Here is a 71,877-nt window from a genome sequence, read left to right as displayed (position 1 = left end):
GTTTGCAACGCAGTGAAGGAGACACCTCAGACCCCATAAAGTATATATATTCTTGATCAGCATCACCATCTGAATCGAAATATGTATGTACGTCTGTCCGTCTGTCCGTCTGTCCGTCTGTCCGTCTGTCTGTCTGTCTGTCTGTCCGTCTGTCCGTCTGTCCGTCTGTCCTCCTGTCGGTTTCTATGTAAACTAGTCTCTCAGTTTTGAAGCTATCTTGCTGAAACTTTCTCAAAAGTTGTGTAGTTATTGCACGCAGTATATAAGTCGGAACGAGCCGGATCGGCCGACTATATCGGATAGCTCCAATACAAGAGAATGAAATAAAAAATTCTCACTCTGTTGTTTTTGATCAGATCGACTTGAATTCTTCAAGATGGCGTTTTCTAACTGTTATTGAATTTCGGATAAAATTTGAACAAAATCGGATAACTCTATCATATAGCTGCCATAGGAGAGATCGAAAAATATATATAGAATTAATGGAAATAAATTGATAACATCGTTGTTTTTTATCCCACGAGCATGATTTTTTTAATATCAAGTTTTTTAACAACCCTTATATTGAGAAAAAAGTTTCATAAAAATCGGACAACTATATCTTATAGCTGCCATAGGAAAGATCGAAAAATATATATTGAATTAATGGGAATTAATTGATAACTTCGTTGTTTTTTATCCCACGCCCATGATTTTTATTTGAGTATAAAGTTTTTAAGAAGCATTGAATTTAAAAAAAATTTCTTTAAATTCGGACAACGATATTATATAGCTGCCTTGGGACCGATCGAAAAATCTATACAAAACAAAACTATTACATCTCTGTTTTTATACCCTTGCAGAGCAGAGGGTATTATAATTTCAGTCAGAAGTTTGCAACGCAGTGAAGGAGACACCTCAGACCCCATAAAGTATATATATTCTTGATCAGCATCACCATCTGAATCGAAATATGTATGTACGTCTGTCCGTCTGTCCGTCTGTCCGTCTGTCCGTCTGTCTGTCTGTCTGTCTGTCCGTCTGTCCGTCTGTCCGTCTGTCCTCCTGTCGGTTTCTATGTAAACTAGTCTCTCAGTTTTGAAGCTATCTTGCTGAAACTTTCTCAAAAGTTGTGTAGTTATTGCACGCAGTATATAAGTCGGAACGAGCCGGATCGGCCGACTATATCGGATAGCTCCAATACAAGAGAATGAAATAAAAAATTCTCACTCTGTTGTTTTTGATCAGATCGACTTGAATTCTTCAAGATGGCGTTTTCTAACTGTTATTGAATTTCGGATAAAATTTGAACAAAATCGGATAACTCTATCATATAGCTGCCATAGGAGAGATCGAAAAATATATATAGAATTAATGGAAATAAATTGATAACATCGTTGTTTTTTATCCCACGAGCATGATTTTTTTAATATCAAGTTTTTTAACAACCCTTATATTGAGAAAAAGTTTCATAAAAATCGGACAACTATATCTTATAGCTGCCATAGGAAAGATCGAAAAATATATATTGAATTAATGGGAATTAATTGATAACTTCGTTGTTTTTTATCCCACGCCCATGATTTTTATTTGAGTATAAAGTTTTTAAGAAGCATTGAATTTAAAAAAATTTCTTTAAATTCGGACAACGATATTATATAGCTGCCTTGGGACCGATCGAAAAATCTATACAAAACAAAACTATTACATCTCTGTTTTTTTTTATGTTTTTTGTTATACAAACATGGTTTTTCTTTAAGATTTTCTTTAAGGATTATTAAATTTCGAAAAAGTTTAATGAAAATCGGAAAATTGCAATATTTGAATTTGTGTAAAATGTATTAATTAAAACAACATTTAATTTTAAAGGATTGCTGCTAGTTTCTGTAAATTTTTATTTCGAAATTCACGTACTCAGCCCCCACACCACGACAAGGTCTCAATCCACGAGGGGGAAATTTTAACTACTTAAAAATTAAATTGCACATTATTTTAAACCAAGACTTAATTTTATACAATTTATTTATACAATTAGGTACTTAATTAAATAACCCTTAATAAATACAAATAACAACTTAACATACTTGTACAATTATAGAAAATACGTTATCCAAGAAATTAATTATTAACTTATACATAATTACTTATAGGCTACACTTTTAAGAAAACACCATCATGATGACTGTATGGGGTCTCATATGTAAGGGCAACAGCTTCTGAAATACCAGTATCAGCAAAAAACCAATCTATTTGCGTTTGATGCTTTGTCGTTGGACTACTATTAATTGGTACAAGGTTATGAGCATTTAGAATTTCCTCTAAGGAATCAGTTCGTGTGGACCTGCATATGTTAAAATCTCCTAATATAACCACTTTATTATTTTCCATACTGCGAACTCTTTGAACGTCATTTATAATTTCATTTCGAAATCTTGCTATAGGATATCCGGGACTCCTATAAACAATGATAAATGATGTATCAAGATATTTAAAAGCAATCGATTGATAAGTGGCCCTTGAATTCAAAAACTTATTCGTCTCAAACAGAAGGACCACTCTATGGAAGATACTCTGCTTTGCAAAAATAATTATTCCATTCTTTCCAATATTATTCAATCGATTGCTGTCAATTCTTCCTATGATGTTGAAATCTATAAGGCTGTACTCTTCTCTTGGAAGAGACCAGGTTTCGACAAAACATAAGAAGTCAGCGGAACAAATAATTTTATCGTTGGATATATCTTCGCGATGGGCACGAAGAGACTCAACATTGTGGTAATATAATGAGATAGTATTTTCATTGGCCAAGAATTCGTATTGCGTAGTCAAGGTCTTTTCCTCTCTTAAACTTTGAAGTTCAGTTTGGACATTTGTTGCTCCAAATCTTGTTGGAGGAACAAAGTCGCCTATTAGGAAAAGACCCGATGCGCTTGTTGCCCTGCTACACGCTACATAAAGTGAAGCTCGCTTAATGCCTCTTTTAAGATGCACTGCGACTTTGCTGTAGGTGGCTCCTTGGCTTTTATGGATGGTAATAGCCTCAGCAGGAACAACTGGGAATTGCTTGCGATCTACTGTAGAATGCTCTGAAGTTCCACATCGAAATACTCGTGAAACCTTTTTTATCGGAGTCCAATCTGAATGCTCATTTCCTCTCACTTTTGATCTAGCAATAGCTCCAACCGTTGGATCAGAAAACTTAATCCACAGCCCTGTAACCAAAAGCGAACCGTTTACCATACAACTGTCTATTTGCATGAGGTCGCCAGTTGCACCATTTACCAGTCCATCATTGGTGTCTATATTAACGGTTACCATATATTTTGCAGTTCTTTTCAGATGAAGAATATATGATAATCCCTGGGTTTCCGACGTTTTCATATTTTTTGCATTTCTAAGAGTTCTTTCTCTGTGACTCTGCTGCATGTTTGCCGATTTAATTGTATCTATTGCAGTTGAAATAAACTCTTCTGTGTTAATTTGTGCCAGTTTCAATGTATTATAGCGATCCACCTCATCATTTGAGCAAAATAGGTGGATGGCATCGTCGGGAACCTCAGTTGGGGGGACTACTCTCTGCCTAAGGAGTTCTATGTCTGTGACCGACATGTTGGCTTCAGACATATTGTTTAGAGCTAGCGCAAATGCGTGGTCGTCGCGTTGCCGCATTATTTCGGTCAGCTCAAAAAATTTAAAATTATCCCAAAGATTAGTTCCAGCGATAATGTTATATGGATTGTTGGTATTTTCTAAGAATATCCAACGATCCCCAACTGGAGAAAGCTGCTTGAGATCTCCAAACACAATTATTGATTTGCCACCGAATATTAAATCTTGGCTTCTAAAAATTTGTCTTAGTCTTTGATCCAAATACCAAAGCATTTTGGAACCGACCATCGAAATTTCATCAATAATTATTAATTGTAGGTCCATTAACTTACAATGAATTGTGTTAACTGAGTCATTGCTTAAAGGCCTTAATGGACCAGATGACTGGTTAACTGGAAGGGAGAATATGGAGTGAAGGGTGAGTCCTCCAATTCCAAAAGCAGCTTTTCCGGTAGGAGCACATAATAATACCTTTGGAGAATCAGTTGCCCCAGGAATTTTACTTGCTCGCCAAGTTATAGACTGATAAATAGTCGAAATCAATCTACTTTTGCCTACTCCAGCCCCTCCGCCAACGTATTCATAAAATGTTTTTTTGCTGCTACATTATGCATTACATGGGCATAATACTGGCGCTGTTTTGAATTGAGCGACCGGGTAAGCGAGCAAAGATTGTCTTCTGATACCAACGGTGGAAGTCTAATAAGTTGAAGCTCGCCCTCTTCAACGTTAGCAGCATCATCATCCTGAAACATATTTATGTTTTGGCCGACGTTTGGCACTGCCAGAGCTCTGAACTCTTCATCTAAGTATTGGGAAGCAGGTTGGTCAGGAAGAGGACCACTTTCTTGTCTATCAACATTTTGCAGCTCTTGAAGAACTCTGTCCAATTCCATATCATCAAAAACATCGTATTCCGCTTTATTGCGTTTAATTAGCTCATAGTTGTTTCTGAAGGTGCTCTCGTTATCGTTGGAGATGAGGTCAGTATCTTCATTTCTCCAGGGAAAGAAAAGCATTACGTGCTCTCGAAAATAGTCGGATGGGGAAGAATTTAAACTAAATCGGACCCATCGGAGGATTAGGGCATGCTTACGTTTTTTTACAAACCCAGTCCCATCCAGCAGTTGGTAACTTTGTTCGCCTGCCAAATTTTCGTTATCTGGTTCCAAGTCCATCGGCTCTTCATAATCTTCGTTGGAAGGATTTGCTCGTGTATTTGACCTAGAAAATTTGTACCAAGCCGCAAATTCTGCAAGGCATACTGACTCTAATAACTCATGCCTTTGCACATATCGGTCGAGTAAATTTCGCTCAAAAATATCAGTTGAGTCTCCTGGAAGCTGTTCTAGTTCTCTGTTGGATCGAACTATGCGAACTCTTTTATCTGGATGGCAAGTGTTTATAAAAATATTTCCTTCACTAGCCTCAGACATGTGTAAGCCTAAAATATTGTAGGCAGCTTCTTGGGCTGATATCTCCGTAGCGTTTATAAATTTGCTCCCTAGGTGTTGCAACTTTCTTTTAATTGAAATGTTTCCGTGTTGCATTTCAGTCATTGCTTCCCGCATCAGTTGAGACACGCCGCGGTTGGATTTGTTAATGTAGTTAATTATGTAACTACAACAGGCATAAGCGTCTAAGATAAATTGGATATCCATGTTGGCTCTATGTAATTCTAAGATACTCTTATTATACGCATTTAACAACCTATCAGAAAATTGACGACGTAAAAATACCTGGGGCTTTTTTAAGCTGGATCTAACTGCAAGCTTGTACTCCTCAAATGTGCTTCCAAGTTGGGAAAGAAAATAATTAAAATCGTTGTAGGTCGCTGCTTCATCTTCAGGACAAGATTTTAAAATATTTTTAATTTTTCTAAACAACGCTTTATGAGTGTCAAGACTGGCTTCATTTTCTTCCAAAGGATATAAGATGAGAGTTTCAGGCATGGGAGGGTATGGCATATTGAAGCGGCAAAATTCCTGGCCTCGCAGTTCTCTTAAGCACGATGAACTATGCTTATGGCGCTGATATTGAATTACTTCTTGCAATTCAGGATCGTTTCCGCTGGTAGTAATAAACCTATCAATAAAACGTACTAATTCATCAGAATTTTCCGCTCCTTCGAGGTTTGGCGCTCCAGAAAGCCAGTACATTCCATGAGAGTGTGGAGAGCCTCTGTGCTGGAACTCGATCCTCCAATAATAATGTGTTAGGGTATACTCCCCAAATATTTCGGAGCTTTTGAATAATTTTAATAATTGACGGAACCTGTAGTCAAAGTAACGGGAGCAAGTTACTGGGTCGGATCGGATCAGTCGAGCTTTTTCGGTACTGGATAATGATGCAGCTTCCTCCTCATTTATTATTTTGTTATCTAACAAAAGAGAAAGAATAATCAAAAGTTCATTCCATTTTGTTTCAGCAGCAGAAAGGGTGATAAAAATGTAGGCAAACCAAATTGTCTTATCATTGCTATGACCTTTTTCTTTTCTGCTTCCCAATGAGCAGGAGCTGAACGCAAACCTTTTAAAATATGATACCCGTCGTCATGCTGCACTAGTCTGTCAATAAAAGATTCATCCCTTACGTTTGCAGCAGTTACCGCACCTGATTTTTTTCGTAAGGCAATGGAAATGGAGTTTTGAATTCGCTGCATCTCATAAAATTTGTACATATAAAGGACTTTAGGAACAACTGCACAACGTCGATCGTAATATCGAATTTGGGACCTCGCTTTTTTTGCGTAGGTGGTCTTGGCCTTAAAAATTTCACCACAAGATATTGTTGGAAATGAAAGTTCTTCAGCATCGTCATCTAGGGTTAAATTTGTGGGACGGCGGCCTTCACCGGGAGCCAAAGCAATACGCTGAAAATCATTCCCGTTATTATTTTCTAATAGCGTTTCGTGACCACCAGGATTTAAATTTTCATCCTGTTGGTCGTTTGGTTGAGAATGTTGAAGGCGCAAAAGCTGTTCAACTTCTTCTCGGTCAGATTCATCTGCGATGAATGGTACTTCTTCGCTATCTCTCATTTCATTCAGCCAATCACCAATTAATGAGATATTGTGCTTTCTATACAGCTCTGTGTTTACTAAATAACGCACTGCTTCAAGCACTCTCGACGGACGAATTGTTTCCGTCATGAAATTATGGGAGTATTCTAACTTTCTCTTTAAGTGAACTTGGATAACATGTGTAGAATCAAAAGAGCGGGGGAGCGCACTTACTGTATCAGGTACAGAAATTGGGACATTAACTACAGCGCCTCTTATTCCGCATTGCCTTTCATATCCTAGGGATATAATGCGCATAAAGGGAATTCGGGGAGAAATGAGGCGCTCTTCAAGACATGTTAAATTTTTGAGACACTCGGGAATCTCTGGAAAATCAAAACCATTACCAAGACACAGAGATGGTATTCTACCTTTGGAAACGGCCTGGCGACATGTGCTGCAAAATTTGTATTTGCCGGACGGACTGGGAAATTTACTACTTAAATAAAATGCGTTGCCTACATTCATATTCGGAAACTTAGACGATATAGTAAATTTGTTCAAAGCACTCACCTGAGATATAAACCAAGTCCCTCCACAGCATATGCAGCATTCAGTTGGTCCGTATTTGATGTTTTGTAGATACTGCTCCTTTGCTGACGCTCGGCTCCTTCGGCGTTGTTGTTCCCGTTGATCCTCTCTTTCGTCTGCGGAAAGTCCAGCTCTAGCATCCATGTTTCGTTGAGACTGTCGTGAAGATTCAGCCTGTCGATTCTCCGAACTGGTCCTATACGTCAAGAGTCGTTCCTCAGCCATTTCCCGAATCCGTTGCTCCCGAAGCCTCCTCTGTAGACGTGTTTCCCGTTGTTGCAATGTCCTGTTGTGTATCTGATGTTCCCGAGAAATGGGGTCGTTCCTGGCAATCCTGTGAGCTTCCGCGTCCCGCTCTCGCTCCGGTCCTCGATTTGCATCATTCGCTCTCCAGACAGCGCGGCTTGCAGTGTTTTGTGACTGCTCTCTTTGTCGTTCCTCAGAAATTGCCCGCATCCTTGCGTGTGCTGCAGCATCCCGTGTACGCTCGGGTGCTCGGTTAACCTCTGCCGCTCTCCAGGTAGCATGATCGGCAGTATTTCGCAACTGCTCCCGTCGTCGTTCCTCGGAGTTCGCCCGTGTCCTTGCATGTGCTGCAGCATCCCGTGTACGCTCGGGTGCTCGGTTAACCTCTGCCGCTCTCCAGGTAGCATGATCGGCAGTGTTTCGCAACTGCTCTCGTCGCCGTTCCTCGGAGTTCGCTCGGGTCCGCGCGCGCGCTGCAGCATCCCGTCTACGCTCGGGTCCTCGGTTTTCCTCTGCTAGTCTCCAGGTAGCATGATCGGCAGTGTTTTGCAACTGCTCTCGTCGCCGTTCCTCGGAGTTCGCTCGGGTCCGCGCACGCGCTGCAGCATCCGTGTACGCTCGGGTCCTCGGTTTTCCTCTGCTAGTCTCCAGGTAGCACGATTGGTAGTGTCCCGCAACTGCTCCCGTTGCCGTTCCTCGGAGTTCGCTCGGGTCCGCGCACGCGCTGCAGCATCCGTCTACGCTCGGGTCCTCGGTTTTCCTCTGCTAGTCTCCAGGTAGCACGATCGGTAGTGTCTCGCAACTGCTCCCGTTGCCGTTCCTCGGAGTTCGCTCGGGTCCGCGCACGCGCTGCAGCATCCCGTGTACGCTCGGGTCCTCGGTTTTCCTCTGCTAGTCTCCAGGTAGCATGATCGGCAGTGTTTTGCAACTGCTCCCGTTGCCGTTCCTCGGAGTTCGCTCGGATCCGCGCACGCGCTGCAGCATCCCGTGTACGCTCGGGTCCTCGGTTTTCCTCTGCTAGTCTCCAGGTAGCATGATCGGCAGTGTTTTGCAACTGCTCCCGTTGCCGTTCCTCGGAGTTCGCTCGGGTCCGCGCACGCGCTGCAGCATCCGTGTACGCTCGGGTCCTCGGTTTTCCTCTGCTAGTCTCCAGGTAGCATGATCGGCAGTGTTTCGCAACTGCTCTCGTCGACGGTTTTCGGAGATAGCTCGAGTTCGTGCCCGCGCTGCAGCGTCCCGTTCGCGTTCGGGCTCACGATTTTCCTCTATAGTCCTGCGAGCTGCATGGCTGGCAGTATTTAGGGCCTGCTGCCGTCGTCGTTCTTCAAAATTTTCCCTGGTATTGGCGTAAGCTGCGGCGTCCCGTACACGTTCAATAGCTCGAATTCGTGCACTACGCCTTCTCAGAGCGAGGGCAGCAGTTTCTCGTGCTCGAATTTCTGCTACCACATCGATATTCGTAGAGCGAGTCAAGGCAATATGCTGGGCATTTCTGGTCCTTATCTGAGACGAATTTTGTGCATATCGATCTCGGCTACGAGCAAGCGCAGCTTGCCTACGCTGTTCTTGCGACAAAGAAGATTTACGTGGCATTCTCTGGAATTGGCTGTTAAAAAAAATTGGAAGAAAAAATACATAGCGAATGTTTGATTAGACCACATTAATAAAAGTGGTATTAATGAATGGGTTATGGCTAAGTCCTAGTAGAATTAACTTCCACTTCAAACTGTATACAAACGAATGACTTACCAAATCAAATATTTCCAAGATTTGTTTTGTTGTTTTAACCACTTCAACTTTTCACTTCTACACAAACGTTTAAAAAAAACTCGCACTGTAAAAAATACTGCACCACTTGTATAAGTTGTAACTCGGCAACTGTCAATCACAGACTAATCCGCAGCTTAGGCGTACGCGTCAATAAATACTCGTAAGTTGGTGATTTACCTGTTAATTTGGTTATCCTTTTCTTTTTCCCTACATACAGGTAGTGCACGTGTCGATGATGCAATTTTACGACATTTGGTAACCCTTTTTAGAAGGGTCTTAGGTAAATTAGGTCGCTTGTGCACTGTAATAAATGTGCAGGTGTGCGCACCTGATACCTATTGTTAATATTGCGTAATTTTAAGAAAAATTAAAAATAACCAGGTATATAATTTCTACAAAATACCTTCTAAATATAAGGAGTTTTTCAAGAGGAAGATGCGATCCGTTTTTGAAATAAACATCAATAACTTAGGCAGGTCCACCAATAATTGTATAATGCGATAATTCAGATTATTTCTATATTTTGATCATTCTTGTTATACTATTATATATTAAGAAGTCCTCAGATTTTAAATTACCATTGTTGATTATACAAAAACCGTCATAGCTTCGATGCTGTTAGCCTTTATATATTTTGTTCGACATATTTGATGTCTGCAAGGGTATATAAGCTTCGGCTTGCCGAAGCTAGCTTCCTTTCTTGTTTTTAAATGTTTTTTGGTGCGTGTCCGTATATATGTAGTCCGTAATCGATTTTTGATATTAGGGTTGCTCTAGCTATATTTAGCAGGGTGTGTGTGTTGCATAGAGGTGCAGAAACATCGATGTTCGTGCCCATCGATGTTTTCGAAAAAAACATCGAGTGAAACATCGATGTTTAAAAAAAAAAAAAAAAAAAAGGCAAAACAATACAAACGATAACAATGAGGTTTATTTGAGATCAATTAAAGTGTCTATTTTTGTTGAGGAAAATAAGTTGATCAACAACTTCAGGTTTAAGCCTTGTTCTGCGATCAGATACAGTTTGTCCAGCTTTGCTGAACACCCTTTCAGACTCACAGGACGAGGCTTGTACACAGAAATATTTTTGCGGAACCAATTTTAGATCGTTGTCATCAGTCATCTGTAAAAAGTATTTTTATTTAACATGTTTGTCATAATTATTTTAAAATTATACCTCCCAATACTTTAAAGGATCGCAAGTGTCAGGAGTGTTTTCCTTTTCCATAAATTGCCTTGTGGTAATAATGGCATCGGCTCGGGTGGACTTCACTTTTGTGTACAGACACATACATGCACACATATCTAAGGGAAGCATGGGCCACAGAGTGGGGAAGCAGATCGACCAATCCAAGAGGTCGGATTCTCGTAGACACCTTGGCACATCTGGATGTCTGCCTACTGAACTCTGGAAATGCGAGCACCTTTCGCAGCGCAGGGCGCGAATCCATTATAGACCTAACCTTTGCGAGTCCTGAGCTTTCGCGGATATCTCGATGGGTGGTATCTGGAAGATACACACACAGCGACCATAATGCCATTATAGCTGAGTTCCACTCCACGACTGCCCAAAACAGAAGAATGCCCATGCGCCAGGTGGGGTACAAAGACAGCACGTTCAATAGAAATGTGTTCCTCAGCAGCTTGCAGGAAATTAGCAGGGCAGGTGACTCCAACACTTGCGCAGCCAACATGGCAGACGCCATAAAGTCAGCCTGTGATGCATCAATGGGGAAAGCATATACTGGAGGTAGCAGGCGCTGCCCCGTCCCCTGGTGGAATGAGGAAATATCGCGTGCTCGAATTGAATGCCACACAGCAAAGAGACGATTGCAGAGATCAAGAGGAAGACCCCATTTCGACCAAAACTTAAATGCCCTCAGAGGAAAACGAAGGCTGCTTAGCTACCTGATCAAGCGAAGCAAATCGGCATGTTTCCGGAGCTCTGCGAGGCTGCAAATGCGGAACCCTTTGGTGGCGCATACAAATTGGTTATGGGCAAACTTAATAGACAGCCAATGCCAACATGCCCAACGCAGCTGGAGCACATCGTTGCCACACTGTTCCCACGGCAGCCACCACTTATACCTCTCATGGGCCCCACCCCAGAGGTAGAAGACGCGGCGCTTACCAACACAAGCGAAGTGCTTGAAATAGCGGCGAGGCTCAAGGCGAAGAAGGCACCTGGGCCTGACGGCATACCAAACACGGCCGTAAAGACCTTAATTGCCGCACGTCCGGATATATTCGTTGAGCTATTCAACAAATGCATTGGTGAATGCACAATTCCGCGAAGATGGAAAACACAGCGTCTGGTACTCATTCCAAAGCCGGGGAAACATCAAGAGGACCCGTCAGCATATCGTCCATTGTGTATGCTGGACACGACTGGCAAGATCCTGGAGAGGCTGATCTGCAATCGTATAGAGAACGAGCTTGAAAGCCGGCAAGGACTCTCAAACCACCAATACGGCTTCCGTAAGCATCGGAGTACAACCGATGCCATTGGTGAGCTAGTGAGAATTGCTAGTAACGCCATTGAAGGTGAACGTAACAAAAAGGAGTACTGCCTAGTATGCACGTTGGACGTGAAAAACGCCTTCAATTCAGCGAACTGGAGCAAAATTATTGAGGCCCTGATACGCAAAGAAATCTCGCCATATCTAATAAAGCTAATCGAAAGTTACTTTGAAGAGCGCACACTGTTGTACGACACGGACACGGGTGGAAAACAACAGCAGTTAACTGGTGGAGTCCCCCAAGGTTCTGTACTTGGCCCCCTCCTCTGGAACATTATGTACGATGGAGTCCTACAGCTTGTACTGCCAGCCGGATGCACCCTCATTGGGTTCGCCGACGATATCGCCCTTGCAACAGTTGGCAAAAAACTAGAGGAGGTAAATGTTAGATGCAGTGCTGCGGTCGACCAAATCATCAATTGGGTAACAGCAAATGGACTTTGCCTGGCTGAGCAAAAATCAGAAGCAGTGGTGATAAGCAGTAAAAAGAAGGTAGAGAACACATCCATCCGGATTGGATCTTCCACCATCGACTCTCAACCGGCAATAAAGTACCTGGGGATTGTAATCGACCACAGGCTCAAGTTCAGCCAACACCTGCAGTATATTAGCCGCAAGGCGGCAACAGTAACCACCGCCATAAGCAGGATCATGGCAAACACCAGAGGTCCCAAGCAGCAAAGCCGCCAACTTTTAGCTGGAGTAGTCACCTCCACCATATTATATGGCTCGGTGGTCTGGGCTTCAGCGTTGAACACTCCTTCTTACAGCAGGGAGTGCAAAGGAGTATACAGGAGATGCGCCCTTAGAGTTGCCTGCTGTTTTCGAACTGTATCCGAGACAGCTGCCCTCCTGGTTGCTGGGATGATTCCCTTAGATCTGTTGGCAGCTGAAAGGAGTCGCGGCACCATAGTCAATCAGGACCAAAGAGAAGCTACAATTGTGCTTTGGCAAGCACGTTGGGAGTCCGCACCAAACGCAAATTGGACTAGGCGTCTGGTAAAGAACGTTCGGCCATGGCTCAAGCGTCGCCATGGACAGGTGAACTTCTATTTGACACAATTCTTGTCAGGCCATGGTTGCTTTAAAGCCTACCTGTTCAAATACAAACACGCTGATGATCCCTTCTGTGACAATTGTGGAGCCGGAGTCATAGAAGACGTCGAGCATTGCTTTTTTGAGTGCCCAATCTTCCAACGTGAACGGAACAGCTTGCTGAATGGAAACGGAAGTCTACTAACGGCTGATAACATTGTGGACCATATGCTGTCAAATGAGGATCGATGGAATGCTGTAGCGCACATGGCAGCGACCATTATAAAGGAATTGCGACGGCGAGAAAGATCTCGCACTTCTCGCACTACACGATGAGCTCCCCCTAGCCTTATCCGCCCCGTGAAGTAGAACTACAAAGCCCAATCCCGCGGGAGCGGATTCTTTCTAACCAACTTTGTTCTCTCTAGTCTGTATATACATTTATATTTATTCTCTCTTTTCTTGCTACAAATAAAAAAAAAAAAAAAAAAATATCTAAGGGAAGCGTGGGCTTGTAAAGAAGATACATATGTAACTTACTTTTCAGGTAATCCTCCATCTTGCCTTTGTCATCCATCAACGTCCACCAACACCATCAACCAGAAATCCTAAATATTATCGACAATTTTGTTAGTTGTTAGAAAAAAATGTAATTAATTTACTTACAATTTGTTTGCACCGAACGCAGAGTTGTTAGTGAAAACATCGATGGTGGTCACGAACCATCGATGGTTACGATGTTTTGAAAACATCGATGTTATCTATGTTTTACTCGATGTTTCTGCACCTCTAGTGTTGCAGTTAAATCTTGGACTGGCCAGGCATTTAATTATGTTCATTTTCTTTGAGAGTGCAGGGATTAGAGTTCTAATGTGTGTGTTCCAGTTGTATTTATTGTTTATCCAGAGTCCAAGTATATTGAGTGATGTTGTGTTTGTTATGTTGTTGTTGTTACAGGTAATTGTGCAGGAACAATTATGTTTTCTGCAGATGTGGAGATGTTGATATTTGGTTGGAGAAAGAGTGTCACCAGAGTAGTTGCCCCAGTTTGTTACTCCAGTAAACAGGTTGTTTAGGTTAAATGTTGGGTTTTTATTTTTATTTAAATTTATAACTAGGAAGAAGTCGTCTGCGTATGCACTGAAATTAATTTGTTTGTGTAAGGATCTTATTTTAGTTAATTTATTAAAAGTTATTAGAAATAGAACAACAGAAATGGGAGAACCTTGAGGTATTCTATTTTCAAGTGGATAGATGGATGAGATTTGTGTGCCTACTCTGGTTGTTATTTTACGGTTCGTCATGAAGTTTTTAATGTAGTTAATTATTTTAGGTCCGCATTTCCATTCTATTAGTTGGTCGATTATTGTGTGTATTCCCACTCTGTCAAATGCTCTTGCAAAGTCAAGAGAGACGAGTGAAATATGTTTTTTGCTATTTAGTGACTTCGTAATGAGATGGTCTACATATAGTAGATTATCCGAAGTTGATTTTCCTTTTTGAATCCGAATTGTTTCGTGTGTAATAGATTATTATAATCTAAAATTTTGCCTACACAGCAATTTAATGAGATGGGTCTGTAGGAGGTGATGTCTGACTACGACTGAGTTTATAGGTTTGGGGAATATGGCTCTGAAGTATTTGGTTATAATGGGCTATTATTCTCTATTGTAGAATTGGGGAGCTGTTTTTTTATCATAGGGTATGATATTCTTTTGAATCCTGGTGTATAACCCTTAAGTGATTGTATTGCTAAGTTAAATTCTATTTTTGTTATGTCCTTTTCTATTTCTATTGCAGTTGTAGATGGAATGTGATTTTGGATTATTGGTTTGTACTTATGAGATGTAAATTGTAAGTCGAAGTTTTGGTCTTTTGAGAAATCGGACCAGTGTTTAGCAAATTGGTTGGCTATTTCTATTGGGTTAGTTGTGTTGTTGTGGCTGTTTGATAAACAGTGTATTTGTTTTATTTGGTTCAGGCCACAGAATCGTCTTATGTTGTTCCAGATTGTTACTGTTGGTGTATTGTTATGTATTGTGGATGTGCGGTTAGTAGTAGCTTCTCTTTTTCTAATTTTAATTTCTCTTTTGAGGAGTGCATTTAATATGCGGTAGTTAATGATGTTAGTTTGAGTTATGTCTCTATTAAGTGTTTTCCAGGCCCTTTTCTTGGCTTGGTGTAGTTTTGTTAGTTCCTTGTTCCACCAAGGAACTTTTTGTTTTTGACGAGTGGGAGATGTTTGTGGGATGCAGGTGGACGCTTTGCAAATTTATTTTATTGATGTTTGCGGTTTCTTTTGTTGACATGGGTACATGGGTAAGTGTTGTTGATGTTGGTGTTAAGGTAGTTGAACTTTTCCCAATTAGCTTCCTTTATTTTAAAAATTGGCTTGTTGTATTGTTGTTGTGACTCTGCAGGGAAAAGGGAGATAAGAATTCGGAAGTGGTTGCTTCCGCAAGTGTCGTCGAACACCTTCCAATTTGCAAAAGGGGTCAAAGTTGCAGAGCAGAAGGAGAGATCTATGTGGGTGAAAGTGTTGTGTGTGGTGAAATGGGTGGGTGATTTATCGTTTAGGAGTGTGAGTTGTGATTGTTCTATGAATTTTGCTATTGTTTTTTCTCTTGTGTTTGTTTGTGGTGATCCCCAGTTAAAGTGCCATCCGTTGAAATCTCCTGTAACGATTGATGTTTCATTGTTTGTGTTTACTACATTTTCTAGGTTTTGGCGTGAAAAAGGCTTGTTTGGTGCAATGTATTTGGAGTATATTATTATAGTTTGTTTTGTTTTTATTTTGGCTGCTTTGGCTTCGAAATTTTCGTTGATGGTATGTTGCGTGTGTTGTAGAGATTTGTGGATAAGGAGAGCTAGTGTTGTGTAAATCCTACTCATTTAGGTGAACATGTTCACTTGTTCTTTTTTTTTCAAAAGAGTCAACTCACTCATATTGCTCACTTGCTCACTGTTCTTTGCTCAGTGGTTGTTCACAGCATCACAACGACTTTTCAAAAATGTATTATACGTTACATATTTAATTTTCAAACTTACCGATATCTCTATATTTTAATTTGTGGCATTATTTTTTATTTTATTTATTATTATTATTACATTGGACATAATTTTTGCTCCTTTCATAGGGGATTTAAAAAAAAAAAACTCCGCAGCGCTTCTCGTAGACCGCCAATGCCAGGCGACTTCTATCCGAAGGAGTCATCCGCATCTGCTTTCGCTGGGTCGTCACATCCTCCATGCACAGCTGCCGCTTGTTAAGCTTCTTGATGGCCGTGGCACAACCGCGCAGACCTCGGGGCGATTGGAGCTACCCAGCGGCGCTGGCTGGAGAACGCCCAGCAAAAAGGATTCCACAAAGGTGCGCTTGCTTGTAGAAAGCTCCAATAATCAGCACATCGAACTCCGTGATCAAACCCTTGATGTACTAGGGAAAACAATACATAAGTAAGGATAGGACAAACTAGATAAGCAGTACTCACATCGCCAGGTTGATACTTGGATTCCTGCTTCTTCAACACAATGCCCTTTCATAGGGGAATTAAAAAAATATATTTAAAAACAAAATCCTTCATGGATGAATGGGTTGGCGCTATTATGAGAAGAACTTTTATCAATATGCACTTTTCGGAAATTTAATTATACGTACCTTTTATTTACAAATTGGTGTGCAAAAACATAAGATTTTCCACGTTAGAAGATTTCAGCAGTGAACGTCTATTTCGAACTGTTTCGCCTGCACCTGAAAATATTCGCTCACATGGTACAGATGTGGCCACTATACAAAGCCGCTTAAGCATATATGTGTATAACAGCGAATATTGGGATTTCCGCTGATCCCACCAGACCAATGGATCATCTGTTCGCATTATATATTCCTCGGCTAGATATTTATCTAGTTCCCTAATGGCTGCGGCCGTACTGTTGGAGGGCTTGCTGACTTTTTGGAAAGCGTTGTCATAATCCATCGAGAGGTCGTTGTCATTTTTATTGGATTTTGTTTGACACGCATTATCCAACAGAAACGATTCAGTCTGAGCAGCAGTGGCCGAATGAAAAGATATCAATTTTTTTTTTGAAGTGAAACTTCTTTAGGCGCGTTATGGATTTTCGGGGACGGAGTAAAACCGATTCATGACCGTCACGAAAAAGCGAGGATCCCCATCCCTTTCTAACCGCTGACGAACGATGTCTCTATCCTTTCTCGACCGTCACGAAAAAGCGAGGATCCCCATCCCTTTCTAACCGTTGACGAACGATGTCTCTATCCTCCTCTATCTTTTCTCGACCGTCACGAAAAAGCGAGGATCCCCATCCCTTTCTAACCGCTGACGAACGATGTCTCTATCCTCCTCTATCCTTTCTCGCTCTCAGCGCGCTCGCAAAAAGTTGAGAGCGTAAAAATCTACAAATAAAATGCGGTTGCAGTTGAAAAAGTGGTGAGAGGTGTGAATGTCAAAAGGAATTCAAATCGAACAGGTTGCATACAGATATTAATTGGCACCATAATTTCTATCCATTTTATTTGACCTAGAAATGAAAACACATATCGATATGTATTTGTCTTCTTCTTCTTCTCAATCGGTTTGTTAACTTTTGAGAGTCGCCAGCACATTGCGAGACCTCTAAAATTAAGCGTCTAAAAAGGCTTTTATTCGGTTTCCTACAGAATTTCAATTCTAAAAAAAGGGTAGTGATGAAGAAGTTTCACTTCTGTTGTGCGTAGGCTGGACACACCCCTTTTTAAATCGTTAACTGCTTTTTTGTACGCTTCTTCAGATTTGAATACTCGTCCTTTGAATCTGGGGTCCAAAATGGTACTTTCAGCATACAAAATGTTCGATTCATAATCTTGAAAGCGAGTATTCATATCAGTTTGTATGCATATAATGAAATCGACAATGGTTGTGCTAGTATCCAAATTCATGTTGTCTAATATGCTGGTAATTTTTTTTTTTGCAAAATTCCTGATAGCACAATTATCTTTGACAGTGTCACGTTCTTCTCTGCTGAGACTTCCATAGTTATTTGACTAAATGGCTTCAGTACTGGAATCACTCCTTCAATAACCTCCCAATCCTCCGCTGATAACAGTAAGTCGATCCGTAGGTTCGATAACGTGGCCATAACTGCCTCTTTTAAAAGTTGGAGTCGCTCGAACATTTTGAGGGTTGAATTCCATCGTGTTGGAACGTCTTGCGTAATTTTAAGCTCAGGCAATTTCAACAATTTTTGCATTTCTTCCAATTTCTTTAATCCAGCTGAGCTACTGTTAAAATATTGAGCTATTGATTTTGCTTTTGTCCGCACACTGCCAATTCGGTCTAGAGCCTTCTGGACGATAAGATTTAAAATATGGGCAAAGCACCCAATATGTCGCCACTTGCCTAGTTGAATGGCTTAAACAATGTTCGCTGCATTGTCTGAAGTTATTGCCGGCACATTGTTATTAATACTCCATTCTGAAATGACGGTATGCAAAAATCGGCAAAGATTTTCAGAAGTGTGCCTGATTGGGAATGATCGGCAAGCTAACATGAATGAATTGAGGCTTGTTGATTCCTTGTCGATAAAATGAACGGTGACGGCCATATCGCTCTCATTTGTTAAGGATGTCCATCCATCTGTGGTCAAACAAACCGCTTGTGCTTCTCGAAGCTTCTCAGTTATCGTTCCTTTAAGCTCATCTCGAAACTTTGGAATTAAAGCATTGGTTAACGTTTTCCTCGTTGGCAGCTTGTAACCAGGACAGTTCGACACGTCAGAAATCAGCTTTTTGAACTCCGGCTCATCTACCAATCGCAAAGCGTGTTGACCTTTGGCTATCATTCGAACCACTTGCTTGTCGAGGCATTGCAATTTATTTTGCGAAACAGGCCTGTGCACAAATGTTAAAATCTTTGGCTGCGCACTTTGCACAGCAACCACACTGTTGTCATCATTTTGGCGTGCTACCGGCTCAAGTGCTGCTGGATGCTTGCTCTTCAAATGTCGGGACAAATTGCTCTGGGATTTGCAGCTTAAAATGGTCTTGCAAAATTTGCACTTGGCTTGCTGGTTTCCCAAATCATCAAAATGGTTCCAAATGTCACTAAATTTTCTATTACACGCCATATTGAAGTTTTAATATTGTTAACAGTTTTGGCGGTAAAAGAAACGTTGAAGTAAAGTAAGCGCGAAAAAGTTCAAAGCACAATTCAAAAAAGGGCATTTCTTGCTCATTTTTGCGCAACATCTTGCTCATTTTTGGTTTAAATTAGGCACTTTCTGAATGGGAACAAAGTACGCAAAAATGAGTAACTAAGCAAAAATGAGCAAGTGAACAAAAATGAGCAAGTGAGCAAAAATGAGCAAGTGAGCAAAAATGAGCAAATGAACAATAAAGAACAAAAAGGAAGGAATATCAGAGTTACCTCTGGTGTACCACAAGGAAGCCATCTGGGACCATTACTTTTTACCTTGTTTATCAATGATCTTCCATCGATCATTGTGCATTCCCGCGTACTTATGTACGCGGACGATGTAAAACTGTGTCTGCAGTATAATGATTACTCCCGTCACTTAAACCTTCAAGCAGACCTAAACAATTTTCAAAACTGGTGTAACGAAAATTTACTGAAATTAAACAGCTCTAAATGCAAGCTCATGACGTTTTGTCGGGTCAATCCACAAAATGTCACCTATTCACTAAGTGGTGGTGCCTTGGAAAAAATAGCGCTTGTTGACGATCTTGGCGTCCAATTGGACCCCAAACTTAAATTCTCTGCTCATATTTCGAACATGGTTAATAAAGCTAGGGGAATGCTTGGATTTATTAAACTATGGTCGAAGGAATTTGAGGATCCTTACGTTACCAAGGCTTTATTTATATCGTTGGTCCGGCCAATTCTTGAGTATGGGGCACCCGTTTGGAGTCCTCAATACGGAGTACATGCTGATCGCATAGAATCAGTACAAAAAAACTTTTTAATTTTTGCCCTACGCCGCCTAAACTGGAATGCAAACCTATTCTTACCCTCATATTCTCATAGATTGCTCCTCATAAACTTGCCCTCCCTTACTAACCGTAGAACGATGCTTGGTACCGTATTTATTCATAACCTTATACGTGGTGAAATTGACTGTCCTTACTTGCTGAGTAGACTAAATTTCTCGGTACCAAGTAGATTTACTAGAAATTACGTTCCTTTAGTTTTAAATCTTTGTAGATCTAATTACGACGTGCATGAGCCTTTCAGGGTACTTTGTTCAGACTATAATAGACTGTATTCTATAGTATCTTCTTCTGACTCTCTGGAACTCCTAAAAAGATCAATACTAACATTTCTGGCACAAAATTAGATCGTTAAATTTAAAATTAAAATAACATTTAACTTTCTTTCATAACCTTTCGTTTTAAAATTTTTTTCTTTTAAAAATCGCGTCAAAATTTATCGCGAATCGTGCCGTACGTTACACGGCGGTCGCCCCTCGGTCGGTTGGGCGGGATTGTGGGCCATGGGACTACGCGCGAAATTAAAAAAAAAAAAAAAAATATATTCGCTCGATCAGTTTAGTGAGCAACTCTTTTTTGTTCACTCACTCATGAGCAACACAACACTAAGGAGAGCTACTCCACCAAATCTGTTTGAAGCTGTGTTTGATATTAGTTAATAGTTAATCGGTACTGGAATGTTATGGGTAAGTTGTATATGGGTTTCTTGGAGAGATATAATGTGTGGGGAGTTATTCTTTATGATGATAAGTAAATGTCGGACATTATCTCTTCTCCTTATCTTTTTAGTTGATCCAAAGGAAAATCGCAACATTTAAACATCTTTGAGACCCGTTTTAGACCAACAAATCAAGAATCAAGAAAGCCAAGAACGGCCATTACCTACAAATAACCAATCGACCAGAGGGACAGCAGCAATGGCCACCAACTTCTCGGCCTTCATAGCAGTCGGAATGAAGTTGTCGGGCCAGATAATGTACTACACCACCCAGAACAAGGACTCGCAGGACGCGGAGCGCAACCCCGCAAATCCCGCCCAGTGGGACAGCGACATGTACCCCAACATCCAGCAGCAGGCCCAGCAGCACCTCACCGCGCAGCAGAACCAACAGCAGCAGCAGCAGCAGAATGCGGCCCAGGCGGATGCGCAGGCGGCAGCGGTGGCCGCAGCGGCGGGACAGCCGCAAAGTCCTCCTGGCGGCGGTAAGGAGGCCCGGGACAACGGCAGCGGCGACGGTCGCCAGCAGCAGGGTTCGCCCTCCTCGAGTCCGTACCCCTCGGTGCAGCAACAGCAGCAGCAGCAGCGGGCCAACGGGGCAGGTGACGAGGACCCCATGAACCAGGTAAGCCGTGTGCCGGAGTTTCCTGTCGAGGGTTCCACTCACAACGCCTTCCGTTTCAGCAGCTGGCCAACCAGCAGAACTCGGCACCCAACCAAAACAAAAGCAGCAACGACCCCCAGCACTCGGGCTCCAATGCGGGCGAGCCGGGCAACCCACACGTCCAGCAGAACGGCGGACCCCAGAGCGACCCGGGCAACGGGTTCTAGTCCCCGGACTACTACGCGGCGCCGCAGGGAGGGATGCTGGCGCCCCCCGGCTCCCCGCCGCTCCTCATGGAGCAGTCCGGCGGAGGAGGCGGCGGCGGCGGCGAGGCCTACGCACTGCCCGAGCTGCTGCCCGCCCAGAAGAACGGCCAGCAGAGCGCCGGGCCGGCGAACGCCAATGCCAATGAAGGCGGGGCCGGCTCCAACGGGGCCGCCGGAGTGGGCGCGGCGACGGGAGCGGGCGTGGGCTCTGTGGGCGTGACAAGCGGCGGGAGGACTGGCAATGGCCCGGGACGGCCGCGCAAGAACAAGCCGCACAGCGACCTTTGGCTGTTCAAGTGCCTCACCTGCGGCAAGGACTTCAAGCAGAAGAGCACGCTGCTGCAGCACGACCGCATCCACACAGACGCCCGCCCGTTCCCGTGCTCGGAGTGCGGCAAGCGCTTCCGCCAGCAATCGCACCTCACGCAGTATCTGCGCATCCACGCCGGCGAGAAGCCGTACAAGTGCGGCCAATGCGGCAAGGACTTCCGGCAGAAGGCCAATCTGGACCGGCACACGCGCACCCACCAGGTAGTTGTAGCCTGCCTCTGTCAGTCAGAGCCACCCGCAAGTCAAGCTGTTCGATCAGTCACACAATGGCGTTGCCTCGATATCATGTTGAGGGGAGAAGAGGGCCATGTGCTTGGCCATGATCTTTCGGTCAAGAGCATTGCGGCGATACAAGTTTCTCGGAACAAAGTCTCTTTTCACCTCCCATTTAAGCCGTTAAGAGTTCGGCATTGGCTTACAAATCTGTCGCTTATATGCACTGTTGTCTTAGACAAACCATTTTTAGTTCAACTTTAAGTCCGATTAACCGTTTAAAACAATTTCACTGTGCCTTATGTTGCAAAATCATAGTGTCAAAATGTTCATAATGATTTGCACAGGCTCCTCAACTAAGAACTGTTCCCGTTCAATAGTTTATACTTTCAAACTTTTGAAATTTTTAATAACGCCTAATTTGATGGCGGTAAGAAGTCCAAAGTGTTCTAAAAATTACCTCCGGTGAACACCGGGCAACAACAGCAGCAGCAGCAGCCGTCGGCGTCATTAGGCAACGCGCTTTCCACCTGAAAACTCCTCGTTTTTTCACCCACCCACCCATTTCCCTCTCTCTTACTCTCAGGGGCGGACGCAGAAAATAATTTTTTTTGGGGGGGGGGGGGGCTCCGATCAAACATTTTTTTACTTTACATGGTTGAAAGACCGAGTGCTGTAAGGAAATTTGAAAAAGTCTGGGTTTTTGGATAATCTACCAGAATAATCTGGGATTTTGAATAATCTACCAGAATTTTAAAATATAAGTAATATAATTTTCAAACTTATATCCACTTGCATCATCCTCCTAATTTGCTTCACCATATCTTTCATTTCGCATAATTTTCGGAGGGAGAGAAAAATAGTATTTTCATGAGTGCCTTGTCATTTAAGTTCACATTGAAATTGCTTTCAATAGTGTAAGTCCAGTTTACCTATTTTTTAAAGGGTTTGTTATTGGTTTGCCATTTGAAATAAATATTGTTGAGCCATTAACAACTGGACAACTATCTAGGTACATCGACGAGGGCGAATTCCGAACTAAGGACATCATGGAGGAGGAGCACCAGCGCAACGGTCGCTACCGCAGTCAGTTGGGCGGTTACCAGCCCAGTCAACGTTCCGTTCATATGCACCACTACTTCCACGATGGCCACCAACAAGAGCTCGGCTCAGCGCCTCCTTTGCAACGAGAATCAAATAACCGTTCAAGCGAAACCTTGTCCAACGGCGGAGTGGAGCCTTGCCGCTGCAGGACTGATCCGGACGCAATGTTTTTAATGAGTCTGCTGCCAGATATTCAAACGCTGGACGGACGGGACCGCGAAAGTCTCAAAATAGGCATCCGGACACTACTTCAAAACTTATTACATCCATAGTTTCCATCTCCATAATATACCTTTACACTTTCCATAATTCGATCTCTATGTACCTTTACACTTTCCATTAAAATTATATCAAAATAAAAAATTTCCGTCAAAATAGCCAAAAATTAGCGTCACGAGGTTTATGGATGGCCCAAAATGAATCCCTTCAAATAAAACGCTGTTTAAAACTGTGTTGCATTCTTTAGAACGTACACTGAGTAGACGCCATTTTGTTTCTGTTTTGACGGTATATTAAATCAAAAAGCGGTAAATAAATGGCAGAAAAGGAGAGAAGATAGCGGTAAGGGGAAGCAGAAAGCTAACGAGATGTGGAAGAAGAGGAGCGCGCTAAAATAAATAATTAACAACGGTAGCATAAGGCGAGAGCGAGAGGCAAAACAACAATGAAGAGCGCTCACTCACACACACACACACACCCACATGTAAACAGAAGCTCACAGACACACACACATGAAGAGTGAAAGACCAATCAGCGCGACAAAACAATGGTCACACATACACACAGAAAAGCAGAGAGAGTAAGCAGGGGCGGACGAAGGGGGTGTCCGGGGGTCCGGACCCCCCAAAAACCCAGACTTTTTCAAATTCCCTTACAGCACTCGGTCTTTCAACCATGTAAAGTAAAAAAATGTTTGATCGGACCCCCCCCAAAATTTTTTCTGCGTCCGCCCCTGAAAGACATAATTGTGTTTTTAACTGGAGCACTTTTAATTTTATTCACTTTACGAAACGCACGTTGGGTTAACACAATTGAGAATTTATTTTCAATGTAGAGCTGAACAATTTGAGCGCGTTCCTTTGGAGTGTATTGTTCCATGGTATCAATTGTCTTCGACTGACGCTTCCAACGTGGTATGACATTCGACGATCTGTCGACTAGAGCTGGGTCGACCACTAAAATTATTTTCGATATATCGAGTATTTGGGTTTCGAACCAATATCGATATTCAGTGTCGATGGTAAACGATAGTTGCAAGTGAAAAAAGGGTAATTGTTTACAAGTGCGGTGCGCGGTAAAAACAGCTTAAAAAAAAGTAAAATATGGAAATTATGTGTTCTAAAATTTCGAAATCCGTTGGCAGAAAGTGAAAATGTTGCACCATGTTTTTGTTATTAACAATTAAAGATGCGATTTGTAGTACAAATTCGGATCTGAGTGACCGTATTTCCATGTGATGTGCCGATTATTGCAGTCGTCTGGTGGCGGATTATTGCAAATACGGTCACTCAGATCCGAATTTGTACTACCGCACAGTGGGCCAAGTGCCTCTGCTAGCGGAATTTTAATAATAACTCGGGTAAATGAATTGATATTTTATTGAAAATTTTAACTTAATATTCTTAATATATTCTTGACATATTCTGAAAATATTAATGTGTTACCCCAAGTAAATCTCATACAATTCATATAAAAAATATAGTGAATTTCGTAACTTTATAGGCTTTCAAAAATATATTTTTAAACATTTTAAATTCAATAAACAATTATATGAAAATAATAAAAAAATTTTTAAAAATTATAAAAAAAAATTTTTCTGCTACACTTTTGCTAAGAAACAAGGCAAAAAGACGTCTCCTAGAGACTGACATTCCACCTATAAAGTGTAATAGACTTCAGAATTGGCCGTAGTTGGCTCTGATTTTGGACATTTTGACACCACAGGGACTTACACTTCTCATAAATACTAACATTAGCATGAATACGATTGAATCACATTAGTTACAGTCCAACGAAGACTGTAAAGCGTTTAAAAATCATTACTTCAAAAGCATGTTAATAACTATATATTTTTAGGTTACACATACGTAAATAAATCACGAACACATTTTTTACATTTAGTACATACCTTAGTTTAACGAAAACAATGGTTACTTCAATTAAAAATCGTCAATATGTATATTTTTCAAAATATTAAACACGACTCAAAACAAACCTTAAAAATTTGCATACACACGTGAAAAACATATGATTACTTCGAAAGCTCACAATTGATCACAACACAAATTTGAAATCTTTTAACAAGCTTTTGTGAGCTTCATAGAGTGTTAACATTGAAATAAAAAAAAATTTAACCAATTATTGAACAATTTTATTTGGACTTTTATTCCGCCAAATGTCTCATTGGGCCCACTGTGTACCGGTCGCATCTTTAATTGTTAAGGGGAGGTTCTTTTCTTTTTTTCGAAAATTAAGCAAACTTTGAGAATTAATTGCGGAAAAATGAAAAGACATACGAACTTATGCTTTTGAACTTTTGATTCGTTGTTTATTAACGATTAAAAAAAATTCAATAATTTGCTTCACCATATCTTTCATTTCGCATAATTTTCGGAGGGAGAGAAAAATAGTATTTTCATGAGTGCCTTGTCATTTAAGTTCACATTGAAATTGCTTTCAATAGTGTAAGTCCAGTTTACCTATTTTTTAAAGGGTTTGTTATTAGTTTGCCATTTGAAATAAATATTGTTGAGCCATTAACAACTGGACAACTATCTAGGTACATCGACGAGGGCGAATTCCGAACTAAGGACATCATGGAGGAGGAGCACCAGCGCAACGGTCGCTACCGCAGTCAGTTGGGCGGTTACCAGCCAAGTCAACGTTCCGTTCATATGCACCACCACTTCCACGATGGCCACCAACAAGAGCTCGGCTCAGCGCCTCCTTTGCAACGAGAATCAAATAACCGTTCAAGCGAAACCTTGTCCAACGGCGGAGTGGAGCCTTGCCGCTGCAGGACTGATCCGGACGCAATGTTTTTAATGAGTCTGCTGCCAGATATTCAAACGCTGGACGGACGGGACCGCGAAAGTCTCAAAATAGGCATCCGGACACTACTTCAAAACTTATTACATCCATAGTTTCCATCTCCATAATATACCTTTACACTTTCCATAATTCGATCTCTATGTACCTTTACACTTTCCATTAAAATTATATCAAAATAAAAAATTTCCGTCAAAATAGCCAAAAATTAGCGTCACGAGGTTTATGGATGGCCCAAAATGAATCCCTTCGAATAAAACGCTGTTTAAAACTGTGTTGCATTCTTTAGAACGTACACTGAGTAGACGCCATTTTCTTTCTGTTTTGACGGCATATTAAATCAAAAAGCGGTAAATAAATGGCAGAAAAGGAGAGAAGATAGCGGTAAGGGGAAGCAGAAAGCTAACGAGAGGTGGAAGAAGAGGAGCGCGCTAAAATAAATAATTAACAACGGTAGCATAAGGCGAGAGCGAGAGGCAAAACAACAATGAAGAGCGCTCACTCACACACACACACACACCCACATGTAAACAGAAGCTCACAGACACACACACATGAAGAGTGAATAATTTGCTTCACCATATCTTTCATTTCGCATCATTTTCGGAGGGAGAGAAAAATAGTATTTTCATGAGTGCCTTGTCATTTAAGTTCACATTGAAATTGCTTTCAATAGTGTAAGTCCAGTTTACCTATTTTTTAAAGGGTTTGTTATTGGTTTGCCATTTGAAATAAATATTGTTGAGCCATTAACAACTGGACAACTATCTAGGTACATCGACGAGGGCGAATTCCGAACTAAGGACATCATGGAGGAGGAGCACCAGCGCAACGGTCGCTACCGCAGTCAGTTGGGCGGTTACCAGCCCAGTCAACGTTCCGTTCATATGCACCACTACTTCCACGATGGCCACCAACAAGAGCTCGGCTCAGCGCCTCCTTTGCAACGAGAATCAAATAACCGTTCAAGCGAAACCTTGTCCAACGGCGGAGTGGAGCCTTGCCGCTGCAGGACTGATCCGGACGCAATGTTTTTAATGAGTCTGCTGCCAGATATTCAAACGCTGGACGGACGGGACCGCGAAAGTCTCAAAATAGGCATCCGGACACTACTTCAAAACTTATTACATCCATAGTTTCCATCTCCATAATATACCTTTACACTTTCCATAATTCGATCTCTATGTACCTTTACACTTTCCATTAAAATTATATCAAAATAAAAAATTTCCGTCAAAATAGCCAAAAATTAGCGTCACGAGGTTTATGGATGGCCCAAAATGAATCCCTTCAAATAAAACGCTGTTTAAAACTGTGTTGCATTCTTTAGAACGTACACTGAGTAGACGCCATTTTGTTTCTGTTTTGACGGTATATTAAATCAAAAAGCGGTAAATAAATGGCAGAAAAGGAGAGAAGATAGCGGTAAGGGGAAGCAGAAAGCTAACGAGATGTGGAAGAAGAGGAGCGCGCTAAAATAAATAATTAACAACGGTAGCATAAGGCGAGAGCGAGAGGCAAAACAACAATGAAGAGCGCTCACTCACACACACACACACACCCACATGTAAACAGAAGCTCACAGACACACACACATGAAGAGTGAAAGACCAATCAGCGCGACAAAACAATGGTCTCACATACACACAGAAAAGCAGAGAGAGTAAGCAGGGGCGGACGAAGGGGGGTGTCCGGGGGGTCCGGACCCCCAAAAACCCAGACTTTTTCAAATTCCCTTACAGCACTCGGTCTTTCAACCATGTAAAGTAAAAAAATGTTTGATCGGACCCCCCCCAAAATTTTTTCTGCGTCCGCCCCTGAAAGACATAATTGTGTTTTTAACTGGAGCACTTTTAACTTTATTCACTTTACGAAACGCACGTTGGGTTAACACAATTGAGAATTTATTTTCAATGTAGAGCTGAACAATTTGAGCGCGTTCCTTTGGAGTGTATTGTTCCATGGTATCAATTGTCTTCGACTGACGCTTCCAACGTGGTATGACATTCGACGATCTGTCGACTAGAGCTGGGTCGACCACTAAAATTATTTTCGATATATCGAGTATTTGGGTTTCCGAACCAATATCGATATTCAGTGTCGATGGTAAACGATAGTTGCAAGTGAAAAAAGGGTAATTGTTTACAAGTGCGGTGCGCGGTAAAAACAGCTTAAAAAAAAAGTAAAATATGGAAATTATGTGTTCTAAAATTTCGAAATCCGTTGGCAGAAAGTGAAAATGTTGCACCATGTTTTTGTTATTAACAATTAAAGATGCGATTTGTAGTACAAATTCGGATCTGAGTGACCGTATTTCCATGTGATGTGCCGATTATTGCAGTCGTCTGGTGGCGGATTATTGCAAATACGGTCACTCAGATCCGAATTTGTACTACCGCACAGTGGGCCAAGTGCCTCTGCTAGCGGAATTTTAATAATAACTCGGGTAAATGAATTGATATTTTATTGAAAATTTTAACTTAATATTCTTAATATATTCTTGACATATTCTGAAAATATTAATGTGTTACCCCAAGTAAATCTCATACAATTCATATAAAAAATATAGTGAATTTCGTAACTTTATAGGCTTTCAAAAAATATATTTTTAAACATTTTAAATTCAATAAACAATTATATGAAAATAATAAAAAAATTTTTAAAAATTATAAAAAAAAATTTTTCTGCTACACTTTTGCTAAGCCACAAGGCAAAAAGACGTCTCCTAGAGACTGACATTCCACCTATAAAGTGTAATAGACTTCAGAATTGGCCGTAGTTGGCTCTGATTTTGGACATTTTGACACCACAGGGACTTACACTTCTCATAAATACTAACATTAGCATGAATACGATTGAATCACATTAGTTACAGTCCAACGAAGACTGTAAAGCGTTTAAAAATCATTACTTCAAAAGCATGTTAATAACTATATATTTTTAGGTTACACATACGTAAATAAATCACGAACACATTTTTTACATTTAGTACATACCTTAGTTTAACGAAAACAATGGTTACTTCAATTAAAAATCGTCAATATGTATATTTTTCAAAATATTAAACACGACTCAAAACAAACCTTAAAAATTTGCATACACACGTGAAAAACATATGATTACTTCGAAAGCTCACAATTGATCACAACACAAATTTGAAATCTTTTAACAAGCTTTTGTGAGCTTCATAGAGTGTTAACATTGAAATAAAAAAAAATTTAACCAATTATTGAACAATTTTATTTGGACTTTTATTCCGCCAAATGTCTCATTGGGCCCACTGTGTACCGGTCGCATCTTTAATTGTTAAGGGGAGGTTCTTTTCTTTTTTTCGAAAATTAAGCAAACTTTGAGAATTAATTGCGGAAAAATGAAAAGACATACGAACTTATGCTTTTGAACTTTTGATTCGTTGTTTATTAACGATTAAAAAAATTCAATAATTTGCTTCACCATATCTTTCATTTCGCATAATTTTCGGAGGGAGAGAAAAATAGTATTTTCATGAGTGCCTTGTCATTTAAGTTCACATTGAAATTGCTTTCAATAGTGTAAGTCCAGTTTACCTATTTTTTAAAGGGTTTGTTATTGGTTTGCCATTTGAAATAAATATTGTTGAGCCATTAACAACTGGACAACTATCTAGGTACATCGACGAGGGCGAATTCCGAACTAAGGACATCATGGAGGAGGAGCACCAGCGCAACGGTCGCTACCGCAGTCAGTTGGGCGGTTACCAGCCAAGTCAACGTTCCGTTCATATGCACCACCACTTCCACGATGGCCACCAACAAGAGCTCGGCTCAGCGCCTCCTTTGCAACGAGAATCAAATAACCGTTCAAGCGAAACCTTGTCCAACGGCGGAGTGGAGCCTTGCCGCTGCAGGACTGATCCGGACGCAATGTTTTTAATGAGTCTGCTGCCAGATATTCAAACGCTGGACGGACGGACCGCGAAAGTCTCAAAATAGGCATGCGGACACTACTTCAAAACTTATTACATCCATAGTTTCCATCTCCATAATATACCTTTACACTTTCCATAATTCGATCTCTATGTACCTTTACACTTTCCATTAAAATTATATCAAAATAAAAAATTTCCGTCAAAATAGCCAAAAATTAGCGTCACGAGGTTTATGGATGGCCCAAAATGAATCCCTTCAAATAAAACGCTGTTTAAAACTGTGTTGCATTCTTTAGAACGTACACTGAGTAGACGCCATTTTGTTTCTGTTTTGACGGTATATTAAATCAAAAAGCGGTAAATAAATGGCAGAAAAGGAGAGAAGATAGCGGTAAGGGGAAGCAGAAAGCTAACGAGATGTGGAAGAAGAGGAGCGCGCTAAAATAAATAATTAACAACGGTAGCATAAGGCGAGAGCGAGAGGCAAAACAACAATGAAGAGCGCTCACTCACACACACACCACACCCACATGTAAACAGAAGCTCACAGACACACACACATGAAGAGTGAAAGACCAATCAGCGCGACAAAACAATGGTCTCACATACACACAGAAAAGCAGAGAGAGTAAGCAGGGGTGGACGAAGGGGGTGTCCGGGGGGTCCGGACCCCCCAAAAACCCAGACTTTTTCAAATTCCCTTACAGCACTCGGTCTTTCAACCATGTAAAGTAAAAAAATGTTTGATCGGACCCCCCCCAAAATTTTTTCTGCGTCCGCCCCTGAAAGACATAATTGTGTTTTTAACTGGAGCACTTTTAACTTTATTCACTTTACGAAACGCACGTTGGGTTAACACAATTGAGAATTTATTTTCAATGTAGAGCTGAACAATTTGAGCGCGTTCCTTTGGAGTGTATTGTTCCATGGTATCAATTGTCTTCGACTGACGCTTCCAACGTGGTATGACATTCGACGATCTGTCGACTAGAGCTGGGTCGACCACTCAAATTATTTTCGATATATCGAGTATTTGGGTTTCCGAACCAATATCGATATTCAGTGTCGATGGTAAACGATAGTTGCAAGTGAAAAAAGGGTAATTGTTTACAAGTGCGGTGCGCGGTAAAAACAGCTTAAAAAAAAAGTAAAATATGGAAATTATGTGTTTTTTTCTAAAATTTCGAAATCCGTTGGCAGAAAGTGAAAATGTTGCACCATGTTTTTGTTATTAACAATTAAAGATGCGATTTGTAGTACAAATTCGGATCTGAGTGACCGTATTTCCATGTGATGTGCCGATTATTGCAGTCGTCTGGTGGCGGATTATTGCAAATACGGTCACTCAGATCCGAATTTGTACTACCGGTCGCATCTTTAATTGTTAAGGGAGGTTCTTTTCTTTTTTTTCGAAAATTAAGCAAACTTTGAGAATTAATTGCGGAAAAATGAAAAGACATACGAACTTATGCTTTTGAACTTTTGATTCGTTGTTTATTAACGATTAAAAAAAATTCAATAATTTGCTTCACCATATCTTTCATTTCGCATAATTTTCGGAGGGAGAGAAAAATAGTATTTTCATGAGTGCCTTGTCATTTAAGTTCACATTGAAATTGCTTTCAATAGTGTAAGTCCAGTTTACCTATTTTTTAAAGGGTTTGTTATTGGTTTGCCATTTGAAATAAATATTGTTGAGCCATTAACAACTGGACAACTATCTAGGTACATCGACGAGGGCGAATTCCGAACTAAGGTCATCATGGAGGAGGAGCACCAGCGCAACGGTCGCTACCGCAGTCAGTTGGGCGGTTACCAGCCAAGTCAACGTTCCGTTCATATGCACCACTACTTCCACGATGGCCACCAACAAGAGCTCGGCTCAGCGCCTCCTTTGCAACGAGAATCAAATAACCGTTCAAGCGAAACCTTGTCCAACGTGTAATGAGCGACATGTATGTGGAGGGGAGCTGTATATGACGAATGCTCAGGGCCTATGCTATCCACGGGACAGTTAGCCCTTCTCTCACACACTATCCTGGTTTGGGAATATCGGCGGGCGGAATCCTCTGGTACCTAAGCTCATTCGGCAGATGGGGTGGGTTGTTGCCGTCCCTTACCATATTCACATAACTTTTAGTTTTAGGATTCCTACGGAAACTACAAAAGGAGAACTTAACTCTCAAAAAATATAGGGTAAGATGGGGTAAAACCGCCGGTGGGTAAAACCGCCATTTGGATTTCAAATTCAAATGAAGCGCCGAAACGATTAACCGTTGATAATGTAGATTCTGATTGATAATGCGCGGTTTTTGAAGTCGGTCGGAATACTGCAGCTTTATCGTGACAAATTCTATAGCGCCATTTTTGTTTCACTCGACGGCGCCAAAAAATTTTTGTTATAAAGATTGCTCAATCAAGTGTAAGTGAACGGCTTAAAAAAAAGAGGTAAGTGTCCGCTTATAGCACGAACCTTGATACTGATGTACATGTATCAAGTTAGTCAATATTTCCAAAATTGTACAAACTAAGTGACCTCGAAAAAAAATTGGCGCGAGTTACCGCCTCAACAATTAGCCTCGGCGGTCCCCCACCAAAACCGCCGCGACTATTGTAACCGCCGCTACAGCAAACACTTAAGCGGCCACCCGATCGCACCCTCAGCAAACACTTAAGTGGCCACCCGATCGTCACGCCGCCTCAGCAAACACTTCAGCGGCCATCCGATCGCCCTACTAATAACCGATGCATCGAATCGCAGACGAATCAAAACAATAGCATCCGCTCCGCTTAGCCACTCTACTAAACTACTCCAATTATACGACCCACTTCAAATCCATAGAGTAAGCACTTTCCGTTAGATCAGCATTTTATGTTAGAATAAGAATCAACAAGCCAACCAAAAGAGAAATACAGAGTCAGTCTTAAAGTTGAACTCAAACCATCCGGGCGTTTTATTCACAATCTTGTGAAGTCAAAGTGTTTCCCAAATCAAGTACAACATTCCCAATTCGAACCTATTATAACTGGCGCAGTCGGTAGTCTTCGCCCACGAACGGATTCTACAAAGGACCTTTGGACGATCAAGGACGAGCAGGATCCGAGACGACGAAGACCGAGAAGGATGATCAGGATCCTAATTATTATTATGTAAGAAAGTGAGTAGAGTGAAGTGTGTGACATGGAGTGAATAGTAAAGTAAAAGTAACAAAAGTAAAAGCAATAATAATGGAGAAGAGAAAGCCTATAATCAGGAAATATATTAAGATCGGTAAAAGGAGTGAAGTACAGCGGGATCGAATCGTACCCTCAGGAAAAAGAAAATTAATAAAGACTAAAACTAGAGGGTATGATATTGAATGCGAGGCGTATTAATATAAAAGAGAGAATATGATAAAAAGGTGGAGAATTATAGTATTGAGCAGTGTGAGTGTGCAAATAATTGATTATAAGTAAACGAAATAATGTTGATGTAGGCGAAAAGTCAAACGAGGTCAAGTTGAATAGCAGAATGCATCGAGCATCGACCTAGTCATGGGTACCAACAGTTTGACGTTAAGTAGGTCGGTGCGATCAACGGTGGGTGTAGGTCAGGCACTTCGATCGGCGTTGGCAGCAGGTCAAGGGTTTGATGTGCACCGAGTGGTCCGGTCGAGCGGCTCGATCGGCGACGTTGTGGTTATAGTTAATACACAATGGGTCGACCGAGCAAGCTCGGGCACCCTGCACAGTAGGAAGTTAACTGAACGAATAAATAATGATGGATGAGTACTAGACAAACGGTGCATAATGTCAATAAGAAATACGTTGAACATGGAGAATAATGTTCAGTTGTGAGTGAATAGTTTATTTCGGTTGGACTTTCAGTTGTATTAAATGGCGAACTGTAGAGCACAGAGCGACTGTTTAGCAAGGGAAGTGTTAATTCGAAGTAAAACCGAGTAGGAGGAAAGAAATCCATTGGCATGTATTAGACTGCGCCTTGTAACGCACAGGGCGGTGGTTTAGCATGAAGGTGGAAGGATTAGAACAAGGAAGGAATATATAGCTGAAGACATAAGGTACACGATTTGGTCATTTACACGTAGTAGGTGACACACTGTGGTCACTTAGCGTAGGAATGACCGAAGACAATTATAAGACCAGGAGCGATGAAAAGGAAATTAAAGAGGAAACTGGCAATGACTGTCCGCAATTAGTTGTTTAGCTGTAGCTCACAGCTGAACAACTAGCTTCAGCATGCTAGGAGCAGCGAGTGCTCGAAACAATAATGTTAGGGACGAAAACGGCTACTTTACAGATGATAGCAGAATAAATATTAAGAGGAAGTCCATTGTTGCTATTGGAAAAAAGAAAAAGGAAAATCTTTTGAAGTTAACTTACGATAATTAATTACAGAACTCCAAGTCTCCACACGGAAACTCACGAAGCCACTACACTATAACAACAACAGAAGATAGGAATAACATTGAGATAACCAACCAGCAGGATATATAGTAAATAAGAACACACATAATACTTACCTATTAATTATTATTACATCACTAAAAGATTAAGCTAAGTATTATAAGAAAATTACGAATAAGCAAGATAGACTTTGGGAATTCCAAGAAAGTTAAGTCCGAAAGTAATGCAGGTAGAAAAGGAACCCGTAGCAATGGCAACAACAAGCGTACTAGAAGCGATTAAGGTAGTAGACCTAGTGGAGATTATTCCAAAGTACGAGGGGGAGTCTGGAAAATTAAACGGATTTATAGCAGCGGTAGAGCAGGTCCTAGGTCTTATTAAAGGGGAAGAAAGGTCGAGTGTAGGACTAATAGCATTAAGGGCCATTAGGAGCAAGATTGTAGGAGCAGCGGATAGGGCTCTGGATCTAGATGAATCGGAATTGAACTGGGACCGTATCAAGGAAACGCTAATAACACATTTCAAGGACAAGAGGTCGGAGCAAGACCTAATTATGGAGTTAACACACCTGAAGGAAAAGAAATTGGATTTGGACACTTTGTACACGAAGGTTATGGCCTTGAAGAAAGCCCTCGTTAACCAGAACAAGGCTTTGGAACGGGGGATGATACTCAGGGGAGACAAACCCAAATGGTATGAGGAGATAGCGTTGAATGCCTTCATATCAGCGCTGGACGGACCAGTAGGCGTGACCATTAGGAACATGAGTGTGCCAACTATAGCAAAGGCATATGAAATAGCTTGTCGAGAAAGGAACTTAGGAGAGATGGATAAAAAGAACCTGGAGCCAAGGAATCAGGAACTGACCGAGTCGCAAAGGAAGGAGGTTAAAGAGATTCCGAAACAGGAGCACGAGGAGGTGCCGATTCCGATAGCAGAAACGCAAACAGGCACCTGGGCACAGTATCGATGGGGAGACAATGCCCAACCACCATTCCCGATGCCGTTCGCAATGCCAAATATGAATGGATGGCCAGGATTCGGGTTTCCATACCCAATGATGGGCAATTCATTGGGACCAAACAATTTTGGTCAAGGAGAGACATCCGGGTACCCAAGACAATATCGCAACTACCAGAATAGGAACGCTAAATGGAATTATGGACAACAAAATCGAGACAGGCAATGGAATAGTAACTATAACTATAATAATGGCAAGCCCAGAGGGGGAAGTCAATTAGCAATCCAGGCACCAAAAGATACGCAAGGAAGTGGGCAATCAAGGATGTCTGGGAATTCAAATTATTCAGGGCAATCATACAACTCCAACAACTCCAGGCAGTCGAATTTTTCGAACAATTCGAAGAGATCATATAACTCGACCAATAGTTCCAATAGAGGAGAAAACAGATCGGCAACTGGGGGGCAGCTACATAACATCCAGGAAGAGGATGGAAATTTTCAGCAGCTAGCCTCGAACAATCAACAGGATATCTAGGGACGAGGAAAGGTCACTCCACTCTACCGTATTTGAAGATCAGAGGCACCTCAGGAATAGTTAAGATATTAATTGATACAGGATCCACCTTTTCTTTTATCCGGCCTGAATTGGTACAAACACAAGACATAAGAGAGTTACGAGAGCCAATAAATATTAAAACAATAACCCAATCTCATGCAATTTTAAGAGAGGCGTTTATTCCAATGTTTGAAGAACTGGGAGGAGTAGGGGAGATGAGAATGCTACTATTCAAATTTCACCAGTTTTTTTGAAGGATTAATTGGAATAGATGTGTTACAGCAACTAGGAGCCATTATCGATGTAGAAAAGGGGTGGTTCCACACGGCAAGCGGGAAGTTGAAGATTCATTTCGAGAAATATAGACCAACGGATGTATACACGATAGAAGCGGGAACAAAAAGAGTTGTTTCCGTCCCGGTACAAATGCAGGATGGAGATTTCTTGTTGGGTAGGACGTCAATAAAGGAGGACATGGTTTTCTCGGAAGGTATTTATACAGCGGTAGCCGGACGGAGCCTAGTGGAGGTGACGAATTATGCAGAGGTAGACCAAGAATTGTTTTTGGAGGAACCGTTGAAGGTTACTGAATTTAAATCAGAACAACACTTCGAACTGAACAACATAGAGGAGATAGGAAACGGAAACAAGGATATACCGTTCGACAAGATTAGAACGGAACATTTAAATTGTGAGGAATTGGCTGAACTAAGAAGGATTTGTAGGAAATACCCCAAGGTATTCCACAGAGAAGGGGAAAACTTATCGTTTACGAATGCGGTCAAACACCATATAAGAACAAAGGACGACATTCCGATATACGTCAGGCCGTACAGATATGCGTTTAAAGAAAGGCAGGAGATCAGGAAACAGTTGGAGAAGCTATTGGACCAAAGGATTATTAGGCATAGCCATTCTCCATGGAGTGCTCCGGTCTGGTTAGTGCCAAAGAAGAAAGACGCATCGGGGAAGAGAAAATGGAGGATGGTAGTGGACTACAGGAAGCTTAACGAAAAAGTAATCAAGGACAGGTATCCACTACCAATAATTAACGATGTGCTAGACAGTTTGGGAAGAGCAAAATACTTCTCAACCCTGGACTTGGCTAGCGGTTACCATCAAATTGAAGTAAAGGAGGCAGACATTCCGAAGACAGCCTTCTCGGCAGAAGGCGGTCATTTCGAATACGTAAGGATGCCGTTCGGACTGAACAATGCTCCGGCGACCTTCCAGAGGCTGATGAACAACATTTTCGGAGAATTGCTGGGGAAGTGTTGCCTAATATACATGGACGATATAATGGTATATTCAACATCCCTACAAGAACATATCACGGACCTGGAAAAAGTCTTTAGGAAACTTACAGAAGCCAATTTCAAGCTGCAACTAGACAAGACGGAATTTTTAAGGAAAGAAGTAGAATATTTAGGGCATGTAGTAACCCAACAGGGCATCAAACCGAACCCGGGGAAAATCGAGGCGATAAAGAAATTTGAAATTCCCAAGACTAGAAAACAGATTAAGTCCTTCCTAGGATTACTAGGATATTACAGGAAATTTATAAGGGATTTCGCAGCCATAACAAAACCAATGACAAGACAATTGAAAGGGAAAAAGGCCGTACAAGTGGACGAAGAGTACAGAGAAACATTTGAGGTGTGCAAAACCTTGTTGTGTAACGACCCGATATTACAATTCCCAGATTTCGAGAAACCGTTCATCCTTACTACAGATGCCAGCAATTATGCAATTGGAGCTGTTTTGTCCCAAGGGAATTTGGGGACAGATAGGCCAATAGCGTATGGGAGTAGAACGTTATCAGGAGCAGAGGTGAATTACGCGACCATAGAGAAAGAAATGCTGGCCATTATTTGGGCGATTAAACACTTTAGACACTACCTGTTTGGTACCAAGTTTAAGATAGTGACGGATCATAGGCCATTAACCTGGCTTATGAGCATCAAAGAACCGGATTCTAAACTAGTAAGATGGAGGCTTCAAATGCTGGAGTACGATTACGAGATAGTGTATAAAAAAGGATCCCTGAATGTGGTGGCAGACGCGTTGAGCAGGATCCAGCCAGAGATGAATGTGTTAGAAAATGTCTCGGAGGTAGCAACGAACGGTGAAACGATCCACTCTGCAGGAGAGGACTTACAGCTTGGGTTTCCTATATCGGAAAAACCATTAAATGAATTTAACATTCAAGTAGTTGTTGAAGAAGGGGGACAATCGAAAATAAAAAAGAAATTCCGTTTAGGAATAAACTAAGAATAACTTGGACAGAAAATACTTTCAATGAGGAAAATATTGCCCGGAGATTAAAGGAATTTTTAAAACCAAAAAGAACAGTAGCGTTATTAATACCAAATAACTTAGTAATAACAATCCAGGACGTATATTGCAAGTACTTTGCATATAGTAAGCTGTATAAAGCAATACGATGTGTAATATTATTACCGGACATTACGGAGAAAATACAACAAGAACAAATTATTAAGGATTATCACGGAAAAAGTAATCATAGGGGAATAGATGAAACTTTAGCCCACCTAAAAAGAAGGGTGTTCTTTCCGCACATGAGACAGGCTATAGCACAAACAATTAATAACTGCGATAGTTGTCAAATACAGAAATACGACAGGAATCCACACAAAATTAAATACAGCATGACGGAAACTCCACAGGGACCCATGGAGGTAGTGCATATAGATTTATATTTTATTAATAAGAAAAATATATTAACCATAATAGATAAGTTCTCAAGATATGCGTGGGGAAAAACGATTCCAGCAAAAGAAAGTATAAACGTGGTAAAGGCGATAAAAAATTTCATGGCTTTGTTCGGGATACCCAAAAAGTTAGTATGTGACCAAGGAGTGGAATTCTCTTCCAACCTGTTTAAGGACTTTTGTAGGCAGTACGAATTGGAACTGCATACAACCTCCTTTCAACAGTCGTCAAGTAATTCCACAATCGAAAGACTGCACTCTACCTTGACAGAAATATATAGATTAATAACCGAGGCAAAGAAAACAAATAAAATGGAAATTAGGCATGAGGAAATATTGGACGAAGCATTCATAACATACAACAATGCTATTCATTCGGCTACGAAGTTAACACCACAGGAATTATTCACGGGTAGAACACATCATTTTCGGAATAACATAGCGTTTAACAACGAGCATGATTATTTGCAGAAAATCAATGCGTTTCAGGCCGAATTATACCCGAAAATCAGGGAGATGGTGGAACAGAGGAAAAATAAACGTATAGAATCAGCAAATACAAACAGAGAGTATCCGAACCCAGTAGAACCAGGGGATACAATATTTAGGAAAGAGAACAGGAGGGACAAACTTACCCCTAGATTTTCAAAACACAAGGTGCTGGAAGACAACGGATTAACACTAACATCTACCAAACCCCAGAAAATCCACAAGGAAAAAATTAGAAGACTAACCAAATCAAACGAATAATAACAATTACAGGTGGTCGGTGACCATGGCCGAAGGAAGGAGTCTCGAGATTCGGGAGTTACAAGGAGACGAGCCGTTAGCACAAATAAACTTAGGCCCTGCAAGAATAATACAAACACATAGGAATTTGATACACATAGTAAGGTTGCAAGAATACCAGGAAGCAATAGAAAACATAGGAAGGACACTCAGAGACATAGCTGACGATGCAGAAACAAGAGACCTCGTGAGAGCATTACAGAACAAGTTAAATATGATTAAAACAAGACTAGAGACGATATGCCCTAAGAAAAGGAAACCAAGGGGACTAATTAAGGGGTTAGGATCAGTTGTTAAGTCCATAACAGGAAATCTAGATGCAGAAGATGCAGAGAAATTAGAACAGGAAATAAGGAAAATACAGAACGAGGAGGAGAGATTACGAGAGGCCGTGTCCGCACAGGAGAAAACAGGTAACAAGTTCGGCATAATGTTTAAAAATTTGACGAAATATATTAATGAAGAACAAAGCAGGGTAGCCACGTTTATTAATAACTATAAGAATGGAATAAGTAAGACGTTTTTAGAGGAGGATAAGAGGATATATAGGTTAGAATACATAGACAGGATTTCAGTAACAATAGATATGCTTGGATTAAATTTAAACGACGTTGCTGAAAGTTTATTGTTGGCAAAAATGGGGTTAATTTCAAAATTTATATTCGAAAAGCAGGAAGCAACTAAATGCATACAGGAGTTAGAGGAACAGGGCGTTCAGATAACATCAGAGGAAAACATGTATGAATTTCTAGAATTTAAAGCTATAATGAATGAAACTGACCTAATATTTGCAATAAAATTACCAATTTTTAAAAATGAAACATATTCACTACATAGAATAATAGCACTACCTATGAATAAGACGGAATTTGTAATAACGCCAGAATATGTGGCAATGAATAATGAAGAAATGTACTATTATAAGAATAAATGTCAGCAAGTAAGGAACTTATATATATGTAAGAATGATAAAATTGTAAACCAGGTTAATGAAAATTGTTTAAGAAAACTGATCAGCGGAAAGGAAGCGGATTGTGAGACGAGAGATGCTGGGCTCAAAACAAGGATTTTTGAACCGGAAGAGGGGTACATCGCCGTTTTTAATGGAGAAAATGTGAAACTGCGTACGGACTGTGGTCAAGAAAGAACAATAAATGGATCAGCACTAATCACGTTCAACGAATGCAGAACTATGGTTAACAACGTTCAGTACGAAGCAACGGAGAGGCTTGGCACAGCCAAACTGAACTTGGACATACCACACATCGGAACTATCAACACAAATAGAACAACACAGGAACTGGGAATTCACGAACTAAAGATGGAAGATATAGAAACGAAACTACAAATTAACAGACTACAAATGGGAACCACTATACATACGACAGCAACATACTCGATGTTAATCATAATGTTGATAGTGTTGTTGGCCGTGGCCGTCTGCTCAAAAAGAACGACCACCTTCACACCAACTTCACCAATTGCGACGCTGACACCAACCATTAGTCCGCCTGCCACCTTCACATCAACTATTACTGCACCTGCCACTTTCACACCAACCATCGCTCCGCTATGGTCGGTAGTTCAATCTGAGGAGGGAGGAGTTACCGCCTCAACAATTAGCCTCGGCGGTCCCCCACCAAAACCGCCGCGACTATTGTAACCGCCGCTACAGCAAACACTTAAGCGGCCACCCGATCGCACCCTCAGCAAACACTTAAGTGGCCACCCGATCGTCACGCCGCCTCAGCAAACACTTCAGCGGCCATCCGATCGCCCTACTAATAACCGATGCATCGAATCGCAGACGAATCAAAACAATAGCATCCGCTCCGCTTAGCCACTCTACTAAACTACTCCAATTATACGACCCACTTCAAATCCATAGAGTAAGCACTTTCCGTTAGATCAGCATTTTATGTTAGAATAAGAATCAACAAGCCAACCAAAAGAGAAATACAGAGTCAGTCTTAAAGTTGAACTCAAACCATCCGGGCGTTTTATTCACAATCTTGTGAAGTCAAAGTGTTTCCCAAATCAAGTACAACATTCCCAATTCGAACCTATTATAACTCGCGTGGGGTAAAAACGCCGCGAAAAGGTGGGGTAAAAACGCCACACAATTTGATAACGGAAAAACTCGTTTTAATCGAGAATGAATGTCTTTCAGCATCATGCCTCGCAATTACGCAAGAAAAAAAATCAAAAATTGATGAAAATATATTTCAACGGGCAATCGAGGAAGTTCAGGAGGGCAGCAAGGTGGCAGTTGTTACCGAAAAATATGGGATTCCCCGAGAGACTTTGCGAGACCGAGTCAACAAAGCGCACAACGCTTATTATGGCCATCATCCCCAGGTAAAGAGTCAAATATTCACAATTTTTGTCAATTGAAACAATATGTAATGTCATGATATTGAATTCAATTCAATTAAAAAATAACAGCCTTTCTTTTTGAACAGATAATTGCAAACAGTATTGTATAAAATGATTTTATCTTTTAAATAAGAATATTTTAATTTTCAGTTTTAAACCTTTGTTAATGCGACATTTCTTCTTAGTTTAAAACTATTTTAACCACGTAATTCTTATTTTACAGATTTTTACTGACGACCAAGAGGCATCGCTTGAGAAATATCTCATAAAAGCATCAGCTATATTTCATGGTTTCACTCGGACAGCAGTTCGACGACTTACTTATGACTTCGCTTCAATTTCTTATTTTTACTTTTATATAATATATTCGTTGTAACATGTAATATCCATTTGAATTGAAAAAATTTTTTCTCAGAAGTTATTGACATTATTTGGGTACTTAACTACACTAAAACCAGAATGGCGTTTTTACCCCACTAGGTGGGGTAAAACCGCCGTTTTAAACTTTTCTTCTGAACGATCACAATTCTTTTAAAATAAAAGCTACATAAAAACTTTCTAAATGAATTATGTAGCCAAGGGATTAAACTTTCAGAAATATGATTTGGATCATTGATCATTTTATAAATGAAAGCTTGACATCGTCAAATATACATTTTTGGCGGTTTTACCCCATCTTACCCTACATATCAAAAGGTCAATAGCAGTTACTAAAATACAAAAACAATGCAGAACAAGAAAGGAAGCTAGCTTCGGCAAGCCGAAGCTTATATACCCTTGCAGTCATCAAATATGTCGAACAAAACTCATAAAGGCTAGACAACATCGAAGCTAAGACGATTTTTCTATTCATTTTCCATATTTTTGACTATAGATCATATGGGAGCTATACGATATAGTTGTCCGATTTTGATCAAATTTAATTCGTAATTCAAGAGTCATAAGAAAACTCTATATTCCAAAAATCATACTTGTCTGATGAAAAACAACGATGTTATAATTTTATTTCCATTATTTCTATATAGATTTTTCGATCTTTCCTATGGCAGCTATAAGATATAGATGACCGATTTTTATGAAACTTTTTTCTCAATATAAACGTTGTTAAAAAACTTTATATTCAAAAAATCATGCTCGTGGGATAAAAAACAACGATGTTATCAATTTATTTCCATCAATTCTATATATAATTTTCGATCTCTCCTATGGCAGCTATATGATAGAGTTATCCGATTTTGATCAAATTTAATCCGAAATTCAATAACAGTTAGAAAACGCCATCTTGAAGAATTCAAGTCGATCTGATCAAAAACAACGGAGTACGAATTTTTTATTTCATTCTCTCGTATGGGAGCTATCCGATATAGTCGGCCGATCCGGCCCGTTCCGACTTATATACTGCGTGCAATAACTACACACATTTTGGGAAAGTTTCAGCGAGATAGCTTTAAAACTGAGAGACTAGTTTAGGCAGAAACGGACAGACGGACAGACGGACAGACGGACAGACGGACAGACGTACAGACGTATTCCGATTCTACTCGTGATGCTGATCAAGAATATATATACTTTATGGGGTCTGAGGTGTCTCCTTCACTGCGTTGCAAACTTCTGGCCAAAATTATAATACCCTTTGCTCTGCAAGGGTATAAAAAGATGGACTACTAGATTCGAAAATCGACGTGAGGTCTTAGATGTTATTTGACTCTCGTTGTCGCTCTCTACCCAACCCAACCATGATCTTCTATATCAGTTATTCTTTTAGAAGATACCCAAAGATTCCTCCGAATTTCTTTAAGTTGCCATGTCAATTCAGGAAAGCATAAAATTTAGCACTTCATAATTTCAAAATTCAAAATTCACAATTTACTCAGATCCAATAATTTTCATAATCAAATTTAACAATACGGAATAGCAAAAAAAAAAAAAAATCATCTTATCTCCTAGTGAGTAAAGTTTCTGATTACATTCTAAATTTTCCTTAAAGATTTTCTTAACGTCTAATTACTTAGGATGGTTGCTTAACGTTGTTTCAGGGAAGCATGGTAATTGGGGAGAATGTGCAATAATATTTTAAAGTTTAAATCATGGTTCTTATTGTTATAGGTTTAATATAATATGTGCAAGAATAAATGTTGTAAAAATTTTTGTTTATATTCGAAAGCGCAAGGCATGTTTAAATACTGTTTTTCGTTTAATAACAAGAAATTAAGAGAATTGCCTATTCAGAAATAGCTATCATCAAAGGTTTTTTTTCTTCTTCAATATTAATTTGGGATCGGCTCAATAATTTTGAGAAGATAAATACAAATAAGCGGTAGATAACTTTCGTATAGTACTCACAAACTTCATTGTTTACTCCAGCGATGAAAGGCCTTCCAACGTGGTGATGTTGATGCTGATCATGTTGAATGGGCAAAAAGAAGAGCTTATAATTGCATTTAAATTCTCATGAGCGTACGACTGCTTAATTTCTAAAAATTTAAGACTTTAATTATTTGGTTCACATATTGGTTAACACAGGTAATTTTGCAACATTCTCACAATCGTCATCCCTACTACTCTTTTCTACTCCCTTAACTCGATCAATGCATTCTCCTTTGTCTGCTTCTGCCGCTGCTCTGCTTCGGCCTCTGCCTTTCTACTGCTTTGCCACGGCGCCTTTGCTTTGCTACGGCCTCTGCTACTGCTGCACTGCTTGGCGACTGCGCTGCCCTGATCCGGCTTTGGTTCAGCCCAGGAGCGGACTCGACAGTCGAGGGGTCTGAATTAGAGGACAATTATAGGCACACTAGCATCCACATAGGGTATTCTCCAAAGTTATAGTTATGCCGAAATCCACGATATAAAATTTGCATCCGTCCAGCAGCAATATTGCCGTGGACGGATACGGGCGGACGAAGTTTCCGACGTACAGGCGACACTACATAGAAATTCACTTTCAGACTAACGAAACTTATTAGATCGACTACATACCTTTAGATAAAATCTACGTTGCTAACACCAACTAAAAATAGTTGCGATTCTTTCCAAGATTTTCCGACTAGGCAACACGTGATTTGGTGCGATTTTGCTCCCGAAAAATATGTTGTTTTAGTATGCCACAGCCATCCAAAGCACTAAAAGGTATGGTTTTTGCTGTCGGCATTCACTACTTGATTCGATCACTTCGGCGGAAACACACGTGGGCGGGTTGTATGGAAAAATTTTGTATTTATTCTGGTTAATAAAACTCTCTGGCCAGCGGAGTGTTCTTTCAGCCTTGCCGCTGCAGGACTGATCCGGACGCAATGTTTTTAATGAGTCTGCTGCCAGATATTCAAACGCTGGACGGACGGGACCGCGAAAGTCTCAAAATAGGCATCCGGACACTACTTCAAAACTTATTACATCCATAGTTTCCATCTCCATAATATACCTTTACACTTTCCATAATTCGATCTCTATGTACCTTTACACTTTCCATTAAAATTATATCAAAATAAAAAATTTTCGTCAAAATAGCCAAAAATTAGCGTCACGAGGTTTATGGATGGCCCAAAATGAATCCCTTCAAATAAAACGCTGTTTAAAACTGTGTTGCATTCTTTAGAACGTACACTGAGTAGACGCCATTTTGTTTCTGTTTTGACGGTATATTAAATCAAAAAGCGGTAAATAAATGGCAGAAAAGGAGAGAAGATAGCGTTAAGGGGAAGCAGAAAGCTAACGAGATGTGGAAGAAGAGGAGCGCGCTAAAATAAATAATTAACAACGGTAGCATAAGGCGAGAGCGAGAGGCAAAACAACAATGAAGAGCGCTCACTCACACACACACCCACACCCACATGTAAACAGAAGCTCACAGACACACACACATGAAGAGTGAAAGACCAATCAGCGCGACAAAACAATGGTCTCACATACACACAGAAAAGCAGAGAGAGTAAGCAGGGGTGGACGAAGGGGGGTGTCCGGGGGTCCGGACCCCCCCAAAAACCCAGACTTTTTCAAATTCCCTTACAGCACTCGGTCTTTCAACCATGTAAAGTAAAAAAATGTTTGATCGGACCCCCCCCCAAAATTTTTTCTGCGTCCGCCCCTGAAAGACATAATTGTGTTTTTAACTGGAGCACTTTTAACTTTATTCACTTTACGAAACGCACGTTGGGTTAACACAATTGAGAATTTATTTTCAATGTAGAGCTGAACAATTTGAGCGCGTTCCTTTGGAGTGTATTGTTCCATGGTATCAATTGTCTTCGACTGACGCTTCCAACGTGGTATGACATTCGACGATCTGTCGACTAGAGCTGGGTCGACCACTCAAATTATTTTCGATATATCGAGTATTTGGGTTTCCGAACCAATATCGATATTCAGTGTCGATGGTAAACGATAGTTGCAAGTGAAAAAAGGGTAATTGTTTACAAGTGCGGTGCGCGGTAAAAACAGCTTAAAAAAAAAGTAAAATATGGAAATTATGTGTTTTTTTCTAAAATTTCGAAATCCGTTGGCAGAAAGTGAAAATGTTGCACCATGTTTTTGTTATTAACAATTAAAGATGCGATTTGTAGTACAAATTCGGATCTGAGTGACCGTATTTCCATGTGATGTGCCGATTATTGCAGTCGTCTGGTGGCGGATTATTGCAAATACGGTCACTCAGATCCGAATTTGTACTACCGCACAGTGGGCCAAGTGCCTCTGCTAGCGGAATTTTAATAATAACTCGGGTAAATGAATTGATATTTTATTGAAAATTTTAACTTAATATTCTTAATATATTCTTGACATATTCTGAAAATATTAATGTGTTACCCCAAGTAAATCTCATACAATTCATATAAAAAATATAGTGAATTTCGTAACTTTATAGGCTTTCAAAAAATATATTTTTAAACATTTTAAATTCAATAAACAATTATATGAAAATAATAAAAAAATTTTTTAAAAATTATAAAAAAAAATTTTTCTGCTACACTTTTGCTAAGAAACAAGGCAAAAAGACGTCTCCTAGAGACTGACATTCCACCTATAAAGTGTAATAGACTTCAGAATTGGCCGTAGTTGGCTCTGATTTTGGACATTTTGACACCACAGGGACTTACACTTCTCATAAATACTAACATTAGCATGAATACGATTGAATCACATTAGTTACAGTCCAACGAAGACTGTAAAGCGTTTAAAAATCATTACTTCAAAAGCATGTTAATAACTATATATTTTTAGGTTACACATACGTAAATAAATCACGAACACATTTTTTACATTTAGTACATACCTTAGTTTAACGAAAACAATGGTTACTTCAATTAAAAATCGTCAATATGTATATTTTTCAAAATATTAAACACGACTCAAAACAAACCTTAAAAATTTGCATACACACGTGAAAAACATATGATTACTTCGAAAGCTCACAATTGATCACAACACAAATTTGAAATCTTTTAACAAGCTTTTGTGAGCTTCATAGAGTGTTAACATTGAAATAAAAAAAAATTTAACCAATTATTGAACAATTTTATTTGGACTTTTATTCCGCCAAATGTCTCATTGGGCCCACTGTGTACCGGTCGCATCTTTAATTGTTAAGGGGAGGTTCTTTTCTTTTTTTTCGAAAATTAAGCAAACTTTGAGAATTAATTGCGGAAAAATGAAAAGACATACGAACTTATGCTTTTGAACTTTTGATTCGTTGTTTATTAACGATTAAAAAAAATTCAATAATTTGCTTCACCATATCTTTCATTTCGCATAATTTTCGGAGGGAGAGAAAAATAGTATTTTCATGAGTGCCTTGTCATTTAAGTTCACATTGAAATTGCTTTCAATAGTGTAAGTCCAGTTTACCTATTTTTTAAAGGGTTTGTTATTGGTTTGCCATTTGAAATAAATATTGTTGAGCCATTAACAACTGGACAACTATCTAGGTACATCGACGAGGGCGAATTCCGAACTAAGGACATCATGGAGGAGGAGCACCAGCGCAACGGTCGCTACCGCAGTCAGTTGGGCGGTTACCAGCCAAGACAACGTTCCGTTCATATGCACCACCACTTCCACGATGGCCACCAACAAGAGCTCGGCTCAGCGCCTCCTTTGCAACGAGAATCAAATAACCGTTCAAGCGAAACCTTGTCCAACGGCGGAGTGGAGCCTTGCCGCTGCAGGACTGATCCGGACGCAATGTTTTTAATGAGTCTGCTGCCAGATATTCAAACGCTGGACGGACGGGACCGCGAAAGTCTCAAAATAGGCATGCGGACACTACTTCAAAACTTATTACATCCATAGTTTCCATCTCCATAATATACCTTTACACTTTCCATAATTCGATCTCTATGTACCTTTACACTTTCCATTAAAATTATATCAAAATAAAAAATTTCCGTCAAAATAGCCAAAAATTAGCGTCACGAGGTTTATGGATGGCCCAAAATGAATCCCTTCAAATAAAACGCTGTTTAAAACTGTGTTGCATTCTTTAGAACGTACACTGAGTAGACGCCATTTTGTTTCTGTTTTGACGGTATATTAAATCAAAAAGCGGTAAATAAATGGCAGAAAAGGAGAGAAGATAGCGGTAAGGGGAAGCAGAAAGCTAACGAGATGTGGAAGAAGAGGAGCGCGCTAAAATAAATAATTAACAACGGTAGCATAAGGCGAGAGCGAGAGGCAAAACAACAATGAAGAGCGCTCACTCACACACACACACACACCCACATGTAAACAGAAGCTCACAGACACACACACATGAAGAGTGAAAGACCAATCAGCGCGACAAAACAATGGTCACACATACACACAGAAAAGCAGAGAGAGTAAGCAGGGGCGGACGAAGGGGGTGTCCGGGGGTCCGGACCCCCCAAAAACCCAGACTTTTTCAAATTCCCTTACAGCACTCGGTCTTTCAACCATGTAAAGTAAAAAAATGTTTGATCGGACCCCCCCCCAAAATTTTTTTCTGCGTCCGCCCCTGAAAGACATAATTGTGTTTTTAACTGGAGCACTTTTAACTTTATTCACTTTACGAAACGCACGTTGGGTTAACACAATTGAGAATTTATTTTCAATGTAGAGCTGAACAATTTGAGCGCGTTCCTTTGGAGTGTATTGTTCCATGGTATCAATTGTCTTCGACTGACGCTTCCAACGTGGTATGACATTCGACGATCTGTCGACTAGAGCTGGGTCGACCACTCAAATTATTTTCGATATATCGAGTATTTGGGTTTCCGAACCAATATCGATATTCAGTGTCGATGGTAAACGATAGTTGCAAGTGAAAAAAGGGTAATTGTTTACAAGTGCGGTGCGCGGTAAAAACAGCTTAAAAAAAAAGTAAAATATGGAAATTATGTGTTTTTTTCTAAAATTTCGAAATCCGTTGGCAGAAAGTGAAAATGTTGCACCATGTTTTTGTTATTAACAATTAAAGATGCGATTTGTAGTACAAATTCGGATCTGAGTGACCGTATTTCCATGTGATGTGCCGATTATTGCAGTCGTCTGGTGGCGGATTATTGCAAATACGGTCACTCAGATCCGAATTTGTACTACCGGTCGCATCTTTAATTGTTAAGGGGAGGTTCTTTTCTTTTTTTTTCGAAAATTAAGCAAACTTTGAGAATTAATTGCGGAAAAATGAAGAGACATACGAACTTATGCTTTTGAACTTTTGATTCGTTGTTTATTAACGATTAAAAAAAATTCAATAATTTGCTTCACCATATCTTTCATTTCGCATAATTTTCGGAGGGAGAGAAAAATAGTATTTTCATGAGTGCCTTGTCATTTAAGTTCACATTGAAATTGCTTTCAATAGTGTAAGTCCAGTTTACCTATTTTTTAAAGGGTTTGTTATTGGTTTGCCATTTGAAATAAATATTGTTGAGCCATTAACAACTGGACAACTATCTAGGTACATCGACGAGGGCGAATTCCGAACTAAGGACATCATGGAGGAGGAGCACCAGCGCAACGGTCGCTACCGCAGTCAGTTGGGCGGTTACCAGCCAAGTCAACGTTCCGTTCATATGCACCACCACTTCCACGATGGCCACCAACAAGAGCTCGGCTCAGCGCCTCCTTTGCAACGAGAATCAAATAACCGTTCAAGCGAAACCTTGTCCAACGGCGGAGTGGAGCCTTGCCGCTGCAGGACTGATCCGGACGCAATGTTTTTAATGAGTCTGCTGCCAGATATTCAAACGCTGGACGGACGGGACCGCGAAAGTCTCAAAATAGGCATGCGGACACTACTTCAAAACTTATTACATCCATAGTTTCCATCTCCATAATATACCTTTACACTTTCCATAATTCGATCTCTATGTACCTTTACACTTTCCATTAAAATTATATCAAAATAAAAAATTTCCGTCAAAATAGCCAAAAATTAGCGTCACGAGGTTTATGGATGGCCCAAAATGAATCCCTTCAAATAAAACGCTGTTTAAAACTGTGTTGCATTCTTTAGAACGTACACTGAGTAGACGCCATTTTGTTTCTGTTTTGACGGTATATTAAATCAAAAAGCGGTAAATAAATGGCAGAAAAGGAGAGAAGATAGCGGTAAGGGGAAGCAGAAAGCTAACGAGATGTGGAAGAAGAGGAGCGCGCTAAAATAAATAATTAACAACGGTAGCATAAGGCGAGAGCGAGAGGCAAAACAACAATGAAGAGCGCTCACTCACACACACACACACACCCACATGTAAACAGAAGCTCACAGACACACACACATGAAGAGTGAAAGACCAATCAGCGCGACAAAACAATGGTCACACATACACACAGAAAAGCAGAGAGAGTAAGCAGGGGCGGACGAAGGGGGTGTCCGGGGGTCCGGACCCCCCAAAAACCCAGACTTTTTCAAATTCCCTTACAGCACTCGGTCTTTCAACCATGTAAAGTAAAAAAATGTTTGATCGGACCCCCCCCCCCAAAATTTTTTCTGCGTCCGCCCCTGAAAGACATAATTGTGTTTTTAACTGGAGCACTTTTAACTTTATTCACTTTACGAAACGCACGTTGGGTTAACACAATTGAGAATTTATTTTCAATGTAGAGCTGAACAATTTGAGCGCGTTCCTTTGGAGTGTATTGTTCCATGGTATCAATTGTCTTCGACTGACGCTTCCAACGTGGTATGACATTCGACGATCTGTCGACTAGAGCTGGGTCGACCACTCAAATTATTTTCGATATATCGAGTATTTGGGTTTCCGAACCAATATCGATATTCAGTGTCGATGGTAAACGATAGTTGCAAGTGAAAAAAGGGTAATTGTTTACAAGTGCGGTGCGCGGTAAAAACAGCTTAAAAAAAATAAAATATGGAAATTATGTGTTTTTTTCTAAAATTTCGAAATCCGTTGGCAGAAAGTGAAAATGTTGCACCATGTTTTTGTTATTAACAATTAAAGATGCGATTTGTAGTACAAATTCGGATCTGAGTGACCGTATTTCCATGTGATGTGCCGATTATTGCAGTCGTCTGGTGGCGGATTATTGCAAATACGGTCACTCAGATCCGAATTTGTACTACCGGTCGCATCTTTAATTGTTAAGGGGAGGTTCTTTTCTTTTTTTTTCGAAAATTAAGCAAACTTTGAGAATTAATTGCGGAAAAATGAAGAGACATACGAACTTATGCTTTTGAACTTTTGATTCGTTGTTTATTAACGATTAAAAAAAAATTCAATAATTTGCTTCACCATATCTTTCATTTCGCATAATTTTCGGAGGGAGAGAAAAATAGTATTTTCATGAGTGCCTTGTCATTTAAGTTCACATTGAAATTGCTTTCAATAGTGTAAGTCCAGTTTACCTATTTTTTAAAGGGTTTGTTATTGGTTTGCCATTTGAAATAAATATTGTTGAGCCATTAACAACTGGACAACTATCTAGGTACATCGACGAGGGCGAATTCCGAACTAAGGACATCATGGAGGAGGAGCACCAGCGCAACGGTCGCTACCGCAGTCAGTTGGGCGGTTACCAGCCAAGTCAACGTTCCGTTCATATGCACCACCACTTCCACGATGGCCACCAACAAGAGCTCGGCTCAGCGCCTCCTTTGCAACGAGAATCAAATAACCGTTCAAGCGAAACCTTGTCCAACGGCGGAGTGGAGCCTTGCCGCTGCAGGACTGATCCGGACGCAATGTTTTTAATGAGTCTGCTGCCAGATATTCAAACGCTGGACGGACGGGACCGCGAAAGTCTCAAAATAGGCATGCGGACACTACTTCAAAACTTATTACATCCATAGTTTCCATCTCCATAATATACCTTTACACTTTCCATAATTCGATCTCTATGTACCTTTACACTTTCCATTAAAATTATATCAAAATAAAAAATTTCCGTCAAAATAGCCAAAAATTAGCGTCACGAGGTTTATGGATGGCCCAAAATGAATCCCTTCAAATAAAACGCTGTTTAAAACTGTGTTGCATTCTTTAGAACGTACACTGAGTAGACGCCATTTTGTTTCTGTTTTGACGGTATATTAAATCAAAAAGCGGTAAATAAATGGCAGAAAAGGAGAGAAGATAGCGGTAAGGGGAAGCAGAAAGCTAACGAGATGTGGAAGAAGAGGAGCGCGCTAAAATAAATAATTAACAACGGTAGCATAAGGCGAGAGCGAGAGGCAAAACAACAATGAAGAGCGCTCACTCACACACACACACACACCCACATGTAAACAGAAGCTCACAGACACACACACATGAAGAGTGAAAGACCAATCAGCGCGACAAAACAATGGTCACACATACACACAGAAAAGCAGAGAGAGTAAGCAGGGGCGGACGAAGGGGGGTGTCCGGGGGTCCGGACCCCCCCAAAAACCCAGACTTTTTCAAATTCCCTTACAGCACTCGGTCTTTCAACCATGTAAAGTAAAAAAATGTTTGATCGGACCCCCCCCCAAAATTTTTTCTGCGTCCGCCCCTGAAAGACATAATTGTGTTTTTAACTGGAGCACTTTTAACTTTATTCACTTTACGAAACGCACGTTGGGTTAACACAATTGAGAATTTATTTTCAATGTAGAGCTGAACAATTTGAGCGCGTTCCTTTGGAGTGTATTGTTCCATGGTATCAATTGTCTTCGACTGACGCTTCCAACGTGGTATGACATTCGACGATCTGTCGACTAGAGCTGGGTCGACCACTCAAATTATTTTCGATATATCGAGTATTTGGGTTTCCGAACCAATATCGATATTCAGTGTCGATGGTAAACGATAGTTGCAAGTGAAAAAAGGGTAATTGTTTACAAGTGCGGTGCGCGGTAAAAACAGCTTAAAAAAAAGTAAAATATGGAAATTATGTGTTTTTTTCTAAAATTTCGAAATCCGTTGGCAGAAAGTGAAAATGTTGCACCATGTTTTTGTTATTAACAATTAAAGATGCGATTTGTAGTACAAATTCGGATCTGAGTGACCGTATTTCCATGTGATGTGCCGATTATTGCAGTCGTCTGGTGGCGGATTATTGCAAATACGGTCACTCAGATCCGAATTTGTACTACCGGTCGCATCTTTAATTGTTAAGGGGAGGTTCTTTTCTTTTTTTTCGAAAATTAAGCAAACTTTGAGAATTAATTGCGGAAAAATGAAGAGACATACGAACTTATGCTTTTGAACTTTTGATTCGTTGTTTATTAACGATTAAAAAAAAATTCAATAATTTGCTTCACCATATCTTTCATTTCGCATAATTTTCGGAGGGAGAGAAAAATAGTATTTTCATGAGTGCCTTGTCATTTAAGTTCACATTGAAATTGCTTTCAATAGTGTAAGTCCAGTTTACCTATTTTTTAAAGGGTTTGTTATTGGTTTGCCATTTGAAATAAATATTGTTGAGCCATTAACAACTGGACAACTATATAGGTACATCGACGAGGGCGAATTCCGAACTAAGGACATCATGGAGGAGGAGCACCAGCGCAACGGTCGCTACCGCAGTCAGTTGGGCGGTTACCAGCCAAGTCAACGTTCCGTTCATATGCACCACCACTTCCACGATGGCCACCAACAAGAGCTCGGCTCAGCGCCTCCTTTGCAACGAGAATCAAATAACCGTTCAAGCGAAACCTTGTCCAACGGCGGAGTGGAGCCTTGCCGCTGCAGGACTGATCCGGACGCAATGTTTTTAATGAGTCTGCTGCCAGATATTCAAACGCTGGACGGACGGGACCGCGAAAGTCTCAAAATAGGCATGCGGACACTACTTCAAAACTTATTACATCCATAGTTTCCATCTCCATAATATACCTTTACACTTTCCATAATTCGATCTCTATGTACCTTTACACTTTCCATTAAAATTATATCAAAATAAAAAATTTCCGTCAAAATAGCCAAAAATTAGCGTCACGAGGTTTATGGATGGCCCAAAATGAATCCCTTCAAATAAAACGCTGTTTAAAACTGTGTTGCATTCTTTAGAACGTACACTGAGTAGACGCCATTTTGTTTCTGTTTTGACGGTATATTAAATCAAAAAGCGGTAAATAAATGGCAGAAAAGGAGAGAAGATAGCGGTAAGGGGAAGCAGAAAGCTAACGAGATGTGGAAGAAGAGGAGCGCGCTAAAATAAATAATTAACAACGGTAGCATAAGGCGAGAGCGAGAGGCAAAACAACAATGAAGAGCGCTCACTCACACACACACACACACCCACATGTAAACAGAAGCTCACAGACACACACACATGAAGAGTGAAAGACCAATCAGCGCGACAAAACAATGGTCACACATACACACAGAAAAGCAGAGAGAGTAAGCAGGGGCGGACGAAGGGGGTGTCCGGGGGTCCGGACCCCCCAAAAACCCAGACTTTTTCAAATTCCCTTACAGCACTCGGTCTTTCAACCATGTAAAGTAAAAAAATGTTTGATCGGACCCCCCCCCAAAATTTTTTTCTGCGTCCGCCCCTGAAAGACATAATTGTGTTTTTAACTGGAGCACTTTTAACTTTATTCACTTTACGAAACGCACGTTGGGTTAACACAATTGAGAATTTATTTTCAATGTAGAGCTGAACAATTTGAGCGCGTTCCTTTGGAGTGTATTGTTCCATGGTATCAATTGTCTTCGACTGACGCTTCCAACGTGGTATGACATTCGACGATCTGTCGACTAGAGCTGGGTCGACCACTCAAATTATTTTCGATATATCGAGTATTTGGGTTTCCGAACCAATATCGATATTCAGTGTCGATGGTAAACGATAGTTGCAAGTGAAAAAAGGGTAATTGTTTACAAGTGCGGTGCGCGGTAAAAACAGCTTAAAAAAAAGTAAAATATGGAAATTATGTGTTTTTTTCTAAAATTTCGAAATCCGTTGGCAGAAAGTGAAAATGTTGCACCATGTTTTTGTTATTAACAATTAAAGATGCGATTTGTAGTACAAATTCGGATCTGAGTGACCGTATTTCCATGTGATGTGCCGATTATTGCAGTCGTCTGGTGGCGGATTATTGCAAATACGGTCACTCAGATCCGAATTTGTACTACCGGTCGCATCTTTAATTGTTAAGGGGAGGTTCTTTTCTTTTTTTCGAAAATTAAGCAAACTTTGAGAATTAATTGCGGAAAAATGAAGAGACATACGAACTTATGCTTTTGAACTTTTGATTCGTTGTTTATTAACGATTAAAAAAAAATTCAATAATTTGCTTCACCATATCTTTCATTTCGCATAATTTTCGGAGGGAGAGAAAAATAGTATTTTCATGAGTGCCTTGTCATTTAAGTTCACATTGAAATTGCTTTCAATAGTGTAAGTCCAGTTTACCTATTTTTTAAAGGGTTTGTTATTGGTTTGCCATTTGAAATAAATATTGTTGAGCCATTAACAACTGGACAACTATCTAGGTACATCGACGAGGGCGAATTCCGAACTAAGGACATCATGGAGGAGGAGCACCAGCGCAACGGTCGCTACCGCAGTCAGTTGGGCGGTTACCAGCCAAGTCAACGTTCCGTTCATATGCACCACCACTTCCACGATGGCCACCAACAAGAGCTCGGCTCAGCGCCTCCTTTGCAACGAGAATCAAATAACCGTTCAAGCGAAACCTTGTCCAACGGCGGAGTGGAGCCTTGCCGCTGCAGGACTGATCCGGACGCAATGTTTTTAATGAGTCTGCTGCCAGATATTCAAACGCTGGACGGACGGGACCGCGAAAGTCTCAAAATAGGCATGCGGACACTACTTCAAAACTTATTACATCCATAGTTTCCATCTCCATAATATACCTTTACACTTTCCATAATTCGATCTCTATGTACCTTTACACTTTCCATTAAAATTATATCAAAATAAAAAATTTCCGTCAAAATAGCCAAAAATTAGCGTCACGAGGTTTATGGATGGCCCAAAATGAATCCCTTCAAATAAAACGCTGTTTAAAACTGTGTTGCATTCTTTAGAACGTACACTGAGTAGACGCCATTTTGTTTCTGTTTTGACGGTATATTAAATGAAAAAGCGGTAGATAAATGGCAGAGAAGGAGAGAAGATAGCGGTAAAGAGGAGCAGAAAGCTAACGAGATGGGGAAGAGGAGGGGCGCGCTAAAATAAATAATTAACAACGGTAGCATAAGGCGAGAGCGAGAGGCAAAACAACAATGAAGAGCGCTCACTCACACACACACACACACCCACATGTAAACAGAAGCTCACAGACACACACACATGAAGAGTGAAAGACCAATCAGCGCGACAAAACAATGGTCACACATACACACAGAAAAGCAGAGAGAGTAAGCAGGGGCGGACGAAGGGGGGCACTTTTAACTTTATTCACTTTACGAAACGCACGTTGGGTTAACACAATTGAGAATTTATTTTCAATGTAGAGCTGAACAATTTGAGCGCGTTCCTTTGGGGTGTATTGTTCCATGGTATCAATTGTCTTCGACTGACGCTTCCAACGTGGTATGACATTCGACGATCTGTCGACTAGAGCTGGGTCGACCACTCAAATTATTTTCGATATATCGAGTATTTGGGTTTCCGAACCAATATCGATATTCAGTGTCGATGGTAAACGATAGTTGCAAGTGAAAAAAGGGTAATTGTTTACAAGTGCGGTGCGCGGTAAAAACAGCTTAAAAAAAAAGTAAAATATGGAAATTATGTGTTTTTTTCTAAAATTTCGAAATCCGTTGGCAGAAAGTGAAAATGTTGCACCATGTTTTTGTTATTAACAATTAAAGATGCGATTTGTAGTACAAATTCGGATCTGAGTGACCGTATTTCCATGTGATGTGCCGATTATTGCAGTCGTCTGGTGGCGGATTATTGCAAATACGGTCACTCAGATCCGAATTTGTACTACCGGTCGCATCTTTAATTGTTAAGGGGAGGTTCTTTTCTTTTTTTTCGAAAATTAAGCAAACTTTGAGAATTAATTGCGGAAAAATGAAGAGACATACGAACTTATGCTTTTGAACTTTTGATTCGTTGTTTATTAACGATTAAAAAAAATTCAATAATTTGCTTCACCATATCTTTCATTTCGCATAATTTTCGGAGGGAGAGAAAAATAGTATTTTCATGAGTGCCTTGTCATTTAAGTTCACATTGAAATTGCTTTCAATAGTGTAAGTCCAGTTTACCTATTTTTTAAAGGGTTTGTTATTGGTTTGCCATTTGAAATAAATATTGTTGAGCCATTAACAACTGGACAACTATATAGGTACATCGACGAGGGCGAATTCCGAACTAAGGACATCATGGAGGAGGAGCACCAGCGCAACGGTCGCTACCGCAGTCAGTTGGGCGGTTACCAGCCAAGTCAACGTTCCGTTCATATGCACCACCACTTCCACGATGGCCACCAACAAGAGCTCGGCTCAGCGCCTCCTTTGCAACGAGAATCAAATAACCGTTCAAGCGAAACCTTGTCCAACGGCGGAGTGGAGCCTTGCCGCTGCAGGACTGATCCGGACGCAATGTTTTTAATGAGTCTGCTGCCAGATATTCAAACGCTGGACGGACGGGACCGCGAAAGTCTCAAAATAGGCATGCGGACACTACTTCAAAACTTATTACATCCATAGTTTCCATCTCCATAATATATGTACCTTTACACTTTCCATAATTCGATCTCTATGTACCTTTACACTTTCCATTAAAATTATATCAAAATAAAAAATTTCCGTCAAAATAGCCAAAAATTAGCGTCACGAGGTTTATGGATGGCCCAAAATGAATCCCTTCAAATAAAACGCTGTTTAAAACTGTGTTGCATTCTTTAGAACGTACACTGAGTAGACGCCATTTTGTTTCTGTTTTGACGGTATATTAAATCAAAAAGCGGTAAATAAATGGCAGAAAAGGAGAGAAGATAGCGGTAAGGGGAAGCAGAAAGCTAACGAGAGGTGGAAGAAGAGGAGCGCGCTAAAATAAATAATTAACAACGGTAGCATAAGGCGAGAGCGAGAGGCAAAACAACAATGAAGAGCGCTCACTCACACACACACACACACCCACATGTAAACAGAAGCTCACAGACACACACACATGAAGAGTGAAAGACCAATCAGCGCGACAAAACAATGGTCACACATACACACAGAAAAGCAGAGAGAGTAAGCAGGGGCGGACGAAGGGGGGTGTCCGGGGGTCCGGACCCCCCAAAAACCCAGACTTTTTCAAATTCCCTTACAGCACTCGGTCTTTCAACCATGTAAAGTAAAAAAATGTTTGATCGGACCCCCCCCCCAAATTTTTTCTGCGTCCGCCCCTGAAAGACATAATTGTGTTTTTAACTGGAGCACTTTTAACTTTATTCACTTTACGAAACGCACGTTGGGTTAACACAATTGAGAATTTATTTTCAATGTAGAGCTGAACAATTTGAGCGCGTTCCTTTGGAGTGTATTGTTCCATGGTATCAATTGTCTTCGACTGACGCTTCCAACGTGGTATGACATTCGACGATCTGTCGACTAGAGCTGGGTCGACCCATGATACAATTATACAAGGTAGTCCACTCGGCTTGCCGAAGTCTTTCGGCTTTGGTCCCTTATTTTCAGTGCGTGCCTGCTTGTCGAACTGAAAGGTTGTGTACGGACGGTTTTTTTTCTTGAGACTTTAACCTTTAAGTGGTCAAGCAAAAAATGTCATTTTGCAGTTCTTGTCGCAAGCACGTGCTAGGCGTAAAGTTTGTGCATGTTCCAAAGTGTGTTGCAAAAAGAACTTTGTGGGAGCAGTCTCTGGGCTGTAGCCTTAGTGAGAGCTCTAAAATTTGCGATACGCATTTTAGCGCTTCACAGTGGAAGTCGTTATCAGAGGCAGGGCACCCACCGAAAAGAAGACGTCTTAATAGATAGATCGGGCACTTCATCTAGAAAACAAAAGCCTGAAGAACAAGATAAGTCTTGTAGAAACGGAAATGCAGTCCTTACGTCAGCAACTTGATGATCTTGAAAAGTCTCTAGGCAAAATATTTACTAGGACTCAAATAAATATTTTGAAGAGTGGCGGAAAAAGAGCAGTTTTTAATGCAGCCGACATGTCTGAAGCGATTTGCCTCCATACCGCGGGTCCTCGTGCTTACCGTCATTTATACAGGAAAGGCTTTCCTCTTCCGTGTCGTTCAACGCTGTACAATTGGTTGGCAGAGATAAAAATTACACCAGGAACCCTTGATATAGTAATTGACCTTATGGAAAATGAAGATATGCCCGAAATCGATAAGCTCTGCGTCTTGTGCTTCGATGAGATGAAGGTTGCTGCTGCCTATGAATATGACAGCTCAGCGGATGCTGTCTTGGAGCCAAGCAACTATGTTCAAGTGGCTATAGTACGTGGCTTGAAGAAATCGTGGAAGCAACCAGTGTTCTTCGACTTCAACGCTGCAATGGACGTAGCAACTCTGCACTCCATTTTGATAAAACTGCACAAGAAAGGTTTTCCAGTAGTAGCTATTGTGTCAGACTTGGGCCCTGGAAATCAAAGCCTTTGGAGACAGCTTGGTATATCGGAGAGTAAGTTTTTGTATGAATGAGTACATAACATAAATTTTAATTTATTTGCATTTTTAGCAAAGACCTGGTTTAGCCATCCGGCGGCTGCACATTTAAAAGTGTTTGTTTTTTCCGACACTCCACACCTGGTGAAGTTAATCCGTAACCACTATATCGGCTCCGGATTAAACATCAACGGGAAAAGGTTGAGAAAGTCCACAATCCAGCAGACTATTCGATGCTGTGCCCAGTCCGACGTGTCGATACTGTTCAAGGTGACCGATAGCCATATTCATGTTGAGTCGCTGGCTAAACAAAAAGTTAAACTGGCAACGCAACTTTTCTCCCATACAACCGCCAGTTGTGTTAGACGTTGCTATGCATTGGGGAATGTAATAGAGAACCCGTGCGAAACAGCTGATTTCTTTGATCTGGTCAACGACTGGTTCGATGTGTTCAACACAAAAATGTCAACAGCAAACTCAATTGAAACCACGCAGCCTTACGGAAAACAACTCAAAATGCAACAAGGCATTTTGGTTGAAATGTCGAAGATAATGGCAAATACGAATCTTGTTGACAATCGTATGCTGCCTTTCCAAAAAGGCATTTTGGTAAGCAATGCATCCCTTGACGGTTTGCATAGCTACTTGGCGGAGAAGTATGGTTTGAAGTACATTTTAACAAGTCGTCTTAATCAAGATATTCTCGAAAACTTTTTTGGGGCTATGCGGTCGAAAGGTGGACAGTTCGACCATCCGAGTCCATTGCAGTTCAAGTATAGACTAAGAAAATATATAACAGGTATTTCAAATACAACCGATTAATATTTCATTAATATTAACACCACTAATTGTCAAATGTTTAGATATATGTTTCAGAGACGCTTCTTTGTTTGTATTGCGATTCGTATTTTGTGCTGTCCTTCATGTTTTTTAATTTTTTATAAGTTTTTAATAACTTTTAAATCTTATTTATCTTATTTATCTCTAAGAATACAGAATTGTTGAATGGCAAGCAAGACGATTCTGAAGAATGGTTCAATCTTGACTTTTCTCAAGCCGTCCCAAATCTTGAAAACGAAGAGAACGAGCCTGAAGATTGCAATCTCCAATTTGATTTTGAGGACAGCTTAGTAGAAGAGATCAACGAGTTGACGGAGGATGCACTTGAATATCTGGCTGGTTACGTCATCAAAAAATTAAATTTGTCTACCGAGTTAGCAAAAGAGTCGACATTTACATACGTAGATGAGGTTTCTCATGGAGGACTGATGAAACCTTCATCGACATTTAAAAGCAAAATAAAACAACTTGAAGTCATATTTTTACATGTTGTTAAAGACACATTTAAAATATCAACAAATATAAAACAGACATTACTAAACGCTGCTGATCAGGTCGATATTAGTGTAAATATAAAAAAATTTTATTTTAAGATACGTATATACTAGAGTTGCCGCGAATAGTGATTTTGCCGAATACCGAATACCGAATGTTCGGCCATGCTGTAAGCCGAAGCGCCGAATATTCGGCCGCCGAACATTCGGCACAAAGTACATGCTACATTGTTGCCAGTTTAGCTTATTATAAGCTAGTTCTAGCATATTTAAAACTAGGGAAGCTATAGTGAGAGGTTGTTTTCCGAAGCAGGTATTATTTACGATGAAAAGCGAAATCGGTTACTACCGACAAATGCAGAAAAACTGGTGTTCGTTCATCACAACTTACCGCTAATTAATTTTACTTATTGACATATTTTAATTTAATAATAAAAAAAAGTTTTGATAAAAGTGATGTGTTTTTTTCAGGATTTGGCACTATTCGGCATTCGGCCGAATAGTACCTATTATTCGGCCGAATGCCGAATACCAAAAAAAGTGGCCGAATAGGCCGAATACCGAATACTTGCCGAATATTCGCGGCAACTCTAGTTATATAACTTAATTAATTCTTAAATTTATAACTTTTTTTAACTGACTTCTGTTTGTAAAGGGCTTTAAAATTTATTTCACATAGATTTGAACATTTTACTAGGTGTCTTTACGCGAATTTTACCCCACTTCTCCATTAAAGCAATCTTAAGATAATTTTCGAGGGAAAATTCACTTTTCTGAATCGCATAGTCCAAAATTTCCCACAAATGTTCAACAAATTTTAAGTGTGTAGACTGTGTTGGCGTTTTAATCCTGTTGAGGCAGTTCTAGTCAAAAAAGTGTGAAAAATAAGGTCCGAGTTGCACTAAACCAAATATTCAACGACTCCGAGGAGCGCTGTTTTGTCCGAAAAACTAAGGAACCCCTCAAGCTTTCGGCTTCAACATTTGTGTGGAGATTGAGAACGAAATGGTCAATAAATATTACCCAAATTCAGTTTGGAACATATTGCACCACCATGCTTTTAATGGTCTAGTTGCAAGAAAGAATATTTTCAAAGGTATAAAAATAAGATGCATTGGGCCAAGTCCGCACTGGTGCTTAAAATTCGCCCGATTTTTTTCTTAAATGGCAAAATTTTTGCAGACGAATCAATATTTCATTTTTTTTTAATCGGTTGGGAGACGCTACATGGAGCGGTGTTCCAATGCGGAGCAGGAAACTAAAAAGTTATGCGCAATGATTTCGCACGGCGGTGACCATGTCATTGTTTAGGCTTATATGGCTGCGTCCGGCTTCGGGAATAAGGTTTTCATTGTCGGTATCATGGATGCCAAGATATATTTAACCAATTACATGAAAAATTTGGTTAAAAATGTCGAGAACTTAGGTAAATGGAATCAATTTAGATTCAACCAAGACAATGACCCGAAGCCTATTGCAACAATTGTAAGCTTTGGTTGCGCTGGAACTGCCTCAAGGGGATTTAAGCCCCCACTCAGTCTCCAGACTTTTATTTCATTGAGCATTTGTGGGAAATTTTGGACTTGGCAATTCGGAAATGTGAATTTTCCATCGAAAATGATCTTAAGATTTCCCTGTTTGAGAAGTGGGGTAAAATCCCAGCCAGCAATTGAAAGACTGTTTTTGCATTAAGCACCTTGATGAGTCTTCTTCGAGTCGTTGAAATGATTGAAAAAAGATTCGTTTTATGCGCGACTAACAAATGACTCGAAAATGACTCGAAAATGATCTTCAAATACGATTTATAAAATTGTAAATTGTAAAGCAATCAATAATTGGTCATCCAGATGATTGAAATGAGATTTTTTGTTGCTTTGCATTAACATTCGGTGAGAGTACTTGGAGCTTAGTCGCGCGCTCTCCCTTGGGTTTCTGCTCTCTGCCTTATCTCGTCGATCTTTTTCAAACTGTACTTTTCACCAAATTTGAAGTGGTTGCTGCAATGTTCTGCATTTTTAAACTCAGTTTTAGTAACTTTGTGAGCTCAGTAGATTAGGTGAAAAGAATATGTCGTCCAAAAATATTAGAAAATTGGCAAAAAAAAACAAGCCAAACAATTATTAAGCATAGACATTGTGTTGTCTGCATTAAAAAAAATGAATACATGGCAGATGACACAAATGAAGAACTTGTCGCAGAAAATAACTATGAAAATTATAACGACTCAAGCGCGTCAAGTAAAAAATGTTCTTCTATGAGTGATTTCGATAGTGAGAGTGAAATTGAAAGTGAAAGTGAAAACGAAAAAATAAGTTTGTCCGAAGAAATTTCAAAATGGGCTACCCAATTTGGAGTAAGCTTTGCTGCACTTAATGCATTGCTATCAATATTACGAAAGTGCAATATAACAGTGCCAAAAGACGCTAGAACCATTTTGAAGACTCCTGGTTCTGTTACTCAGAGAACAGTTGGAGAAGGAACGTACATACACTATGGAGTAAAATGCGGACTAGCGGACTTTTTGACTGTACAAGATTGGAAGTTACCGAACTTGGTTTCGGACTTCGGTATTGATGGCCTTCCCTGGTTCAAAAGCAGCTCAAAACAAGTATGGCCAATATTGGCCAGCGTTGCAGACACAACCTCCGTTTTTCCTGTTGGCGTGTATGAAGGAACTTCTAAGCCAAGTTGCGCGATGGAATATTTACAAGAATTTATTTCTGAAATGACAATTGTTATGCAAGAGGTTTTTTGTTTTCGAATAATTTGTACCAAATCTCTGTTCGCTGTTTCGTAATGGAAAAGTCTTATATTTTGGGAACTAAGGGACATAGTGGATACTATTCATGTGGCAGGTGTACTCAAAAAGGACAAATGGTTAAACATCGTCTTATTTTTCCACCAGAAACCACCAATTCACCTAGAACTATTTATTCCTTCAGAAATAGGACTCAGCCAGAACATCACTTAAAGCCATCTCCATTAGAAATTTTAAATATAGATATTATATCACAATGTTCTTTAGATTACATGCACGTTATATGTTTAGGTGTGATGCGGACATTGTTGAATGCATGGGTAAAAAAAAGGGTGCAGACTTTTCTTTAACATCGTGGAAAATCGAATCTACAGTGGCGAGCACATGTGGATACATGTTTGTATATCAAAAGAGTTGCATTTTAATAGAAATGACATGACAAGGGAATTTAAAAGAAAACCTCGAAGTTTAAAAGAAATAGACAGATGGAAGGCAACAGAGCTTAGACAATTTATACTTTATACTGGACCTTTTATATTTAAAGAAGTTCTTACTACAGAAAGATATGCTCACTCTTTAAAATTATCTTTAACAACTCATGTGCTGAAAATCTTTTAAAATCTTTTGTGTTTGATACACCAAGGTTATATGATTTGTCCTTCATAACTTATAATTTTCATTCATTATTGCATATTCATGAAGATGCCAAGCTTTATGGATCTCTAGAAGGTATAAGCGCATTTAAATTTGAGAACCATTTAAATAAAATTAAACGAAAGGTTAGGAAAGGAGATAGTGTAGCAGTCCAAATTTATAAAAGACATGTAGAAAGTAGCTATAATTTAGAGAAGGAAATAGGATATGAATTACATGCTAGTTTTGGAAAAACTAAAAAGGGAAAAATATTAAATGTAAATGTGAAAGGTGTTGTTTTCTCAGTCCGAGAACCCGATAGTTTTTGTTTGGTAGGAAATAAAGTTCTTAAGATTAGTGAAATAAAGAACTATAATAATATGCCAGTTTTTTTTTGAATGGCAGTAAATAACTTGACGCAAGCTTATCTTCAACCAATTGAGTCGAATAATTTTCGAATGTTTTGTGCGGCTGATATAACATTTGATGACAAAATTGAGTTTTCAGTAAACGATATTCTTAAAAAAATTATATGCTTACGTAATTCTGCGACCCTTAGTTTCTTTTTTACACCCCTTGTACACAATGTCTGAGAACTATTATTCTTCTGAAAATTTCCAATACACAAAATTGAACAATCCAACATCATGTAAGTAAAGCATAATTAAATACAATAACTTTCAATAACGATATTATTTTTAGTGCAAAATGATGCCAGATTTGACAAAATTACTAATATTTTAAATACAAAAAGAAAACCGAATGTTAAAGGCTGAAGTTGTGGACCTAAAGCTTTCTATTTCCAAATTGGCAGAAGAAGTGATTACCGCCAAATTGGAAAATAGAAAACTTCAGAGCACCACAGGGCAACACATGAATGATTTGCCAGACTTCAGAAGCCTTCCATTCACTGACATAAATGAAATTACTAACTTTGATAACGACGTACAGCAGGATAATGAGAAATTACAACAATTTGTAAGTATTGTATATATGAATCAATTTTAATTTCTTATAAATAACCAAATTTTTAGAAACAATTTATAGGGAAAACTGGTGGAGAAGGACCAACTCAATTTTTGAGAGCAGCAATTCGGAAAGTATTTTCTGACGAATTGGCTACAAAGTTGGAAAGGCACCAGCACAAAGCTAAGCGCTGAAAAGTGCTTCCTTATAACAATATTTAAAAGTAAGAAAATATTTCTATTATTGGTGAAAAAATTAATATTTTTCTCCTCCTAGATATTTGCCACCTAAAATACAATTGTACGGATAAGGACATGAACATGGTTTTTCAAAAATTTTTCGTACATGCCAAAGACCGTGTTAAGGGGTTACATGGGTTTCCTCGGGTAAAACACGGCCTTTTTTCAAACATTTTTTTTGCATATAAAAAATGAAATATTTCAATGTAACTTTTTATTATTTAAAAGATACCATTTTAATAAAGATTTTGTGAAATTTTCAAAAAAAAATATCAAAATGTCGGCCATTACGACGCCATTTCCGGCAGTCCCTCGGAGAAAAGGTGCCTCCGCGTTGTCAGCAGAACTTCTTTCAGGATCATTTAAAGTAAAAATAAAAAAAACGTGCTTCAGTATAGACCATAAACTAGGTATTGGACGAAGGAAAAAAAAAAATGAAAATTGGATTTTCGGCAGACGTTTTTACAAAAAAATGCAAATTTCGATGAAAATTTCTCGACATTTTTTTTTTTAAATAGTTGTAATTGAAAAAAAAAAATCCTTCGTTCAATACCTTGTAAATGATATCTCGAATACTTGTGTAAAATTTCATTAAGATCGGTTGAGTAGTTCGCGAGAAATTTTGACAACCGACTTTGAAAACATAGTTTTGAGAAAAACGCGTTTAAAGTTCTAAGAGACAATAAAAGTGGTCTCAAGCGTCCACATTCTCAAGGCTGTATCTCCGAGACTATTACTCGGATCAACTTGAAAATTTAGGACAATATTCTAGAAATGTTATAGAATTTAAAAAAGACAAAAAAAAAAAAAAAAATCGATTTTTTGAAACCGTGAAACCCATGTAACCCCATGTTAAAGAAAGCGCGCGAATTAGTTTAGTTAATATTTGATATAAATAATTTGTTAAAATTTAATTATCGTTAATTTACTACATTATTGTTACTTTACTACTTTCTTACTTAATTACATACTACATCCTCCATTTCTTAAATATATATTTTTTTTTATTGGTTTTTTTCTTTTTTTTTTTTTTTTTTTTAGTATTTATTAAGTGCAGAATCTGTACAGCAAATCTAGTAGTAGTTTGTCGCTGTATCTGCTAGTGTGTCTTCCAATTTGCTCTTCGACAGTGTGTAGATGGAGATCTCGATGAAGTGTAGTGCCACGCACGAACCAGGGACAGTTAATTATGTTTCGAAGTAAGCGATTCTGCAACACTTGTATCCTTTTGTAGTTTGATTTTGCTGCTATTCCCCAAATTTGGATTCCATAGAGCCAAATTGGCAGATTACAGTGTGCCCTTTTGCATCTTAGAGGCAAAGTGCTTCGTCTATTTATAAGCCAACGCAGTTGCTGGATCCTTACGTTGCATTTTTTAACTGTGGCTTTAAGATGTGGTCCGAAGGTAAGGCGCTTGTCCAGTGTGATTCCCAGATACTTTGCTTGTGACGGCTGCTCCAGGGTGACTCCCTCTAGCTGGATTTCAGGAGTGTTCGGTATAAGTCTTTTTAGTGTAAAACAGGTGTTCGTTGTTTTTAATAGATTAATTTTCATGTTCCACCTTTTGCACCAAGCAGTAAGACTTATTAAGTATTCCTGAATACCATTAGCTGCCTCCCTGCGTTTGTATTTGTTAATTTTGAATTATTGTTACTACTACATTCTATCTTATATATAAATATAATACTGTGAAATAATATGAAGTATTTTAAGTAGTAAGAATATATATATATATATATATATGAATATATATATATATATATATGAATATATATATATATATATATGAATATATATATATATATATACTAGCTGCCCGTCCCAGTTTCGCCCGGGTTGTTCTTTTAACCCTTCCACCAGAACAGCACATACCCGGAGTTTTATCTTTCCATTTCTGTGCTTCACAATATCTGCATTTTTTATCCATTCTCCCAATGATACCCCATCGGAGATTAACATAGTCTATCAAAGGGTCATACTCAAAAGAGGCACCATTAAATGCTCTCATTGATAACGTACGTGTTCCTTCTGCATGCCGCTCAGCATTTAAGACGTCGTCTTTATGAATCTTCGTCAGATTCTGCCGCAAACAATTGCACGTGACGATCGGCATCTAAAACTCGACGTGGTGAGTCTGTTCCACTGTCTCAGCAGCTCTTTGAGATGCGTGGCGTTCAGCATCCAGGGTCTGACTGGCCCGAGTCTGCGTATAGGTCTCAGAAGCTCTTTGAGTCGCATGACGCTGAGAATCTAACATCTGACGCGTCCGAGTCTGCTCTTCAGATTCTTGGCCTCTAGCAACTTTTGCAGCTCGAGCTCTGCTAGAACTACTGCTTACATTGGCTTTACGTTTGCGTGGCATATCGAAAACAACAAAGGGAGTTTTAAAAACTACAACGTAAAACAATTTTTTATAAAAACTTTGATAAAGCAAACCTTTTTACTTAAAACGTAATGCCTACTGCCTACCCCATAAGAACGATTGCGTGATTATTCCGTTTCGCCACCTGCTGTTTACCACCTAAAAACGATGGCGTGATTATTTATAGCCTATTAGGATTTCTAGGTTATCATCTATCACCATACCAAATTTCATCAAAATCCGTTCAGCCGTTTAGGCGTGAAAGAGTAACAGACAGACAGAAACATTTTCACATTTATATATTAGTATGGATATAATAAATAACAAATACAAGAACAAAATATTGAATATTTCACTTATTTTTTATTCTTATATGATTAGAAAATGATTCGCTTATTACTCGAAATATAATATGGGGCGATACCGAGTTGAGCAGAAAGCCGATTACGGTAAAAAAAAATTCCGAGTTGAGCAGAAACGATTTTTGGACATAAAAAATGAACGTCCGAGTTGAGCAGAAACGATTTTTGCACATAAAAAATGAACGTCCGAGTTGAGCAGAAAACCGATTACTGTTTTGTTTTGTTGATTTGTTGCTGTGCGATTTTTTATTTCCGAAAATAACTTTTTGCCGCGCTCATTTCTTTCTTTACCGAGTGGTCAAATCAGAGTGACCAATTAGAAAATATCAAAAATATAAAAAAAAAAAACCGCGATATTCGATATAACACGAGAAAAAATATCATGATATAAATATTTATTTTTATTAAAAAAATTTCGATACATTGATATTTTGATATATTTTTCACAACCCTACTTCAAATCGGTCTGGTAACTGTTCAAGTTTATAAATTTATATGATTTAAAATGGATTTTAAAGCTCAAGGTATTTATTTCACTTTATGAACTTAGTTTATACTTACATGATATGAAATTAATAAAAACTAACTTGATATGTGAAACTCCCTTGCTTGTACCTGTTTTGTGTGTCTTGAATTTTTTTACCTAAAGTTTTAGTTGTGTTCCCACACGATTCCCTATTGGAATAAATTTTTTTATCTTTATCAGAGCTTTAAGATTTTAAAATTGTTAAAGTTAGGTGCGGAATGTTGCGGATGTAGTTGTAATCGTTAATATGCTAACACGACTTATTATTTTTTAAGGTCAAATTTTGCCAGCTCTCTGCAGCGGAGCCCCTGTGTCGTCTTTTGTGTCTCTGTCTTTGTTGTGGGTTTGTGTTCGTCTTTTGCGATTCTTTACAGCTTTTATTTGTCAGTTTATTACTTTTACTTGAAATTATTTTAATTACTTTTTCGTTTTTTTTATAATATTTGTATGAATTCCCAAAGGAGATTCGTATCATTGTATGTTTTCACGACAATATATTTTGAATTTATGGTGCACCAAAGATGGTAGCAACGCTGCGAAATTACGGGAAACTATCGAGGATGTACAAAATAATACTGAGAAGAACGGCTACAATGTTGAACTCAACAAACTTTATAAATCTATAGCCTACATATGTAAAAGAATTGGTGCTTTTTGGACTCGGTATGATCGGAAAAAATCGTCAATTGTACAATATAAATTTGACTGGCTAAATGTACTGGAGTTGATTGTCCTTAAGACCACCAAAAATTCATCGCAGCATTTATCGGAAAATATTCATCGTGGTCGTCGAATGGTTGATTTCGCAGAGTCTTCATCTAGAACAAAGCGACGTCGTATGGCTCAGCTCAATAAAATTGATGAGTGCGCTATTTCTGCTTTGCTCAATGCAAATCAGCAACAGAAGGTACTGCAAGCAGATCCCATTGAAATAATTTCCCTAATAATGGAGACCGCCATGTCCAAAAGTCAATATTTGCTTATAAGGAATTTCGTTAATAGCAAATAATCCTCCGACTTATTTCCAAGCTACCAAACAATAGTAAATGCCAAAAAAAAGAGATACCCTAAAATGTATCAGTAGATGAATCTCATGCTGAAATTGAGTTGCAAAGCTTACTGGATAACACAGCATCGAGCATATTGGAGCTTCAAGAAGATGTAGTTAATTCGATCACGGATGAATCTGTTGAAAACCTAACGTTAATTGAAAGGGTTTTGATGGAAGTACGGGCCATAGGTAGTACAAATAAAGTTTTTCAAGTTACGATTTAGAGGACCAAAGCCTATTTGTTACCTCATACGTACCTCTCCAACTAATTTCAAAAAGTAGCTATTCAATAATTTGGAAGAATCCGCGGCCTTCATCGACACGTTACTGCAGGCCAGTTCGTTTTCAGTTCAAAAAGGACACAACTGAACTGTCAATCGAAGAGGAAAAATACTTTACGGAAAAAAATACATCAACTCAAGCCGACAGAATTTTTGATTTGTAATTTTTTTTTTTTTTGTATATTTATTTACAATCTATCTAATTAAAGATAATAAGTAAATTATATGACATAGGTAATGACAGACAATTTTTGTTTACAAATAAGTGTTAACTACAACTCCTTCGGTGGTCTAAATGGTAGATCAAGGGGCTGGTGCCTTTTGAGACGTCGACGATGTAGGCTGTTGTCAAGTAGGTTTATGGCCAGTGAGTTGCAGTGATTATCCAGTCTATGTTGATACTTTAAAGCAAATCTATTAATCTAGGAACACCAAGGTCCTTATGTATGACCGCGTTTCTTACATAGTATGGTGCTTTGACCAATCTACGCAACGTAATGCTTTGGAATCTTTGTAGAATTTTAATGTTGGAAGTTGAGGCTGTGCCCCAAAGCTGGATCCCATACGTCCATATAGGCTTAAGAATGACTTTGTAAAGCAGGGCTTTATTTCTGAGGTTCAGTTGCGATCTGTAGCCCAGCAGCCATTTGACGAAGCTTAAGGCTCAGCTGCTTCCTTTTGATTTTGATGTGTTCTGCCCAGGTTAGTCTTCTATCCAGAGTTAGGCCGAGATATCTGACTGTATTAACTTCAGGTAGTGTGGTGCCATTTAGTCGGACTTCTGGACATCCTCAACAAAATGTTTAATATGTGGAGCAATTCCAAAAGAGATGAATAACTTGGATAAATGTTTAAAGAAAAACGTGTACAGAGAATATTTCGAATTCGGTTTATCCCCACTTCATGCGGAAATACGTTTCTTCGAATACTTTTTACATGTTTCCTATAAGTCTGTTATCAAAACGTGGTAAGCTAGAGGTCCAGAGCAAAAATCAAAAGTGTTAGACCAAAAGCATAAATGAACATAATCAAAATGAACAACTCCCATTTTTTTGGCTTCTGATGAATCTTCGCAGCGCAGCGGCTGTTTTTGGTCCGTCTATGGTAAAAAAAATATTTGTATTATTACATATTATATATTACTTTTTTAATTAAAAGCAAACTTACCTTTCAAACGAATATATCGGACATACGGCTGAATCTTGAAAAGCTTTAAATAAGTTTTTAGTTAGAAACATACTATTTTTATAATCTTAACGACACTTACATACAATATGTCAAGAAACACTTTACACACCGAAGATTGTTTTTATATTTTGACTTTGCATGCAAAAATATGCCCCTTGTGTTTCATTTTATGATATTTTTGAAATGCAACTATATTAATTAGAGTATGCCTAGTTAGTTCCAAAAGAAAATCTAAACAATCCATAGAAAATAAAGAAGAAGACAAACTAAGAGATTACACAATTTTAACATTGTCAAGAAACTGTTTACACCAGTATTTGCCTAAGTGTGGGTCGCGACCCACTGGTGGGTCGCGGGTAGATTTTGTGTGGGTACTATTTGCCATATATGTATGTAGATCTTGCAATAATTTGTGTAGATGG

The 71,877-nt window shown here is 39.6% G+C and overlaps 8 protein-coding genes and 1 pseudogene across 8 annotated transcripts; all 9 read left to right on the top strand.

The window, feature by feature from the left end:
* Positions 1–20,670: 20,670 nt before the first annotated feature.
* On the top strand, positions 20,671–22,158 carry LOC108098828 (annotated as a pseudogene).
* Positions 22,159–22,807: 649 nt separating this feature from the next.
* Positions 22,808–23,260, top strand: LOC122320847. Its single transcript, XM_043209333.1, has 2 exons — positions 22,808–22,830; positions 22,897–23,260. Exon 2 carries the CDS (start codon positions 22,934–22,936, stop codon positions 23,258–23,260), a length of 327 nt encoding a protein of 108 aa, XP_043065268.1. The 5' UTR covers positions 22,808–22,830; positions 22,897–22,933.
* A 3,459-nt stretch (positions 23,261–26,719) lies between these two features.
* Positions 26,720–27,172, top strand: LOC122320846. The gene is made up of 2 exons (XM_043209332.1): positions 26,720–26,742; positions 26,809–27,172. Exon 2 carries the CDS (start codon positions 26,846–26,848, stop codon positions 27,170–27,172), a length of 327 nt encoding a protein of 108 aa, XP_043065267.1. The 5' UTR covers positions 26,720–26,742; positions 26,809–26,845.
* A 20,423-nt stretch (positions 27,173–47,595) lies between these two features.
* LOC122320852 lies at positions 47,596–48,197 on the top strand. The gene is made up of 2 exons (XM_043209338.1): positions 47,596–47,618; positions 47,685–48,197. Exon 2 carries the CDS (start codon positions 47,722–47,724, stop codon positions 48,046–48,048), a length of 327 nt encoding a protein of 108 aa, XP_043065273.1. The 5' UTR covers positions 47,596–47,618; positions 47,685–47,721; the 3' UTR covers positions 48,049–48,197.
* Positions 48,198–49,586: 1,389 nt separating this feature from the next.
* Positions 49,587–50,188, top strand: LOC122320850. The gene is made up of 2 exons (XM_043209336.1): positions 49,587–49,609; positions 49,676–50,188. Exon 2 carries the CDS (start codon positions 49,713–49,715, stop codon positions 50,037–50,039), a length of 327 nt encoding a protein of 108 aa, XP_043065271.1. The 5' UTR covers positions 49,587–49,609; positions 49,676–49,712; the 3' UTR covers positions 50,040–50,188.
* Positions 50,189–51,577: 1,389 nt separating this feature from the next.
* On the top strand, positions 51,578–52,179 carry LOC122320849. The gene is made up of 2 exons (XM_043209335.1): positions 51,578–51,600; positions 51,667–52,179. The coding sequence occupies exon 2, from the start codon at positions 51,704–51,706 to the stop codon at positions 52,028–52,030; it is 327 nt and encodes a 108-aa protein (XP_043065270.1). The 5' UTR covers positions 51,578–51,600; positions 51,667–51,703; the 3' UTR covers positions 52,031–52,179.
* A 1,389-nt stretch (positions 52,180–53,568) lies between these two features.
* LOC122320851 lies at positions 53,569–54,170 on the top strand. The gene is made up of 2 exons (XM_043209337.1): positions 53,569–53,591; positions 53,658–54,170. The coding sequence occupies exon 2, from the start codon at positions 53,695–53,697 to the stop codon at positions 54,019–54,021; it is 327 nt and encodes a 108-aa protein (XP_043065272.1). The 5' UTR covers positions 53,569–53,591; positions 53,658–53,694; the 3' UTR covers positions 54,022–54,170.
* Positions 54,171–55,557: 1,387 nt separating this feature from the next.
* On the top strand, positions 55,558–56,159 carry LOC108098819. The gene is made up of 2 exons (XM_017201976.2): positions 55,558–55,580; positions 55,647–56,159. Exon 2 carries the CDS (start codon positions 55,684–55,686, stop codon positions 56,008–56,010), a length of 327 nt encoding a protein of 108 aa, XP_017057465.1. The 5' UTR covers positions 55,558–55,580; positions 55,647–55,683; the 3' UTR covers positions 56,011–56,159.
* Positions 56,160–57,386: 1,227 nt separating this feature from the next.
* LOC122320845 lies at positions 57,387–57,839 on the top strand. Its single transcript, XM_043209331.1, has 2 exons — positions 57,387–57,409; positions 57,476–57,839. The coding sequence occupies exon 2, from the start codon at positions 57,513–57,515 to the stop codon at positions 57,837–57,839; it is 327 nt and encodes a 108-aa protein (XP_043065266.1). The 5' UTR covers positions 57,387–57,409; positions 57,476–57,512.
* The last annotated feature ends 14,038 nt before the right edge of the window (positions 57,840–71,877 follow it).

This window comes from Drosophila ficusphila, unplaced genomic scaffold, assembly GCF_018152265.1.
Source record: "Drosophila ficusphila isolate 14025-0441.05 unplaced genomic scaffold, ASM1815226v1 contig_846, whole genome shotgun sequence".
NCBI classification, from domain to species: domain Eukaryota; kingdom Metazoa; phylum Arthropoda; class Insecta; order Diptera; family Drosophilidae; genus Drosophila; species Drosophila ficusphila.
Note: the sequence above shows the minus strand (reverse complement) of the source record. Positions and strands in the feature narration are given on the sequence as shown.

What these genes read in the sequence shown, in the direction of transcription:
- LOC122320847 (XM_043209333.1), top strand. Translation starts at nt 22,934, where the DNA reads ATGGAGGAGGAGCACCAGCGCAACGGTCGCTACCGCAGTCAGTTGGGC.
- LOC122320846 (XM_043209332.1), top strand. Translation starts at nt 26,846, where the DNA reads ATGGAGGAGGAGCACCAGCGCAACGGTCGCTACCGCAGTCAGTTGGGC.
- LOC122320852 (XM_043209338.1), top strand. Translation starts at nt 47,722, where the DNA reads ATGGAGGAGGAGCACCAGCGCAACGGTCGCTACCGCAGTCAGTTGGGC.
- LOC122320850 (XM_043209336.1), top strand. Translation starts at nt 49,713, where the DNA reads ATGGAGGAGGAGCACCAGCGCAACGGTCGCTACCGCAGTCAGTTGGGC.
- LOC122320849 (XM_043209335.1), top strand. Translation starts at nt 51,704, where the DNA reads ATGGAGGAGGAGCACCAGCGCAACGGTCGCTACCGCAGTCAGTTGGGC.
- LOC122320851 (XM_043209337.1), top strand. Translation starts at nt 53,695, where the DNA reads ATGGAGGAGGAGCACCAGCGCAACGGTCGCTACCGCAGTCAGTTGGGC.
- LOC108098819 (XM_017201976.2), top strand. Translation starts at nt 55,684, where the DNA reads ATGGAGGAGGAGCACCAGCGCAACGGTCGCTACCGCAGTCAGTTGGGC.
- LOC122320845 (XM_043209331.1), top strand. Translation starts at nt 57,513, where the DNA reads ATGGAGGAGGAGCACCAGCGCAACGGTCGCTACCGCAGTCAGTTGGGC.